This window comes from Mauremys reevesii, linkage group 1 (assembly GCF_016161935.1).
Source record: "Mauremys reevesii isolate NIE-2019 linkage group 1, ASM1616193v1, whole genome shotgun sequence".
NCBI lineage: Eukaryota > Metazoa > Chordata > Testudines > Geoemydidae > Mauremys > Mauremys reevesii.
The window spans coordinates 216,715,936-216,787,794 of NC_052623.1; the positions used below are offsets into that span (position 1 = coordinate 216,715,936).

The 71,859-nt window shown below is 45.5% G+C and overlaps 1 protein-coding gene across 4 annotated transcripts; it reads left to right on the top strand.

Moving 5' to 3' along the window:
• The first annotated feature begins 20,283 nt into the window (after positions 1-20,283).
• KEL (Kell metallo-endopeptidase (Kell blood group)) lies at positions 20,284-54,123 on the top strand. Of its 4 annotated transcripts, none has more exons than XM_039534706.1 (18): positions 20,284-20,553; positions 28,434-28,575; positions 30,263-30,466; positions 31,304-31,428; positions 32,359-32,505; positions 36,231-36,296; positions 39,527-39,715; positions 40,764-40,909; positions 41,360-41,486; positions 42,068-42,178; positions 43,874-43,972; positions 44,549-44,626; positions 45,138-45,241; positions 45,844-45,954; positions 48,473-48,540; positions 48,932-49,098; positions 49,718-49,813; positions 52,578-54,123. In XM_039534706.1, exons 1-18 carry the CDS (start codon positions 20,527-20,529, stop codon positions 52,752-52,754), a joined length of 2,184 nt encoding a protein of 727 aa, XP_039390640.1. In that variant the 5' UTR covers positions 20,284-20,526; the 3' UTR covers positions 52,755-54,123. The 4 variants fall into 4 exon arrangements, with proteins under 4 accessions (XP_039390640.1, XP_039390651.1, XP_039390661.1 ...); XM_039534717.1 differs by having other exon boundaries at positions 30,263-30,312; positions 31,306-31,428; XM_039534727.1 differs by lacking the exon at positions 39,527-39,715 and having other exon boundaries at positions 20,285-20,553.
• The last annotated feature ends 17,736 nt before the right edge of the window (positions 54,124-71,859 follow it).

Below are 71,859 nucleotides of genomic sequence, written 5' to 3' on the forward strand. Positions count from 1 at the left end.
TGGGGGTTCAGCGGGGCCGGGGGGTTTCGGCCCTCAGCTGTTTTCTTTGGAGTAATATGGCCCTCACCGCTTTACGAGTTGTGCAGGCCTAGTCTAGAGGAACAGCTCAAGCAGATACATATTGTAAAGTTCGCTTGGCTGTTTTCAAATTCACTGCTCCCTCCATTCTTTGTGCTTTTCAGAACTAGATTTAGGACTGTCGGCAAAAGTGTGGAAACTTTAATTAAGCTTTGAGCAAAAGATGCCTGCAAACAACTGAATGTGGCATTTGTTCATACAACAGATATGTCTCCTTGGCTTTCTCACTTAAAGAATATCCACAGTTATGAGAAATATTTGGACATTTTGAACAACAGTATGTTAAACAGGGCCGTTAAACTATGCAGATGGACAGTTTGGAAAGGAGGTATGCTAGTACTGAGAGAGAGAGAATTGTCTTTGTCCATTTAGGTCTGGCCAAGTTTAAGACTTATCACACTACTTATTGTCTTGTAACCTGTACTGCACCCTAGAAATAAATGGCTATTTCCTTTCTTGGTCTAGATGCCTTTTACCACATTACGGTACCCCAGAAATTAGAATACTTGCTGTAAAATTAAAATGTTCCAGTTATATGGGCTCTTGCCCTATGTGACTGGTCAGCCAGAAAAATAAGAAAAAAAGGGTATGAAAGAGATGCTGCTTTTAACAGAAATGAAATAATGTACTCCTATATTTTATTCTATTTTTGTGCATTATTTTTAGGGGTGGTGATTTTAAAGTGTAACTGACTTTAGGGAAGGGTTTTTCTTGTGCAGATTCTGGCTCTTGTATTTGTAGTTCAGTTTCTTGAAAATGCCCAGTACAGCAAACCCAATGGATACTGAAAAAAGCCTGGTTTGAGAAACCATTTGGCTAAAATGGTCTTCTTTTCATCTCACTGATCTGTGGGAGAGATTTCTTTCTCTGTACATTATGCTCTCACTATCACATTTAACCTTGCATACTGGTCACAAAGTAATTAATAATACTTTGCATGAGGGCTATCAAGTGATTTAAAAAATTATTGTGTGATTAATCACACTGTTAAACAATAATAGAATACCATTTAAATATTTTTGATGTTTTCTACATTTTCAAATATATTGATTTCAATTACAACACAGAATACAAAGTGTACACTGCTCACTTTATATTTATTTTTATTACAAATATTTGCTCTGTAAAAAAACAAAAGAAATTGTATTTTTCAATTCACCTAATACTAGTAATGTAGTGCAATCTTATTATCATTAAAGTGAACTTACAAATCTAGAATTATGTAAAAAAACCACTGCATTCAAAAATAGAACAATGTACAATTTTAGAGCCTGCAAGTTCACTTAGTCCTACTTCTTCTGCCAATCGCTCAGACAAATAAGTTTGTTTACATTTGCAGGAGATAATGCTGCCCACTTCTTGTTTACAATGTCATCTGAAAGTGAGAACAGGTGTTCTTACAGCACTGTAGTAGCCGGTATCAAAGATATGCACGTGCCAGATGTGCTAAAGATTCATATGTCCCTTCATGCTTCAACCACCATTCCAGAGGACATGCGTCCATGCTAATGAGGGATTCTGCTCGATAACAATCCAAAGCAGTGTGGACTGATGCATGTTCATTTTCATTATCTAAGTCAGATTCCACCAGCAGAAGGTTGATTTTCTTTTGGTGGTGCGGCTTCTGTAGTTCCGCATTGGAATGTTGCTCTTTTAAGAATTCTGAAAGCATGTTCCACACCTTGTACTGCTTAGATTTTGGAAGGAACTTCTTAAACCGTGGGTCAAGTGCTGTAGCTATCTTTAGAAATCTCACAATGGCACCTTTTTTGCGTTTTGTCAAATCTGCAGTGACACTACTTAAAATGAACAACATGTGCTGGGTCATCATCCGAGATTGCTATAACATGAAAGATATGGTAGAATGTGTATAAAATAGAGCAGGGGACATACAATTCTCCCAATGAGTTCAGTCACAAGTTTAATTAACTCATAATTTTTTAATGAGCATCATCAGCATGGAAGCATGTCCTCTGGAATGGTGGCCAATGCATGAAGGGACATACAAATGTTTAGCATATCTGGCATGTAAGTACCTACAAAAGTGCCATGCAAATACCTGTTCTCACTTTCTGGTGACATTGTAAATAAGAAGCAGGCAGCATTATCTCTTGTAAATGTAAACAAACTTGCTTGTCTTAGTGATTGGCTAAACAAGAAGTAGGACTGAGTGGATTTGGAGGCTCTGAAGTTTTATACTGTTTTGGTTTTGAATGCAGTTATATAACAAAATATCTACATTTGTAAGTTGCACTTTCATGACAAAGAGATTGCACTATGGTACTTGTATGAGGTGAATTGAAAAATATTATTTATTTTGTTTATCATTTTTACAGTGCAAATATTTATAATAAAAATAATATACACTTTGATTTCAATTACAACACAGAATACAATATATATGAAAATACAGAAAAACTTCCAAAATATTTAATAAATTTCAATTGGTATTCTATTTTTTAACAGTGTGATTAAAACTGTGATTAATCGTGATTAATTTTTTTTTAGTTAATTGTTTGAGTTAACAGTGATTAATCGACAGCCCTACTTTGTACTTATACAGGAAATTTTTTGCTTAATTTCAAAACACTTTACAGTAGTGGCTAAACATAATTATCCCATTTTCCAGATGCACAGAGTGGTTAAGTGATTTGCCCAAAATCACACCTTGATGGGAATGGAACTGAGGTCTCCTGACCACCAGTTTTGTGCCCTAGCCACTGGAGCATGGTGCAATAGTTTGAGATGTGTGTGAGCATAAAAGGATGGGAGTGCAAGACACTAAGTGATCACATAGTGGCAGCAGACAGTAAAGGAATGAGGAAAACTGGCTGCCAGCCCTGAGAACTACGTCAGTTCAGGTCACCTATGTATAAACGGATAGGCCACTTTCAGCCCTTGGAGAGGAGCACATTGACTCCTCTCATTGCTTCTCTTCCCATAGGTATTTCTAGTGTGCGACTGGTAGGTGGGGACAACCCTGCTCTGGGCGGCTGGAGGTGCTGCATGAAGCTACATGGGGCACAGTGTGTGATAAGCATTGGGATGCTCACGACTCTGTGGTGTGCAAACAGCTGGGGTGTGGATCTGCATTGGAATCTCCATGGTTCAGCTTTGGACCAGGCTCTGGTCCTGTGTGGCTGGAGGCCACATTCTGCCGTGGTACTGAGCAATATCTCTCACAGTGTCTGAGCCATGGGATGGGGCAGGAGTCCTGCAGTCATTCTCAGGATGTTGGAGTAATATGCTCGGGATCAGGTAATTACATTCTTTGCTGTTAACTCATATGGTTTAGCACAGACAGACATGAGACAATTCTACTTCCAACTTGCTCACTCTCCAGGAGCCACTAGTACTGTGGAAGCTGAGTCTGTTACCGCCTATTGGTTAGAGCTCTGCACTGCCATTCAGGAGACACAGATTTGGGTCACCTGGGCCAGGTCTCTAGCTTTCCCTTGGGAGGGCCAATGGAGGTTGGGAGTGCCAAAGCAGATGGGCCTGGGGGACCTAGAGTTGGGCACTCTGAGCTGCCTTATGGGAAATCCAGATTCATTTAGCAATTCTAGCCTCCTGCTGTCCTCCTACAGCTGCACAGGTGTCGGGAGAGCTTAGAGGCTGAGTTGGCTGCCTCCTAGAGGCTAGCACTCTTTGTCATCATGTTGGAGACCAGGACTCAATTCCCAGCCCTGATCTCTTAACTTCCCATGGAGAAAACACTTCAGCTGCTCCCTACTCTGACACAGGGCCAGTATCAATCTGCAGTACTTGTCTCCAACCTTGCCCTTTCTTCTGCAGATATCTCTAGTGTGCGCCTGGTAGGTGACCAAGGCCCCTGTGCAGGGCGTGTAGAGGTATTTCTCCAGGGCAGATGGGGCACTGTGTGCAGCCTGGGCTGGAGCACCACATCCTCCTCCATCCTCTGTGGCAGTCTGGGCTGTGGACCACCTCTAGAGACATCATCTATGCCAGCATCAGTGTCAGGCCACTCCTTGGCACTCCATGGCCTACTCTGTGGCCCTGCAGACCGCAACATCTCTCAGTGCAGCTCGTGGCTGTCGGACAGGAAGCTCCACGCTGATGCAAATGCCGTGGTGGTGGTATGCTCAGACACAGGTGTGACACAAGGATTTATCTTGATCCCACCCCTGAGCTCTGTAGTTGAGGAACCCCTTATTCTCCCCAGTCCAAGGCAAAGTGGGCTTCGGGAGGGTAGTGGATGATGGGGGAGGAGGTGGGAATGAATTCCTGAGTCCGATAGCCACAAGGAGGGGAACATAACCAGGATAGTAAACCCTTGTGGGGGGCATGTCCCTCTCCTTCCTGCCTCTCACCAGTGGCAGAAAGCTTATGGATTTAGTGTGTGGGTGCTGAGTGGTGCTGGTGGCCTGTGATCTACAAGTGGTCAGACTAGATGATCTGGTGGTCCTCTATGCCTCTATGGGAGGACTCTAGTGTAGCAGAGTACACCTGGGAGAGGGGAGTCTTTGGGGGAGGGATCTGAGAGCTGGGGGGCAGGGGAGTTGTGTTCTTGGGAGAATGGCTCTAATATGGCTCTTCACAGCCCTAGAAACCCTGTGGTTTGGGTTCTTTGCGTGAAGTGCTAGGAGGAGGAGGGAGTTTTAAAGGAATGACGGCTGAGTTTGGGGACTGAAGGTTTGCCAGGGCTGAATTTTTGGATGCAAATTTTGAGTTGTGTGAGAAGAATTATGGATGCAGTTGAAATTTGGGGTGAAGGTTCTAGTTCTGGAGTGATGGTTTTCGCTTAGTTTATTCTTACTTCCACCCTGTCCCTGCTTTCTTAGATGGAGTTTTCAAAGTGAAATTATTTATCCTGTGTTAGTGTGCATGGAATGCTAATTGATGGCCCTTGGGTTTGTCCTGCTGACTCCTGTTTCCCTTTATGTTTCCCCAGAGGATTTGTCAGTTGGTCCATCCCACCGCCGTGTCTTCTACTTTTGGAGCTCCTGGATTTTTCGCCTGTTGATCGCCATGGCTCTGTTTGTGTCTATTCATCTTGGGACCCACCTGCTGCTTGTGTCACAGAAACAAAATTAAGATCTCAGTCAAAGCTCCTGTGGGGACTGGATGACTCAGAACAGTCAGGGGATGGGATATGGAGCTTTTCATCTCTTGGTCCCCAGTTTCACTGTAGCCCCAGGTCAGGAAGTCTGGGTAGCTCAGTATGATTACAGAATGGAATATGATTGGTCTTGCTTTGAGCAGGGGGTTGGACTAGATGACCTCCTGAGGTCCCTTCCAACCCTGATATTCTATGATTTTATGATCTATGACTAAACTATTTTGATTGGAGACATGGGAGCCTAGGTTAGTAGAGCTGCACAGGTACTAGAATTTTTGCTCTGTGAAAAATTTCAAAATTTGTTTTCATTCTAAATCAGAATTTTCCACAGAACACAACTAGAATGTTTCATTTCAATAAAATCAGAAAGTTTCATTAAAATTTTGACTTTTAAAACAAAATAAAATAAATTTTGATACAAAACACTGTTTTAAATTAAAAAGTCAAAACATTTCATTGTAAAAATGCTTTTACATTTTATTAAAATGAAATTTGGTCCAAACTGACATGTTTCCACTGGAAGTTTCAATTTTGACAAAACAGCATTTTCAAATAGAAAACATTCTGGTGGATAATTTTTGACCAACTCTAATCATGGGTATATTCCCTCAGCAGCCATTAGGTTCCTATAGGCCTGGGTACCATACTGTGACCGGGGTCCTAGTGGGGGACAGCTGTGGTCACTCAATTAGGGTGAACTGCAAAAAATGCGGCAGACAATCTCCAAAAAGCTGGTGGATATTCCAATATTTAGATTTACCAAGCCAGCATGAAACAGCTTCTTTATTACCTTACTGGTTACTCAGAAGTCCTAACAATACAGATCCCTTAAAGTGACCCAGCCTCAGGCCTCCATCCAGGTACTTAAGTCAAACATGATGATTTCTGAAAATCTTGTTTCATCAAATAAAATAAAAGGTCCTACCAATCCCAAAGGATCGGACACATTACCTCCCAGGTTAATGCATGTTTCAGATCTTACCCAAATACATGCTACAACCAATTCTTATTAACTAAACTAAAATTTATTAAAAACCAAAAGAGTGACAGAATGGTTAAAAGATCAATATACATGCAGACATGAGTTCAATTCACTGAGGTTTAGATTCATAGCAGAGATGGTGAGCTTTATAGTTTCAAAGAGTTCCTTTAGAATTCAGTTCATAAGTTATAGTTCAATGTCCAAATATTATATTCAGGGCGTGCTAGCATAACTGAGACCTCAATCTTGTGACTCAAACTTCCCCTGATGAAGCTTAAGCAGAGCTGAGATTAACAGGATCAGGACCCAAGGGTCTTTTTATACAGTGTTCTAGCATACACTTGACCACACAGTCTTGGTTAAACAATAGGTTTTTGATGTAACCTTTTGCTTTCTAAACACCACCAGTAATAAGTTACACAAATTAACACAGGGCAATTTATCCATTAGGCAGTCTATCACAAACTTCGAAGAAACATATAGACAATGACATAATTTTACCCAAGAGACATCCACATGTTAATATTCCATTTTGATCTCTGAATCAATAGTTATAATGACAGACAGGAACTGTCTGTTTACGGGTAGCATTTAAGATACACACAATTAATATTACTTCTAACAATATAGGTTTGCATTTCGAAGTTCTAGCCTATTTAGCATTAACGGCCGTAATTATAATTTGCATACCTTTCTAACATGACTTTAAAGGTGAGCTTTAGGTCATCCAGCCTGCAAGCTGTTTAACCCTTTCTAGCCATGCGTCACACATATCATTAGCAAATATGACGTTTCTGGGTTTGGGAAGGCGAGCTGGAGGAAGCACAGAGTGAGAAAGGCGGGATGTAGTTTCTAAAGATAAAGAAGGCTACTCCAGGAAGCCAACGTGTTTTGTGTGTTTATCGTGATTAGTAGAAAAGACACAGGTTCTCAGAGCAAAGACTATTGCAGTTTTATTCAGCATGGCTGGATATCCCAGTCTGCAGCATCACAACTCTAGCAGCCCAGAATACTCCAGTGCAAGAGATAATTTTGTGCACTTTATATGGATCCTCACAGTCTCAGCTGATTACCTTTCTTTCCATACAATACCACAGCTGCACATTTCTTCCTGACCACAGATGATGGTCAATATATGCGCAGAAGCATAAGAACTGGTGGCCTTGTAATTATTATCCTAGCTAATTTAACTGCAAGTGCTGTTCTTTCTATGTTTAAACCAATTTTGACTCTTCCTAAATTAATTGCCTCTCCTACTGTGAGTTCCTTAGGAATATTACATTAAAAATTTATTTCCTTTTCCCCATTTTCAATGTGTCTTCTTTTCATTGCCAGTGGTGTCTTACTCTTTTGCTTTTGTTAATCTTTTAACTTTATCATAACTCCTCTTAGTCAAGTTCTTTCCAAGTTAAACTGTTGTGCTGTTAATCTGTTAATCCTGACTCCTTTAAATCCCACCTGACATACATATGCACATGCAGACACGTCTCTCATTTTTGTTGCCCTTCTCCAGGCCTGTTTTATTTCTACTATAACCTGTTTTTTGTAAGACATGAGCAAGCCTGGATGAAATATTCAAAGGGTTTGATCCTAACTCCTTCCAAAGTCAATGGGAGGTTTGACAAGGAATTAAATGGGTGGAGGTTCCATTTTAAAGTGAGGATACATGCGACTGAGGCCTGATTTTCAGTTTGCTCTTAAACGGGCCAGCAGTTACATTGGTGTCATTTTGTAGGTCACCTCCATTGGCTTATCCTGAGAGCTGCTGAGCACCCTCAATTCCCATGCACTTCCATAGCAGTTGGGAACACTCAGCAGCTCTCAGGAGGTGGTCAACACCTTGCAGAATTGGGCCCCAAATGAGTGACTTTCCCCTACAATTTTGCTGCACCCAGAAACATTTTAAAAATCCAGTTGTTGAATCTCCACTTGCACTGTATGTATATGCAATTGTTCCTACTTTGCAAATGACAGAATCTCTGAGCCCAGTTCTCCTCTCAGTGACACCAGCATATCTGCTTTGACTTCAACAGAGTTATTCCTGATTTACACCTGTATACTGCATATCCTTTGTTTCCTCCAGCATCGTTTCTCAGAATGTCTCAATCCAGTTAGTTATACCAGAGTTATAGAAATATTGTTCTTGTCCCACTTTCAACTTCCTGTGCATTTACCAATTTTTCAAAAATCTTTACAAGGGAACAAGGGTTTCAAGAAAACAATTCTACTCTGAAAAGTGACTCCCTGTAAATGAGGCTTCTTGTTTATTGGCTCTCAGTGACTCCAGATCCAATGGGATCAGTTTACAGGTAAAAAGATGTTTATTTCTGATGCCTGGGCTCTGAGACCCAAGCTGAGCTCTTTCCAGCTCAGATATCAGCACCACAAAAAGGGTCTGCAGGCTAAATTCTGCCCTTACTGTCACCTGTGCAGCCCTTTTGCCTTCAATGAGTTTGCTCAGGTGGAACTTAGTAAATAATCCTGTTGATGGTGCACAAGAAGGAATAGACTCCAGTTTCCTCTCACTGAGCTGTGCTGGCTCTGCAGGGCAAACATGAGTAAAAAGCAGTAAATATCTGCCTTGTCATTAGATTCAGCAGACTTGACTCTGAATACCGAAAAGGAGCAGGTCTATTGGGTAGGAAGGGAACATTTTTACCTAGTCACTTTTCAAAGTACAACTGCACTTCAGATCATATGTCATGTGAAATTTGCTTCTGGCCAGATGCAACTGTAATTGTACAAAAATAACTGGAGAGTAGACCACTACCTTTTAGGACTGTGGGTAGCTCATGTATTTGGGTAGATGGTGTACTCTGGAGGATTAAAAATGGGGTTGTGAGGAAGATTCCTGAGTTAAATAATAATTGGAGATATACCAATCTCCTAGAACTGGGAAGAACCTTGAAAGGTCAGTGAGTCCAGCCCCCTGCCTTCACTAGCAGGACTAATTTTTGCCCCAGATCCCTAAGTGGTCCTCTCAAGGATTGAACTCACAACCCTGGGGGTTTAGCAGACCAATACTCAAACCATTGAGCTATCCATCCCAGCAGTATAGTTTTAATGCAGGTCTTATGAGTGACTTGCTGGCCTTGGGCATGTCAGTCACTTATCTGCCTCAGTTTCCCTATCTGTAAAATGAGGATAATTATTCTTACTTACATCACAATTATGTGTGTGTAGCTTGAAACCATGATGTCTTTAGTTTCTGTGTAATGTACCTTTAAATTTGTGAAATATGTGCATTACACAACAGCATCCATTTTGTATTTCAAGTGATTCCAGCCTATCATAAGGAAGATACATACACTGTGCTCTTCTTTGCAGGGATCTTATTTTTGTTTTACCGTGTTTTGTTTTCCCATAATCTAAAATAAAAGCCATTCAAGGTTTGCTTTTGGAATAGGAAAGCAGCACCCCAGAAGAGTGATGGCAGAATTTTATAGAATCAAAGCTATCATAGAAATGTAGGGCTGAAAGGGACCTCAAGAGGTCATCAAGCCCAACCCCATGCTCTGAGGCAGGGCCAAGTAAATCTAGAGCATCCCTGACAGGGATGGGGATCCTTTGGAAGCCTATTCCAGAGTTTAACTATCCTTATAGTTAAAAAGTTTTATCTAATATTTAATCTAAATCTCCCTTGTTGCAGATTAAGCCCATTACCTCTGATCCTACCTTCAGTGGACATGGAGAACAATCGATCACAGTCCTCTCTATAACAGCCCTTAACATAGTTGAAGACTGTTTTCAGGTCCCCAGTCAGTCTTCTTTTCTAAGACTGAACATGGCCAGTTTTTTAACCTTTCCCCATAGGCCAGGTTTTCTAAATCTTCTATCATTTTTGTTGTTCTCCTCTAGACTCTCTCCAATTTATCCACATCTTTCCTAAAGTGTGGCACCCAGAACTGGATGCAGGATTCCAGCTGAGGCCTCACCAGTGCTGAGTAGAGCGCGACAATCAACCCCTGTGTCGTACCTATGACACTCCTTTTAATTCACCCCAGACTATTAGCCCAGAGGTCCCCAAACTGTGGGGTGTGCCTCCCTAAGGAGGGTGTGAAGGAACATCCAAGGGGAAGCAATGGGGCCCGTGCCAGCCCCCATAGGTTCTCTTATCCCTGGCCGCATCCACCTCTCCCAGAGCTGTGGCCCCACTCTCAGTCCCAGCTTTGGGAGGGCGGGGGAGGAAGATGGGATTAAGGGGGTGCAACCCTCAAAAGTTTGGGAACCATTATATTAGCCTTTTTGCAGCTGCATCTCATAATTAGCACCTGAACACAAAACAGCACTATGCAAGCTCTAAGTATTATGATTAGCTTGAGTCCTTATAACGTTTTGTGGAAAAAGCTTAAACTCCCTATTACTTTTGTGAACTCATGTATACACAAACGAGAACTCACTAAATCTAGCCTGAAGTGATGTTTTAATTAAGACAGATTCGCTCTCAGAAACCTTGCCCAATGCAGCAGTAAAACCAGGTATTAAAGTTCTCAGAAAGCGATGAAAGGCTTTCACATCCAATCCTCTCTATTCTCCTGCCCTCCTTTCCCTGAGGCCCTGATTTTTCCTCCCTCCCCATGATTATCCACCCCTGTTCTCTTCCTGGCTCTCACTTATCTCTTGCTCTTTTCTCTCTGCATCACTTTCCTTCTTCCCTTCCTCCTGTTCCTTCCCACCCCCCCCCCCCCACACATCCAGGATTACCATCCAGTCTTGCCCCCCTCCAGTCCTTTCCCCTCTTTCCTGGCTTCCCATGATCTCCCCCCGCCCTCCATTTTCACCCTTACTTCTGGTTTCTCTCCTTTCCATGGATATCAGGCTCCCTGATCCAGCCTCTGCCTCTTTCATACAAACTCAGCTTCCTGGCCTAAGTTTGCTCTGGCTCCAGACTGGATTGGCCATTTCCTTCTCTTCAAAGGGCCCACAGAAATGACACTATTCCACCCTCCCTGCCCTAGTTCTATTGTAGGCTTGTCTACCACCTCCTCTACTATGAGTTGGACTATCCCATTATCCCTCCCTAACTTGAATGCTAGAGTTTCCTTCCCCTTTTCCCTGCCCTGGTGGCTGAGCTTCCCTGCCATCTGAGTGTGGGGAGCCTCACAGGATTTCTGTCTTCATTCATGGTTGGAGATGAAGAAGCAAGTGGAGGAATGAAAGTAGAAGAGATAGCATACATAAAGAGGGAGGAAAGGTATAGATAAGGTGAGAAGCAGGGTGCACCTGGGTGTGTCACTGAGTCTCCATCAGCAGTCTCTGCCACCAAAGGGCTCTGCCAACCACTGGCTGGTCAGAATGAAATGACAAAACCCCCGAATGGCATCCTCACTCCTAGTCTATGGGTGAGAGGTGAACTCACCCTGCCCATAAGGTCACCCTCCCAGCCTCCACAGTGTGACAGCCTCATGCTGTCTGTGTGCACTGACTCTCCTCACTCTCCCCCCTCCAGCTGACAATAGGCTGGTCAGCACTCTTGCCAGCTCTCACAGTGTTTGGTGTTTTGCTCTATGTCTCAGCTCCTAGATTCAAGCAATTACTGGAAAATCTCAGTTTTCATATAAAAATAGAAGGAAGGTTCTAGCACTCATGGTTGCAGAGAAAAGTTTGAAAATGTGAACCTAGTGACCCCGACAGGCTCCAGAACCAGCAGACAAAGAAACCAACATTTAAAAACAAACAAGCAAACAAAAAAACCCTTCTGTTTTTTATGTCAAACTCATGATTTTGTGTGGTGGGATGAGTACTGTTGTAACTCTGCTACCCAGGCCCTTATGCCAATGGGCACAATCCTTTCCCCTCACGTGGACAGGCTACAGCATTGTAGCAGAGCAGAGAGCATTCTACGACATGTGTTATATTAGCACAATTCACACATGTGCCACAGTTTATTTTGCTTGCAGGACAGCCCTACACTGCATCCTGGGGGCCCAGGGAGGGGATGGGAGAGAAAAGGAATGCAAAGCCCTCATAAGAGTACAGTTCTGTACAGGAAAGAGGAAGAAAGCCAGTATTGCCACTTCTACAACTCCTGTCACAGACACGTGCCTCAAGGGATCAGAGCTATCCTCTGCAGCTCACAGATAAGAAAAAAGTCAGCTGATAAATTGTCCTGTGACGTCCCCCACACCGACACTTCTGCCTCCATCAGTGGCACGAGAAAGTTTCCAGGGAAAAGCATTTTGTCTGCTCTTTCAGTAGCTGATAAGGTGTCTTCGAAGAAATTCATGAGTTAGCAGCAAAAACAACTTCACGTACACAGCACCTTTCCTCCTTCGACAGTACAGGCATCACTCCTCCAGCACAGTCACACTACATGCACAACAGTGTAGGGGATGAAGTGCAGAAGAGTTCAATATCCAGTGGAAATATGGACAGTTGAAAGAGATACACAGAGTTTGGCAAGGACATGGGGCTTAACATCCTCTATTCTTGGAGAAAAAATGCCATTGAATCTTTAATGGCCAAGAGTCACTTTATATCACAGCTAGATGACTCGCGGCACCTTCCTATCAAATTACTAATCACTCTCCCTGCAATCCAGTACTATGCTAGGGCACACTAGCTCCATTCTGGGGCACTGGGGTCAGTGCTGACTCAGAGGGGAGAGCACCCCAAACTGAGCCACCCATACCACTACAGCACAGCACCCTCTAGTGCCATACTGGTCATTGCAGTGAGCACTGACAGAGGGATGAGTGGTCTCTGTTGAGGAAATGGCACTTCTTGAAGCACCTTAGATCTCCATGAAGGTCTCCTATCCTTAGCTTGTGAGATCTGAAACAGCTCACACTCACATTCAGGAGATCAGACTAGATGATCATAATGGTCCCTTCTGACCTTAATGTCTATGAGTCTATGAGTAAAACGGTCTATATACTGTACCATGGAGAATACATAGCAAGGTCATAATAATAAGAATTACATTTCTCCCACTGGTGGGGCATACATTAAAAAAAGCCTATCAGTGCCTAGCATCTGGTTAAGAGATTCACTCAAGCAAGTTAACTCCAGTCTCATTCTCTCATTGATGTTCTTCAATGTTGATTGCTGGCCAATTCACGTTTCACAGTAATTTTAAAACCAAATGTGTTTGGGGCCTCATTTTCAGAGGATCTGAGCTGCAACAGCTCCCAAGGACTTCCATCAAAGTTGCAGGGCTTAAATTCTCATAGATTATTTCCCAGCCCCACCACCACACACAAACATGCTATAAAAACTCCAAGGCCCATCAGGGCTTCAGCTGCTGGGCTTGGGGGAGCTCAGGGCTTCTGCCCGGTGATGGAGTGGTGCGGCTAAAGGTTTCTGCCCTGCAGTTCAGCAGGGCTCTGGGCTTCACCTGAAGAGCAGGGTGTCTCAGGGCATTAGCCCCATGTGGGGTGGCAGTGGGTCTCAGGGCTTCAGCCCATTGAGAGACACTGGGCCCGAGGCTTTAGCCCTGTTGGAGGTGCTGGGGCTCAGGGCTTCTGCCCCACAAGTTTAAAAATATTTACCAGAGCTCCACTCTGGACACCTCTGGCTGAATTTGAGCCCTGCACAGTTGTAAATGTTCAGCAACTCTGAAAGCTGGACCCCTGCTTCCTTTACTCTGTGTGTGTTTTTAGATGGTTTTTCTTGGCAGCTATTCCTCCATCTGAGCTTCTAATGTACTTATCAACATTTTGTTTTTCAAGGGTGTGGGTGAACTTCAAGGAAAGGAGCTAAAATGTTCTTAAAAGTTAGCTAGAGCCTAAACAAGCATCAACATTTCTGGGTCAGGAAAGCTGAATCTAGTTTGCTGAATAGCAGGAGAATTGATCTTATTTAGCAAACCAATTTATTTTAAATTGTATTATGCCCAAACCATTCTAGGCACTTTACACACAAAAATGGAAATAAGATCTGTGCCTCAAAGAGCATACAAAGCCCAGTCCCTGCTAACTGGAGAGGAGAGGGGTAAATATTATTTTATGAGTACATTCCTTAATTTTAGGAGGCTCTCAGGTACCTCATTTACAGGAAGCATTTAAATAGCTAGCTAGATATGTAAACAGTCAGAATAAGTTTTCTTCTATCCTCTATTGATGAGCTGGGGGAAGAGACTTCAGGAGCAGACTGTATTTGCATAGACACACCTGAAAAGCAGCGAGACCTGCTTTGCCAAAGTAATCAATTTTGGCTGTGTTGGGTTAAAATTCACTTTAACCTTGGACCCGGGGATAATGAAATGTTATTATCCTGATTGTATGATGAAAGGGCAGCAGAACTTAATATGCCCTAATTGAGGGGATCACCCTCACTGTAACCTCACTCTCTTACCTTACTCATTAAACAGGGCGTAATGATGCCAAATCCCAGTGAAAGTCAGAGAAGATTGGAATGGGCGTTCCTACCTGCTGATATGGCATTGTTTAAAAAGTCTGTACCAGTTGATACTCCCTTTCAGTGTCTAAAGACAGAGCTGGTCAGACTCAAAGGAGAGTCCTGGTTTCTGCTTACTAATTAATGACTAGAGGTAAAATCACTGATGGGAAGGTCTAGGGCAGAATTTCTCAAACTGGTGTCTGTGGACCCCTGGGGGTATGTAAGGGTACTTCAGAGGGTTTGTGGGCTCCACTGATCAACTCTTCTCCCAAGTGCCTCCTGCACGCTGGAGAACAGCTGTTCAGTGGCATGCAGGAGGCCCTGGTAGGGAGGGGGAGGAGTGGGGATGGGGTGTGCCCAGGGGAAGGGGTGGGAAGAGGAGTAGCGGGGGTGGGGTCTGGGGCTGATCAGGAGGTTTGGGGGTCTGTGAAAATTTTAAAATCAAAATGGGGGTCCTCAGGTTGCTAAAGTTTGAGAACCGCTGGTCTAGGGGGTTGAACCTTCGACCTTGTGTAGGGACAGTATTGCACTGAAATACAACACAAAGGGTACAGCAGCAGCAGCAGTGAGGTTCCCCACTACCCAGTGGGATGGCTAAGAACTGGGCTAAGTAGTGGAACCATCACAGTTAGATGCACAGGCGGCAGCAGCATAGACAACAGTGGTAGCAGTGAGCAGCAGAAAAGGCATTGCTCCATGCCCCCCTCAGCAGTGGGAGCTGAACCCACGTGAAAGCACCCCTGACTTCTGGGACTTTGCTGACTTTGGACAACTGACTGTGAGTGAGATGCAGCATGTTAAAGGACATTTGTCTGTCAGGCTTTTACTCTACCAGGTGAAAAACTGAGGCAAAGGACATTGCCCAAGATATTGTGGGGCAGGAGTTCACTTGTAGGTTGCATATTTTTGAATCATTATTATGGTATTTTCCCAAATTAATGCTGGGTTTCCTTTCCCTGGCAATAAAAGTTTTCTTTTGTTATTCATAGACTCTGTGCTTGCCTCTTAGAGGTGTTATTTTCCTCAGATTTCTGGGTGGGGGCTCGAGGCATTTCCTCTTTTGCAATGTTAACAGAGACCTCTAGATATGGAACCTGGCCCTTGTTGCTGCCAGCACCACCAGGTGTAAGCAGAGGTGTAAGAGAGAGCTGGAACAATTTGTATAGCATGGGTGCTGAGAGCCATTTAGCCAAACTGTAAACTCTCTATATAATGGAAACCACTTCAAGCCAATGGGTGCGGCAGCACCCCCAGGAACCGTAGTTCCAGCACCTGTGGGTGCAAGGGTGACCGAGGGACAGAGTCAGAGAGCAAATAGCAGTGAACAAATTTGGCCAGTTTATTCACAGATGCTTATAAGTGTCATGGAAGATCTATGTTTTGAGAAGGGATTTGAAGGAGGAGAAGGTGGAATGGGGGACCTCTGGATGAAGAGTACAGGAATTGAGCCCCATGGTAAAGGCACGGAGACAAGTGTGGCAGAGGGACATGAAAGGATCAGCTAGATGCAGCTTGGAAGGGGCAGGGAGCAAAAATAATCATGAGCTGAGCAGTAGGTAGAAGTTAAATTGTGTAGGGCCTTGAAGGCAAAGATAAAGAGCTTGAATATGAATATAAATACTGCTGTAATTCATCTTGCCAGTTGTCTGAGAGAGCACATGCCACAGTGAAGACATGGGCATGAGGGTCCAGGCCATCTGTCAGGAGAGCCTTATCAGCTGGTCTAAGGACAAATTGAGTACCTCAGTCACATGATATAAATCACTCTGTCACTTCACACTTATTCTCCCTACACTGGTTGGGGACAACAGTTTATGCTGCTCAGGGGATGACAGAGGCTGTGCTAAATAAAGCAATCATGAGGCTGAAATGACTTACCTGTTCCCATCCCCTTATTCAGGATCCTGGTTCATTGTTCAGGGGCTCTTAATTTAAATAAGTAACTGGTGGTTTGACATAACATCTCTCAGGTCACACAAGTCATATGTCCCTGTGTCTGTCACATGGTTCTGAACATGATGCCCTCAGTCTCAGAGACTTGATTTGGGGTGACCCAAGAGCTATTTTCTCATACACAGCTAGTTGCATATTTGAGGAGCATTTGTAAAATGGAGGCTGAGCTGGGGGTGACATAGGGTAAAACACTGCACAAAAAGAAAACTTCTACAGGGACTTCCATGTTCCAGGCTGTTCAGAACCATCAGATGGATATGGAGATGTATGACTTGGGGTGACCCTAGAGGTATAAGGACCTGGAGTAAGTAATTGACTTCAGCTTCATAAGGGATCAATATCCTTATCTCATAATTATAATCTTCATGTGCACTTCACAGATACACGAATAACCTTACTGTTAGATGAGGGGTGGGGGCTAATACTTGGGAAATATCTGAATGCCTGAGCTGGAGTCCAAGCCTATTTGTATACATAGGCGGCAGGTTTGTATAATTTTTGATGGTGCCCAAAATGGTGGTTCATCCCCCCGCTCTCGCCCTGTAAGCCGATATAAAATGAAGCTACAACGCGTCGGCACCACAAGATTACAAGGGTCAATTAAAAGTGGAAAGTCAGAAGCAGCACTTGCCTGCTTCAATATACGGTATTAAATTTTGTTGCACCTGTTGTGACAAAGGGGGAATTTTCTTAATGTTTTCTCTGAATACTGTGTGGGTGCCTCAGTTTCCCCTGCAAGGTGCCAACTGAAGGTGTTGGGGACAAAGAGATCAGGTGGCCTCCTTGTCCAGAAGAGACACAAAGGCTAGAGGAGGGAGTGTCAGTTTGGAGCTGGCTGGGGAAATGGGGAGAGGCCCAGAACTTGGGTCTAGGCTCCCAACCCTCCAAGATGGACCTGACTGAGGGGTCATTTTCTGTACCACAAGCTCTGTTTTAGACTGTGATCCTGTTGTCTAATAAACCTTCTGTTTTTACCGGCTGGCTGAGAGTCACGTCTGACTGCAGAGTTGGGGTGCAGGGACCTCTGGTTGCCCCAGGACCTGCCTGGGCACACTTGCTGCGGAAAGCTCATGGTGTGGAAGGGCATGCTGAATGCTCCGAGGTCAGACCCAGGAAGGTGTAAGCTTCTTGCCCTGGAGACAGTATGCTCCAAGAGAGGAGGCTCCCCCAGAGTCCTGACTGGCTTTGTATGGAGTAGTTCCAAAGCATCCCCTTCCACATCATGCATTTCCTGGAAGTCCACACAGGCACTGACACTCCCTCCTCTGGCCTTTGTCTCTTTTCCAGGAATTAGGAGGCCACCTGATCTCTTTGTTCTCCAACACCTTCAGTTGGCAGCTTGCAGAAGAGCGGCCCAGGCCATCAATTGCCCGGAGACAGGGTTTCAGCCATTCTCTGTGCAGATGGCATCACACTGGCCCTCTAGGGCTCTACAACAATCACACCCCCTTATCCCACCGTCTAGATCCTTGAGAAATGCATAGGGGAAACTGAGGCACCCACACAGTATTCAGAGAAAACATTAAGAACATTCCCACTTTGTAACACCTGTATACTTTAAAGGGTGTAAAATAATCAAGTATTGTGCTAACCACAATGATACTCCAAACTGACCACCAAATTTAAGTTGCACATTTTTCCCCTCAGGTGAGGGCTCTGGGGTGGGGCTGGGGATGAGGGGTTCATAGTGCAGGAGGGTGCTCAGGGATGGGGTGCTGGGGGCACAGGCTCTGGGGTGAGGCAGGGCTGGGGATAAGGAACTTGGGATGCAAACAGGCTGCCCCAGGGCTAGGGCCAGAGAGGACTCCCTCCTCCACCCCGTTACCGGCAGCAGCAAGCTCCAGGGGAGGGACCCGTCCTCTCCCCCCCGCAGCTCACTCACTCTGCACCACAGTCACTGCACATGCTCCTAGGGACTCTCTCAGGTCCAGAAAGCCCACTCGCCTCCCCTATGGTGGGTACCGGGTGTCACGGAGTCCCTGGGCGATGCTCTGGAAGAGCTCTTCACAAAGCCAGTCAGGACTTTGGGGAGCCTCCTCTCCCTTGGAGCAGACTTTTTCAGGGCAAGAAGCTCACACATCTTCACCTCCTGGGTCTCTCCTTGGAGCATTCAGCATCCCTGCCCCTCCATGTGCTTCCCACAGCGAGCCCGCCCCAGCGGGGTCCTGGGGAAGACACAGGGTCCGGCACCCCCACTTTGCAGTCAGACATGACTCTCAGCCAGCCAGTAAAACAGAGGTTTATTCGATGACAGGAACAGGGTCTAAAACAGAGCTTGTAGGTACAGTGAACCGGACCCCTTGGCCGGGTCCATTCTGGGGGCAATGAGCCAGACCCCCCCGCGTCTGCACTTCCCTCCTCGTCCCCAGCCAGCTCCAGACTCCCAAACCCCCTCCAGCCCCTCCTCTCTGCTCAGTTCCTTGCCTGGGCCAGGAGGTCACCTGACCTCTTTGTCTCCAACACCTTCAGCAGGCACCTTTGCAGGGGAGGGGCCCAGGCCATCGGTAGCTAGGAGACAGAGTGTCAGGCATTTAGGTGCACTGGCCCTTTGCTCTGTAGCAATCACACACCCTGATACACCACCTAGATACTTAAGAACTGCATAGGGGACACTGAGGCACCAACACAGTATTCAGAGAAAACATTAAGAACATTCCCAGTTCGTCACACCGGGGTGGGGGGTTGCCATCATGTGTGGTCTCCCCACCCCTGCTGCTCCCCCTGGGTGCCAGGGAGGGGAAAGGGAAGAGAGCTCCCAAGCACCTGTGTGCCTCCTGCTCTCTCCCTCTTCCCCTCCCCCAGTGCTCCAAGAGGCTGCCGGCTGCTGATCTCTATAGCCTTAGGCAGAAGCAGCACAAACAAAGGAGAGAGGCACTGGCTGTTTTCTTTCAGGCAGGGAAGCTCCGAGGCAGGGGCAGGGGAGAAACCCAGCTCCAAATATTGGTGGAGCAGAGCCCTCAGCCTTGAATATTCCTGGTGCTTAAGCACCTCGAGCCCATATAAGCTGCCGCCCCTGTTTGTATACCCCAAAGGCAGTGTGGGAAGACAATGGCACATTCATCTGGAGAGTCGGTCAGAGTGGAGTGGTGAGGGAGGACCCTGCCCTGGACCTCTGCTCAGGTCTAACCTTTCTGTAAACTCTCACCCCCCAAATAGGTCCCAGCCACCCCTCTGTAACTGTCCTTCCCTGTCACTGAGCTTTAGGGGTCTTGGGGGAAGTAACCTAAACTCCCACTCCACTCATGAAACCTTCAAGGGACCACCAGCTGGTTTCTCGAAGCAGAGGAACCACGCCTCTTAAATTTTCCCAGGAAGGGTCTTCAGGGAAGTGGGCTGCTGCTATTTTGTACCAAGCTGGAATGCACACGGGGTGTACCTGACACCCTGGAATGGATTCTGGATGCAGAAGGAAGAGAATCAGAATTCCATTTCTGTTCCTGCTGGAAATAGATTTTGGTGCTGTTGTAGAAGCAGCAGGAGAAGCACATGTGGATTTTTGCACGTTCTGGGGGAGGAGGAGCACCAGAATCTGTAACTCTCATTATCTTGGAGGTTAGCAAAGGCCTCAGGGCCCAGAACAGCAGGTTCAAACAGGCAGTTTGAATATCAGAGCAGGCATGTGGAGTGCAAGGAACAGCAGGGCAGCTGGGGTAGGAAGGAAGAAGTGGAGAGTTGGCCAGGGGAAAGAATTGCATATTTGTGACCAACATGGGTTCCTGGCATGGTGGGGAGGGGGCAGGTGCACAGGGTAACTCAGACAGATAGATGAACTGTGGTCGAACTTTGCTCTCCCAAAGGGAAGTAGAAAGCAAAAATGCACTGTCAGGGGAGGAACGGGTGTCAGGAGGAGAAGGTGGGCGGGGAGCTGCAGAAATGCATCCATATCTCTCGCTCTCTGCCTCCTGTTTTCTTTAAGGGTGTTTTTCAGAGCCCTTTTTCCCATCTCCTCCTCCTCCGAGCACTCAGCCAAGGTGGGAAGGAGAGACTGTCTGTGATGTGAACTGTGTTCTTTACCAGCCCTTGGGGAGGAGTAGGGCATAGACAACCTAGCAGCAGCAGCAGCAACCACACAGGGAGCAGGAGAGTCTCCACAATGAATGGCATAAGGACTCCTCAGCAGGTAGGGAAAGAATTCTAGTCCCCTATTCATATCATTTAACTCAGTTGCGCTCCTTCTCTTTTCCTTCTTCTCTATGACTCTCTTTCACTCTTACCCTGATCGGTGCCCGAAGGGGGTTGAACAGCTGGACTCAATTGCACTTGAGAGTTGGGGTACAAAAGAACTTGCACAGGGCCCAACACTAGGGGTTCAGGTTCCAGCATGGGGATCTATGAAGATTGAGTTTCAACTTTGTTTGGACTTGCCTAATGTACACGTAGATAAATCCCCCTCCCTGCTGCTGGTGAGACAAGATATCAGAGTTTTCTGTCTCTATATTTATTTGTATCCCCTGCTTTGCCCACATTTGTCTCTAAGAGTCTTTCTTTCCATATCTCTGTGTTAGAGTGAGTGAATTGCAGGGGGAGGCTCATTTTGCGCTATTCCAATTGGTAACTGCTGCTAGAACCAGCTACAATTCAGAGTCATCCCAGTGGGCAGTTTTGTCTTGGAATTGCTGTCCACAGTTAAAGGTTTCAGAAAACCAGTTCCCATTGGTGGCCATATTTAGGTTATGCTGAGACCTAAGTGAACAATTTGCAACAAATAATGTATCTGATGAGTTTCTTTTTTTTATAGTATCCACAAATTGTCCACACACAAATTTCAGAATTCCAGATGACCTCTTTATTCAGAATTATTTGCAATTTTTTTCAACATTTTTTTTAGCCTGGAGAGCATTCTTCAATTGGACATATTTGCAAATTGAAAATCACATTGTATTGCCTAATTATATGTCATGTGGTTTTGTTTCTCTTTCCTGACTAGATGTCTTATGTAATTAATCAACATAACTGCAAATTTATAATCAAATGTACATTTGCCAAGTCATGCTAATTTGGTTAAATATATAAGATCCGAATGGAACAGAAACAATACCATATGAGTTATGTAACTAATCAACATAACATTAATTTCAAAGGTTTCAGAGTAGCAGCCGTGTTAGTCTGTATCCGCAAAAAAAACAGGAGTACTTGTGGCACCTTAAAGACTAACAAATTTATTTAAGCATGAGCTTTCGTGAGCTGTAGCTCACGAAAGCTCATGCTTAAATAAATTTGTTAGTCTCCGAAGAAGTGAGCTGTAGCTCACGAAAGCTCATGCTTAAATAAATTTGTTAGTCTTTAAGGTGCCACAAGTACTCCTGTTCTTATTAATTTCAAAATATCTGTTAGATTATAATTAAGCTGTTGAATACAGCAAAAGACAGAGTTCATAAGCCTTTGTTTGTATTCTGAATTGCTGTTCCATTTGTTCGTGTTCATACCCATTTTTATTTTCTGTTCAGGCAAATGAGGCATGTATATTTGGGGAATGGCTCTTTTACAGACAAATACCCTATTCTCATAAGAACAAGAGTAGGTGTCATTCATTATTTTAGTTTTTTATTGGCTGTTTTTATGCTTCACACTTTTCAGTCTTCCAGGCCAGGGTTCAGCAAACCATCTCTATTTAGCAAAGCACTTTAGTATGTACTTCACTTTCAATGTGTCCTTCAATCCCATTGGTTTTCCATGGATTTATGCACGTGCTTAAGTGCCTTGTTAAACAGAGATGGATTTAAGCATGTGCTAAAGTATTTTGCTGGATTGGGACTCTAAATCTGGGAGCATAAATAATAATAGCATGTGATCGGGTTTTAGTGGAGGTTCTGGGTGCAAGTGCACCCACAGAAATCAGGCCCAGATTAACCAATGTGTACTGAATGCACTTGCACGGGGCCCCCATCTCAGGTTTTGCTCAGTCACCCCTCCAGTATGATGTTCAGCCCAAATTTGAGTGAGTGGTGTTGGGACCAGGTTTGGATCAGCCATTCCTCCCTCATGATGAAGTGGGGGCTGGGCCAAATCTGAATGATAGTGAGACCATCGGTGCCAGGTCACAATGCCTGGAGCAGGGAGCAGGGCAGAGCCCCAAGGGACAGGAACCTCTGCTCGGGGGGTGAATGTGAGGCAGGCTTGTTCTCCAACCTACCCACTGCTCCCTGGGACCTCCCATCTGCCCTGTGACAGTATTAGGATTGTAGTGCTGAGGCAGAGGGTGCTGCTGCTTGTGGCCAGTGCTCCCTCAGCAAGGCAAGGAGGAGGAGGCATTGTGCACCCATTGAATTGGGGGACTACATCCACCCCTGCATGTGATTACCATGGCAAATCACACCTCAGGCCCACTGAATAGCAAATGGTCAAAGTGAACAGTTTGTGAACAACCCAGTGGCTGAAAACAATTCATTCAAGTTATTTAGAGAATACTTACAAATAATAGCCCTGATTCTCCGCTGTCTTGCACCTTTTGTTTAATCATTTACACCCGTACTGAGTGCAAATTAGATGTAGAATGCTACCATTCTGTGTTGGTAGTGTTTTACACCTGCTTTGCCCTCCTTTGCACAAGTGTAAATGTTAATGACAATGGAGAACCAGGCCCAGTGAATGCATAGGCAGAAATCTGTCACAAACAGAAAAAGGGCTACATTATTTGGAGAATTTATTTGCAACAAATAATTCTACCGGCTCTAACTGTATCAGTCTCAGTTCATGTCCTCTTAGTTTAGTCACATGGTTCACATCCCTGAGTGGATGACTTCTGTAATTAACCTACACACTGTAAATTCCAAATTGTGTATTGTACTCTCAAATACGTTAGAAATTAGCTTCCAGTGACTGTTCAAGCATTTGGGCTGAAATTGAAAATTTGGCAAGAATTGGTGTTAGTAAAACTTCAGTGCCTGAATATTCATGGAAAGCAAATAGTATTGTGAACATGGTTGAGTCGAAGTACACTTTCCACTTCATGCTAATATTCTTAGAAAATTGTCTCCTTGCTTTGTTCACCTCTAGATATATCTTTGCTTAAGATGGCGATTCTCTCTCTCTCTCCTCCCTCCAACCACCAAGAATTTCTCCCACACTCAGCACTTCAATATCTGAGCACCTTACAAAATTATCATCACCACAAGACAAAAGCCTCTTCCTTAGACACTCTGGGTTGTTTTTTCCAGCAATTCCTCTCCTCCTCTATCATCCCCTTTACTGCAGATGTGGGGAAAGATCAGCTGAAGAAGCAAGTTTGATACTTTGCTTTAAGAGCTGTGAGCTTATTTTTCATGGGAAGTGAATTCTATCTCTTGAGCCAGCTGCTGAAAAAGCTCTGATTTCTTCTTTCCCAGGATTAACTGTCCAGACTAACATTTTCATAGTTCCTGATTAGACATCTATGGAGACAGCCAAAGACATTTTCTAGCACTGCACTGGTTGAAATTACAGTTAAAGATTCAGCAAAAAATATTAAAAAGAAAATGAACTGTTTTGTTTTGTTAAAATTTTTTCACATTGTTTTCAATTTTTAAAAAAAAGGGAAAAGAAAATAAATTTTGAAAAAATGTGTTTTGAATTTCTGGATCCCCTCCCACTTGTATCAATTTTTACTCCTGCCCATTTTTTAAAAAGGTAAGGGAGTGTAAAAATGTGTGTGTGTGGGGGGGATTTTCTCTCACTATATATACACACTTATTTTCATACATTTCCTGTAGAGAATAATTTAAATAAGAGAGAGTGGGTTTTTCCCCTTATTTCTCTAACTTCTTTACCTTTCCCATCCCCATTTTTCAGGGGAAGAAAGTTGAGAAGTAAGTAAAATAGAAACTGAGAAATTTCTAACTATTTTGAAATAAAAAATTCAAAAATTTTAAAAGTTTTGGATATTTTAACATTTTTGTTTAGAAATTTTTCTAAACAAACAAGTCATCAGCAATGATATATTTATTTATACATTTATTCACAAAAATATTTTAATTAAACCCATTTTTGTTTTGTTTTGGTATCTGCCCAGGTGATTACTTGGCTTGGCTTGATTCTGTGTCTAACCTTAAAGACTGAAACAGAAAATTTGAATTTGGCCATTTATTCTGTAAGGAGCTCATGAAGTAAGCAGAGCTTTGGGGAGATCTGCTTTTATTGACACTGGAGCCTGGCTTAGCCCTGCTGTGCCACCAACCGGACTTTTAACGGCCCAGTCAGCAGTGCTGACTGGAGCCGCCAGGGTCCCTTTTTGATTGGGTGTTCTGGTTGAAAACTGGATGCCTGGCAATCCTATCTGTATTACCATATGTAACCTATAAATGACAGGGTCCATACCCCATTCGCCCATGTCCATCCCCTACCCTGGAATATCCAGTCCCCACAATATGGAGAAGCACTGGAAATGCTGACCCACTCCTCAGTCTCCTGTAAACCATTCAGACTCCACACTCCTTCATGAATTGAAGCTAGTGATGGCTTGGAGGTAAAAGGCTCTCTATCTTCTTCCTCAGTTTCCTCCAACCATACAGCCAGTTTACCCTCTCACTCCTCTCTTACCTGAGGCCAGGTTGGCAGGGGCAACCTGCACATGATAGGCTCCATATCCCATTCCTCAGTCTCATGTAAGCCATCCAACTGTCTTGCACCCCACAACTTCAGGCCAGATTGGAACAAGATGTAAAAGCCTCCATATCCCATTGCCAAATCCCTTTGAGTATCCTGACCTTCCTGAGTTGCGACCAGACTGAAACCAGAGACTATGTGAAAAATTCTGTAGATCAGTGGCACCCCTTCCTCCCTACAGTCCCCCAGAGCTATGGTCAGGGTTAGTTAGTTTGTGTTGGGCCATGTGTATCTAGCCATGAAAGGCAGAGGAGGCATTCTCCCACTCTGTATCTTCTTCCCACAGCACTAAGGGAGGAGATCAGTGTTCTTCCGAGCAGACCCAGGACATTGTTATTTCAAAAGTTGAATGTCATTCCTTCAAACCCGACATCAAAAACAGATAAGCTAAATCCAAAGGCTGTTATTTAGGAAATATGAAGTGTTTTAGGAACATTTGTTCTTGTCATATCCCTCATTGCACAGACCCTAAAATCTCAGTTTCCTTGCATTGTTCAGAATTGTGGATTTGGAAGGAGTACTCTAAATGTCTGTTTTTGTTTGCTTGCTTGCTTCTTTGTTTTAATCACTGTTATTTAATAGAGGCATTATTTAATAAGGAAAATATTAATACACTGTTTGTGTAGAGTGTGCTTTGAATCATAGCTTCCACAGGAAATGAAAAGTCACATCTTGCTGCTTCCTGTCTTCTTATACATGTGGCAAATTGCCAGCACTATTATGATGGGTCTCGCACTTTCTCTTCTTTGGGGGGGGGGGGGGTTCAGGGCACCATTTCTTGCCCCTGAATTGGAATATTAATTGCCCCACTAATGTCTTTGAGCAGGGGAGTGGAGAGGGAGGGACCTGGGCCCACCCTCTACTCCAGGTCCCAGCCCAGGGGCCCTGAGGATAGTGGTGAACCACTTGAACTGGCGGTTCCTTCCCCTGGGCTACTTCCCTCTCCTGCCCTTCAGCTTGTGGGGGGGGCTTCCTGCCCTCCCTCTGCACAAGCCAGGTGCCCCTTACCTAGGGTCTTGGACTTCTTAGCCCACCACAGCACTCCTCCAAACTTTCCTCTGTTTTCTTTTCAAACTGTTCTCTGCTCCAACTCCTTCAAACTGTTCTCTGCTCCAATACCAATCCTTTCTGCTCCAACTCCCACACTGTCTGATTGAAGCGGGGGTTTTTTTATCATGTGACTGACTGCAGGTGCTCTAATTGGCTTTAGGTGCTCTAGTTAATCTATAGCAAACTTTCTTCCCCTTACAGGGAATAAGGCTCCTTGTAACACTCTCCTGCTGCCTTCTGGCCATGCTGTATCACATACCACAACTTTCAGCATTTGAGGAGGAGATCTAGATCTAAATCTAGATCTAGATATACTGTTCAAAGAGCACAAGACCAGGGTAATCCAGGATTTTGAACACCTTGTAATCAGGCTGCCAACTTGAAAAACAGGGAAACGTATTACAGGGGTAAAGAGGGGGCACAAGGAATGGTTTTGGAGAGAGTGAAGGAGTTGCACACAGAAGAAAAGTTTCAGAGTAGCAGCCGTGTTAGTCTGTATCCGCAAAAAAAACAGGAGTACTTGTGGCACCTTAAAGACTAACAAATTTATTTAAGCATGAGCTTTCGTGAGCTACAGCTCACTTCTTCGGATGCATAGAATGGAACACACAGACAGGGGATATTTATACATACAGAGAACATGAAAAGGTGGAAGTATGCATACCAACAGGCAGAGTCTAGCTGTAGCTCACGAAAGCTCATGCTTAAATAAATTTGTTAGTCTTTAAGGTGCCACAAGTACTCCTGTTTTTTTTACAGAAGAAAAGGGTACTCACTCCTCTCTGTCCTTAAGCCATGCAAATTCTCCTTCCCTTTCCACCCCTTCCCTGAGACTCTCTTCACTTTCAGAGTAAAACTCAGTGTGTGTTACCATCACAGTGGGATCGAAGGGTGGAAGAAAACCATTTTTCTCCCTTTGTTGTATTCTGTCTGGTCACTTTCTATGTTCTCTGTGCTGTGTAGGCCCAGCTTCTGACTATTTGATTTCCTTTCTCCTATTCCAAATCCTGCCTTAATTAGTTGGGGGCAGATTTTCAAAGGCATAGTTATGCACCCATTGAAAGCCAGTGGGAACTGGGCACCTAATATAATAATAATGTAATATAATACAATATATGGCGATATACCTATCTCATAGAACTGGAAGGGACCCGAAAGGTCATTGAGTCCAGCCCCCTGCCTTCACTAGCAGGACCAAGTACTGGAATGTCTGTCTTTGAAAATCCCACATTAACAATTGTGCTGCATTACAAGGATGTAAAATACTAGGTGTGCTAAGCATTATGGCCCAGATCCATAAAAATGTTGAGGCAGGTTCCTAAATTCCATTGAAATCATGGAAGTTAGAAGCCTCAATACCTTTGTGGATCTGGGGCTATAACACTGCTTTTTGCTCTTCTCCTTTTATTCTATTCAGCTCTGTATAGGATCTTATCACGCTCATCACTGTAGTGTATGAGCAGCCTCCAGCAGATGTATGAGCACCTTCCAGTAGTGCATTAAGCAGCATGACTAACATCTGTCATGTCTGGTTAGTTGTCTCATACTCTCCCATGGGGAAAAGGGTGTTGCACAAGAGTGTTCAGTTTGGTAGAATGTTTAGTTTAGTTTTGTGTTGTCGTTGTTGTTGCTTAAATATACCTATGGCTCTGTGTTTATGGTAAAGAAGGCAGGCTGAATAAGTACACCTTGCACTTGAAGCAGAAAGTGGTGAGGTTTGGGATGGTCCTTAGTTTCTGGAGGAGTCCATTCCACACTCTCAGATCAGCCTCTGAGAAAGCTTTGTCTCCTGCACCAATGCATCCTTCTCTTTCTGTACCATCTCCACATTCCTCCTTCCCCGCCTGGGTTTTCTGTTCTTATCTTTTCTCTGATTTTATTATGATTATTGTTTATTATTAATCATGTTTATGGCAGTAGTGCCTAAGGCCAACCAAGATTGGGCCCCCATTGTGCTGTACAAACACAGAGCAGCAGATGGTCCCTGCCCAGAAGAGCTTACAGTCTGAACAGACCGGAGAGACACAGGGTGGGGGCAAGGGGGTAACACACAAGCAGAATGAACAATGGGATGGCAGCATGTTACTGCCATGATTTTTGGGGAGGAATTGTGGGGTCAGCTAAATGGAAAGAAAGGGAAGGTTCGCTGCAGCTGGTAAGGAAGAGATGCAGAAACTGCTGTTGAGGGTTCTGCAAGGCATGGATAGAAGCAGCTGGGGAACTGGTACAATTACTAATGTCTCTGGTTACCAGCTCTCCTGTGTCAATACTAGTAGAACGGGTAGAGCTGGGAGGCATGTGACCAGGCATAACTTTAACAGGAATGTTTCTCTCTTCATCTCCTCTCTTTTCCTAACTCCCCCTTTTCAGCCCTGTGAGGAGGATCCAAGAGAGGCTGCAAAGAACAGAAGATGTCTCCGGGGGAAGAGCCTGCTCCTGTGTGCTCTCATGCTCAGCACTGTCCTTGGGTTTGCATTGCTTCTTGCCTACACCATCCTACACCAGGGCCTGGGTACAAGACATGACAGTCTTTCTCCCTTCCCTCACACCTGACCCACCAGTGAGACCCCTTCCTCTCTCTCCTCTCCCTTCATTGCCTTTTGGGCTGAGCATCTATATGAGGTCCAGCTCCCTGGGCGATTCCTAAGTCTTAGGAAAACATAATTGTCTGAAGTAAATATATTCTACTAAAGAGATATTGCCCTACCCTTTCCAAGCCTTCCTGCCATGTGGAGATCTCCTCACTCCCAAGCTTCCTGCCAACCTAGTGTGGTGTGGCCCAGCTTCCATGAAGATCAGCACTTCACTTTCTAAAGCTATTGTATTACAGTACTCTCATCCCCTCCCTCTTACTCACAGCTTCTGTATCCCTGAGCAATAGTGGTCTGTCTGTAGGTGACCCAGCAGAAATGTGGATAAGTCTAGAATTTGGGGCTGGGGCTTGGAATTGCCCTTCCTTTCCAACCCTGAATTCATAGTCCCGTCCTAGTTTTCACAGGTCCAACCAATGGAATCCTTGTATTAATAAGACAATTAGAGAGTTCCTGTCAGTGGCAGAGCTGGAAATAGAGCCCAGGAATCCAGATCCACAAGCAGTCCACTTTTCTCACATTAGACAGCTCTCTGCTATAAGTATCTATAAATATGAAGAGGCCAAGTCATACACATCCTCTTCCCCAGTTTACTAATTTTCCCCTTAGCTGGCATTTCCCTTTAACTCCTCTCTTGTCCTTTCCCCATGTGTGAGGGTTGGGGAGCCCCTGACTATAGACCCCTAGAAGTTCGAGACAGAAGGGCTGTATTAGTTCAGATCTTCTCTATCTCCCACCTTTTCCCACATACATCATACCGACCAGTGAAGGTCTGAGCCAGGACTTTGATTAGGCCAGTTTTCTATGTCTCAGAAAATAGCCCTTCCACCCTTCACCTTGAGACATTAAGCCGCAGCCTATGGCCTTGTCTAGACATAAACTTCCAAGGGTTTAACTAAAGATGTATTATTATTTTGACTGAAGAGTGGCTTATTTCAGGAAAAACTGACTTAACTGGAAACCAACACAAACTACTCCTAAAACAAAATAAGAGTGTCTACCCAGGAGTTTACATGGGCTTAATTAAATCAGTTTTTAAATTAACATAAGTTGGACTGGTGCAACTTTCCTTTGTAGAAAAGGTCTGACAGATTTCACTTTTGAAAAATGCTTCCTGATATATCATTGTTCAGGTTTAGCTCTTTTCCCGTAGCTATGCCCTTCTCTTCCTCTCTGGTGTTTACACCCTTCCTAACCTTGTAGTGGTTATCATATTCCCTTGGGATCATTACTTGGCCAAACACCCACTGACATACAGGGAATGTGGTAAGAAGATGAAAATAGGAGGAGAAATTTGTTGATAATCAGCTTTGTGGCCATTTGGGTTGTGCCAAGATTCGACCTTCTCCCTGGGGTGACCATTCATCCTTTATTTTAATGGCTTCCCTTAATTGGTACTTATTGACATCCATCCATAAAGTCAAACATAGGATACACTTTATCCTCTGTTCAGCAATAATTTTTCAAAGAATCCAACACTGTGCCAAAAGCATAGAATTTTTACCACAAATAAAACTTCAAAATAACCTCTCTCCTATATTTTCATACAGTTGTCCTGAATTTCCTTCACCCTGCTAATGATGGCTCCTGTCTTTGCTCCTTGCTCAGAACCTTGTGATACCAAGGAGTGTCTCATGCTACTGGCCAGACTCCTGGAGGTGAGAAATGCCACCATAGACCCCTGTGAGGATTTTTATGGCTACGCCTGTGGCAACTGGGAAGCCAACCACTTGCGCACAGGGACTATGGAGTCATCAAATGTGTTTGATGTCCTGCTGGAAGAAAACCAGCTGATCCTGAAGAGGCTCTTAGGTAGGGAGTGGAGATGAATGGTGTATGTACTGCCAGCGTGCTCTTCAGTCAGAGCTCTGATTACTAACATACAACAGTGCAGCCACTCCCAACAGGGACCAAACCCAACCCCTGTTACTTCTCTGTCACTGCAACCACAACCAGGAACCCCAGCATGTACCAGTATGGGACCACACCAATGGGAATAACACCATCCCCCTGTCACCATAACCACCACCATGTATCACTACAAACTTCCCCAGAAAATGACCAAACCATTTCAGTCACCATAGCCACAGTAACAACCACATGGTCTCTCACTTCAGCCCCTTAAGTCCAAATCATTTTCCTGCCATCTCACACCATCACCACTGTGGAAGTAGCCACACCAATCGGGCAGCAATACAACCAACCGTGCAATGACACACAACCACCCGCATGTTATCTCCCTGTCACTGCCACCAGAGCTATAACCATCCTAGATGGAAACATAAAGCTCTCTTGGGATTCTCCAGTGCTGACTTGTGACTGTATCCCTCTGTCTCCTGGACTCTCTGGGCCCCTAGAAACTATACCAGAAATCTCCTTGCTCACGGCTAAAGCTACTACTTTGGTTTAGGTGATTGTGGGTTGTACTTTTTAATGTGGAAGATCCAGATTTGATCTGCACTGGTGACCATGGCATTTATCTATGCAGCTCCAGTGTGCTACATTTCATCATGGATTATCAAACAAGCTGTAGTTCCTGCTTCAGGATGCACATTACCTCTTACTAACCCCACCTCTTCACCTGATGCTATTTCTTGGTCTTCTTTAATTTTTGGCTCGTTAGTGTTTTGTGTGTTTTCCTTTTCTCAGAGGTTCCACAGCTCAGGGTTGGAAGCTCAGCCAAGGAAAAAGCCATCCAGTTCTACCACTCCTGCATGGATACCCAACAGATAGAAGCAGAAGGGGCTCAGCCCTTGAAGGAGCTTATAAATCAGGTGATCATTGTTCACACAATACTATTTCTGAGCATATGTATACCCTTACACTTCAGAAAAGAGTTCTACCAGGAAAGGATAGAAAACAATGGGGGGGGAGTAATAATCTGCTTCATTATTTGCTCCTTCATTATTGCACTTGCCAGCACCAGGTCATTGGTGACTAAGGTGTCAGTGATGGCAAGTTAGTGGCTTCTGCCCATGGAATGAGCAAAATTTGTATATGAGGAGTCACAGCCTAATTTATAACTGACGAGACTCCATGGCACAAACAGCATTTCCCTAATAGATATGATGGGCTCAAAGGTCATATTTGGCTGCCTGATTTCAGGCCCTGAATATGTATTTATTACCTTAATGTCCATTCAGGCACATGCAGCCTTGCAGTTTTAGAATTCCTCCCATCCTGCAGGCAGGGATATTTTTTCTTAACAGGAACTCAGTGTAATTCAGTAAGATCCAGACAGCAGGATAGGAAACTCCCTGCAAAACATATGGAATTTTGCAGCCCAAGGAATGCACCTAAATCTCCAAGTATGAAAAATGAGCCCTAACTGCCCTGCTTGAGGGTCACAATGAAGTGTAGACACTTTCCTTTCATCCCCCTCTACCTTCTTATGTCACTCGTGGCCCTCAAGTGACTTCCTCTCATCCTCTTGCTCGCCTCTGCCCTGTATGGCAATTTTATGTCATTCCATCTAGATAAAGTGACAGTGTCACTTTAGGGTCACACAGCGAGTGTGAAGATTTTCATGGGTTCTTCCCATTCTTCTTCATTATTTGTACTGATCCTGAACCTTGGCTGTCATATTCATCATGTTCCGTGGGGTGGCAGGGGGGAGAGAAATTTGGAAATCAGTATCTAGCAGATGTTCCCGTTTCTCTTTCCACCAATGTAAGTTCTCTCTGTTTGTCACTCTATTTCCTCAGATTGGTGGCTGGAACTTCACAGGCCCTGAGAAACAGACCGATTTTAACCAGACCCTGCAAATACTCATGGGCAAATACAACACTTTCCCCTTCTTCAGAGCATATGTGGGACCCAACTCTTCTGACCCCAGCACCAATATCATCCAGGTGAGAGGATCAGCAGTAGATAGCAGTCAGAAAGGACAGGATCAGGGCAGTACCTGTGGGCCTTTAGGATCAAATAACTGCTTAAGCTACTGGGAGAGGCAGTGGAAATCGGACACATTAGCTCCTTAAAAAGATCTCTGCAAATCTATGCAATTAAAATAAACAAGAAGAACTGTTTTGCCATGCACTTTGTAATTAACACATGGAACTCACTGCTGCAGGATATCATTGATGCTACTAGCTCAGTGAGACTAGAAGAGGATTAGGCACTTCCATGAACTGAACCAACACCAGCTATGTAAGGGCTAAATTGTTTTGGTCATCAGCCCTCATGAGCTGGGAGGCCAAGGAGTCCTCCATGCTCCAGTTTTATAATATTACATAATGAGGTATGTTGTGGATATTTTAAAGCCTTTGTCTGTCGGAGACTGGAGACCAGATGCTATTTTATATCAGTTCATTTTCTTACATTTTCCACTCATTTCTTAATTCTGTAATTACTTTTTAAAATCAATAACATAGAATCATAGAATCATAGAATCTCAGGGTTGGAAGGGACCTCAGGAGGTCATCTAGTCCAACCCCCTGCTCAAAGCAGGACCAAACCCAACTAAATCATCCCAGCCAGGGCTTTCTCAAGCCTGACCTTAAAAACCTCTAAGGAAGGAGATTCCACTACCTCCCTAGGTAACCCATTCCAGTTCTTCACCACCCTACTAGTGAAAAAGTTTTCCTAATATCCAACCTAAACCTCCCCCTCTGCAACTTGAGACCATTACTCCTTGTTCTGTCATCTTCTACCACTGAGAACAGTCTAGATCCATCCTCTTTGGAACCCCCTTTCAGGTAGTTGAAAGCAGCTATCAAATCCCCCCTCATTCTTCTCTTCTGCAGACTAAACAATCCCAGTTCCCTCAGCCTCTCCTCATAAGTCATGTGCTCCAGCCCCCTAATCATTTTTGTTGCCCTCCGCTGGACTCTCTCCAATTTATCCACATCCTTCTTGTAGTGTGGGGCCCAAAACTGGACACAGTACTCCAAATGAGGCCTCACCAGTGCTGAGTAGAGGGGAATGATCACATCCCTTGATCTGCTGGAAATGCCCCTACTTATACAACCCAAAATGCCATTAGCCTTCTTGGCAACAAGGGCACACTGTTGACTCATATTCAGCTTTTCGTCCACCGTAACCCCTAGGTCCTTTTCTGCAGAACTGCTACCCAGCCCTTCGGTCCCTAATCTGTAGCAGTGCATGGGATTCTTCCGTCCTAAGTGCAGGACTCTGCACTTGTCCTTGTTGAACCTCATCATATTTCTTTTGGCCCAATCCTCTAATTTGTCTAGGTCCCTCTGTATCCTATCCCTACCCTCCAGCATATCAACCACTCCTCCCAGTTTAGTGTCATCTGCAAACTTGCTAAGGGTGCAGTCCACACCATCCTCCAGATCGTTAATGAAGATATTGAACAAAACCGGCCCCAGCACCGACCCTATGATAAACATAATCTTTATCATTCATTTCTGGGAATTGAGCATATGGGGAGTGGGTTAGGGTAAGCACATGCAGATAAAGTTATTTCCCTTTCTCTCACCCTTTATCTGCCTTTGTCTAGCTAGATAGTGAGCTGTCTTGGAAGGGACTGGCTCTTGTTATGTGCCTAGTACAGTGGGGCCCTGGTCTCAAATGGGGTTTCTTGGCATCACTTAAATAAAAATCCATAAGTTGTTGTTGTTATGTATTATATGTAATAATGATAATTAGGGCTGTCAAGTGATTAAAAAATAATCATGATTAATTGTGCAATTAAAAAATTAATTGCTATTAATTGCACGATTAATTGCGCTGTTAAACAATAATAGAATACTATTTATATAAATGTTTTTTTCACATTTTCAAATATATGGATTTCAATTACAACACAGAATACAAAGTGTACAGTGCTCACTTTATATTTTTTATTATAAAAACTTGCACTGTAAAAAGAAAATAAATAGTATTTTTCAATTCACTTAATACAAGTATTGTAGTGCAATCTCTTTATCATGAAAGTTAAACTAGTATTTGATGTACAAAAAATAATAAAACAATATAAAACTTTAGCACCTACAAGTCCACTCAGTTCTACTTCTTGTTCAGCCAATCGCTCAGACAAACAAGTTTGTTTACATTTTCAAGAGATAATGCTGCACGCTTCTTGTTCACCTGAAAGTGAGAACAGACATTCAAAGGGCACTATTGTAGCCAATGTCACAAGATATTTATGTGCCAGATGTGCTAAAGATTCATATATCCCTTCATGCTTCAACCACCGTTCCAGGGGATATGCATCCATACTGATGATGAGTTCTGCTTGATAACGATCTAATGCAGTGCAGACCAACAGATGTTCATTTTCATCATCTGAGTCAGATGCTACCAGCAGAAGGTTTATTTTCTTTTTTGGTGGTTTGGGTTCTATAGTTTCTGCATCAGAGTGTTGCTTTTTTAAGACTTCTGAAAGCATGCTCCACACCTCATCCCTCTCAGATTTTTGAAAGGCACTGAAGATTCTTAAACCTTCGGTCGAGTGCTGTAGCTACTTTTAGAAATCTCACATTGGTACCTTCTTTGCATTTTGTCAAATCTGCAGTGAAAATGTTCTTAAAATGAACAACATACTGTGTCATCATCTGAGACTGCTATAACATGAAATATATAGCAGACTGCTGGTAAAAACAGAGAGCAGGAGACATACAATTCTCCTGCAAGGAGTTCAGTCACAAATTTAATTAACACATTATTTTTTTTGATGAGTGCCATCAACATGGAAACATGTCCTCTGAAATGGTGGCCAAAGCATGAAGGGACATACGAATGTTTAGCATATCTGTCGTAAATACCATGGAATGCTGGTTACAGAAGTGCCATGCTAACGTCTGTTCTCACTTCCAGGTGACGTTGTAAATAAGAAGTGGGCAGTATTATCTCCTGTAAATATAAACAAGCTTGTTTGTCTTAGCAATTGGCTGAAGAAGAAGTAGGACTGAGTAGACTTGTAGGCTCTAAAGTTATACATTGTTTTGTTTTTGAGTGCAGTTATGTAACAAAAAAAATCTACATTTGTAAGTTGCACTTTCATGATAAAGAGATTGAACTATTGTACTTGTATAAAGTGAACTGAAAAATACTATTTCTTTTGTCTATCATTTTTACAGTGCAAATATTTGTAATCAAAATTATACAAAGTAAACCCTGTACACTTTGTATTCTGTGTTGTAATTGAAATCAATATATTTGAAAGTGTAGAAAAACATCCAAAATATTTAATAAATTTCAATTGGCATTCTATCATTTAATAGTGCAATTAAAACTGTGATTAATCATTATTAATTTTTTTATCACAATTAAGTTTTTGAGTTAGTCGCGTGAGTTAACTGTGATTAATCGATGGCCCTAATAATAATACCACTTTACCATGTATCCAGTGAAGACTAACAAATGTAGCTTGAATTTAAATGTCAAATACTGACGGCAAAATTCTTGAAAATGATCTGAAGACCAAAAATTAAGCCTAGAACTGTTTGGGGGACACTTCCCAATAATAAAATCAGTTTATGACAATCATAACCTGCTTGCAGACAAATTCTTGAACAGATAAAGAAACAAAAGTCATTGAATAAATTGTTTCCCCATCTCTAGCATTTATGGCATTAACTAAGTGTTTTTCCTTTGCTCCTTTCCTCAGATTGACCATCCTGAATTTGAGATGCCACCAGAGAGTGACTACAATGAAAAAGCAAATTATCCCGAGGTACCCTGTCAGAGGCTGGGGCTAGGCAAAAAAATACCTACTGGGTTCATGGCTCTACTTTGAAATGTCCCCTGATTTGGAATGGTTTGTGAGTGGTGATCACATGTGCTCAGTGTCTGATGAGATCATGGGACTATTCCAGGGCTTGTCCACACTAGGACAGGATGCAGGGGTTTTTGGAACATTTTTAGCTAACAGGTTTTTAAGGCCTGGTGTAGGAAGGGCATGTTGCAGTTTTTTAATGTGTTAGCTTGTCAAGGGGAACATGGCTTACAAAAAACTTGTCTGATTGTACTAGGACTTTGTAACCCATTAGTTAAAATATGATACATTTCATTCTAATGTACATGAGAGCCCTTGGAATTCCATTTAGTCATCTCGTCTTCTTCATCTTTCTGAATTGGATCAGCTGAATTGGCTGCAATTTACTGACTGTGGGTCTTTCAGAAGAGATCTTAAATACCAAAGTTCTGTCTTCCCACCATGGATGTTTAAGATCCCCTGATAATCAAAGTAGAAACAGGAGTCTGGTCTGCTATCTTTGTCCAAAATTTCCATTTTGTTTGTCTCACTGTCTGGAGTGGCTCAGAACTGTCAGAAAACAGGGCAGACACCCCAAACTGGTGGTGTATTCTATAATTAGATTTCATCAAGCCAGTAACAAATGGTGCACTCCTGGATCACTATGCCAGTCTTACCATAGAGTCATAGCCGCTGCAGTCTATCTTGCCACCCAGACAAACTGGACTTTGTGATAAAAGGTTATATAAACCAATAATCATATCACATTAGGTTACTCCGAAGGCCAAAGGATCAGTCACTTACCCAGATCAATTTGGTACTCTGGATCTCACACCAAAGACAACGCTGGCAGCCAATTCTCTAGTAAACTAATTAAAGATGTATTAGCTAAGGGTACGTCTATACTTACCGTCCGGGTCGGCGGCTAGCGTTCAACTTCTCGGAGTTCGATATATCGCGTCTAATCTAGACGTGATATATCGAATGCCGAACGCACTCCCGTCGACTCCGGAACTCCACCACCGCGAACGGCGGTGGCGGAGTCGACGGGGGAGCCGCGGACTTCAATCCCGCGGCGTCTGGACGGGTGAGTACTTCGAACTAAGGTAGTTCGAGTTCAGCTACGCTATTCGCGTAGCTGAACTTGCGTACCTTAATTCGACACACCCCACCCCCCCGCCAGTGTAGACCAGGCCTAAGAAAAGGAATGAGAATTGATGAGAGGTTAAAGTACGTAAAATACATTAACGGGTGACTCAAAGTTTGGAAGTCCAAAATGATAGCAGTTGATATAATAAACTGCTAGTTGCCCAAAAGTCTTTTCAGGAAACCTAGACATTTCTGGGGATCTCCACTTTGCATTTGGCATCTTCCCTGTAAAAGTCATAGAATCATAGAATATCCAAAAGTCCAAACAGTCAGAGATAATGATTATTCCTTTGAATCAATATTTATAGTTTCTGCTCACAGAAGACAATCTGAATCGTAGAATCATAGAATATCAGGGTTGGAAGGGACCTCAGGAGGTCATCTAGTCCAACCCCCTGCTCAAAGCAGGACTAATACCCAACTAAATCATCCCAGCCAGGGCTTTCTCAAGCCTGACTGTAACAACCTCTAAGGAAGGAGATTCCACCATCTCCCTAGGTAATCCATTCCAGTGCTTCACCACCCTCCTAGGGAAAAAGTTTTTCCTAATATCCAAACTAAACCTCTCCCACTGCAACTTGAGACCATTAGTCCTTGTTCTATCATCAGGTACCACTGAGAACAGTCTAGATCCATCCTCTTTGGAACTCCCTTTCAGGTAGTTGAAAGCAGCTATCAAATCCCACCTCATTCTTCTCTTCCGTGACTAAACAATCCCAGTTCCCTCAGCCTCTCCTCATAAAAGTCATGTGCTCCAGCCCCCTAATCATTTTTGTTGCCCTCTGCTGGACTCTTTCCAATTTTTCCACATCCTTCTTGAGGTGTGGGGCCCAAAACTGGACACAGAACTCCAGAAGAGGCCTCACCAATGCCGAATAGAGGGGAATGATCACGTCCCTCAATCGCTGGCAATGTTCCTACTTTGACAGCCCAAAATGCCGTTAGCCTTTTTGGCAACAAGGGCACACTGTTGACTCAGATCCAGCTTCTCATCCACTGTAACCCCTAAGTCCTTTTCTGCAGAACTGCTTCCTAGCCATTCGGTCCCTAGTCTGTAGCAGTGAATGGGATTTTTCCATCCTAAGTGAAGGACTCTGCACTTGTCCTTGTTGAACCTCATCAGGTTTCTTTTGGCCTAATCCTCTAATTTGTCTAGGTCCCTCTGTATCCTATCCCTACCCTCCAGCGTATCTACCACTCCTCCCAGTTTAGTGCCATCTACATGTCTTCACCCACATGGGCCAGTGAATTTCTATTGTCAAATAAAATGGCCCTTGTTTTGACTTTAGCACTCTTCTTCATTTACATTTCCAAGGTTCCAATCGCGTTTGATGGGTAATTTAATTAGAGGGATATACATAATGTAAAAGGTAACGTAATAGCAAATAACAATCCTTCATTAGTTTTTGTGAAGTTTACACATCAAGTACATTCTCATTTTAACACTAACACTTTTGATCTAGGGTTATCTAGTTATAGAGATATACATAATGTAATGTGATATCAATCAACAGGTTATAGATAAGCAAATACAATACCACTAACATTTCCTTTGTGTGTTCACAAATGAATTGGCCTGATTACACTACAATACCTTTGACATTCCTTTGATTTCTATTAACATATGACTGAATTAGCCTGCAGCCCTGTCCTGAGCTGGCACCAGGGAAGACAGCATCACACTGTTCACTGTTGTTCACTACTGCTTCATGCAATTAAACAGCTGCCTCCTCCCAGCCCAAAAGTAGCTGCATTTCAGTGCTAAAATGATCCCTATATTTAAACCATTTGTAAAGTGTGAGGGAACTATACACTATTTATTTCTAATTGATTATTCAGTTTTTTTCACAGATCTAACAGTCCTATTCATCAAACCTTGCTCCAGACAGATACACAGGAACATTGGGATGAAAGAGGTGGTTTGTGTTGGTGAGGTGGTGGGGAGCAACTCCTGAAAGATTGAGGGTTGGGTGGGATGATCCAGGTGAATGGCTGGGTGAGTGGGATGGCTCAGATCCCAACTCATAGCTCTTCTACTGGTGATGGGTTTTAAATCACAGGTGGTCCGTGTGTATTTCTCATACCTGATGAAGCTGGGGACACTGTTGGGAGGGCCACAGAATGTTACCTCCACCTCCATCTCCTTTGCCTTGTCCTTCATCTCCAACCTCCAGAAGGAGGTCACCCCACTGCAGGAACGGCGGGAGAAAGGGATGCTGTTCTATCACACCACTATCAGGGAGCTGCAGGTGTGTGTCTTGAACTTCCAGATGAGAGAGGATGTGTGCAGGGCCAGCTCCAGGCACCAGCCGACCAAGCACGTGCTTGGGGCGGCACCTTGTAAGGGGCGGCCAATCTTCGGGTGGCGGGGGGCACTCAGGGTGTTTTTTGTTTTTTGTTTTGGTTTGGCAGGGTGGCGCTCGAGGTTTTTTTGTTTGTTTGTTTCAGCGGGGCAGGGCAGCGCTCCAGGGGGAGTGTTTGTTAGAGCCGGCTCTGGATGTGTGGAGCCCCTTGCAGGAGCCCGACAGAAATTGCCATTCTCCTGCCTCCTAGAGTCTCCTCTGCCACTGAATTGTCAGTTTCAAAGGGGTAGCCGTGTTAGACTGTATCAGTAAAAACAATGAGGAGTCTTTATGGTATCTTAGAGACTAACAAATTTATTTGGGCATAAGCTTTCATGGGCTATAACCCACTTCATCAGATGCATGGAGAGAAACATACAGTAAGCAGGTATAAATATACAGCAAATGAAAAGATGGGAGTTGCCTTACCAAGTGAGGGGTCAGTGCTAATGAGGCCAATTCAGTTAGGGTGGATGTGGCCCATTCCCAACAGTTGACAAGAAGGTGTGATTATCAACAGAGGGAAAAAATATTTTTTGTAATGGCCCAGACACTCCCAGTCTTTATTGAGACCTAATTTGATGGTGTCAAGTTTGCAAATTAATTCCAGTTCTGCAGTTTCTCATTGAAGTCTGTTTTTGAAGTTTTTTTTGTTGAAGAGTGGCCACTTTTAAGTCTGTTATTGAGTGTCCAGGGGGATTGAAGTGCTCTCCTACTGGTTTTTGAAGTTACAATTCTTGATGTCTGATTTGTGTCCATTTATTCTTCTGCGTAGAGACTGTCTGGTTTGGCCAATGTACATGGCACAGGGGCATTGTGCACATCTACCAATGTGATATATGCCATCATTTGCCAGCACTTCAGTCTCCTTGGAGACATTCCTATTTTCCCCATTCAGTCCTGGGGATAGGCTGGGAAGTCACATTTCAGCATTTCTGTTTGGCTTTACCTTTAGGAAAAGGCACCCGCGATCGATTGGCTGTCATGCCTCCAGGCAGCCTTCCATCCTGTGCAGCTGAACATCTCCCAGCCAATCGCAGTGCATGACATGGATTATTTGAAAGGCATGTCGCGGATGATTGGAAAATGGCAGAAGGAGAGGTAGGAGCTGATGTCTGATACTGTAGCCACTGTGCCTTGAGGAGGCTGTGATAGCTTCAGGTGTCAAACTAAACCTGAATGGACTTAATCAGTGTTCAGATAGGAGATGGCCAAGGAAACACTAAGGCACTGCAGAAGATCAATGGGTTAACTAGCAAGGCTCTTCCCACTTGTAGTCATTAAAGATCCTATGGCACTTTCTGCAAGCTTTGACCTGTTTCCTGGCCCAGTTCCAGCTCAGGCAATTATATTCTGCCAAACTAAATTCTTCCTGCAATTCCAGGCAGAGGTACTGTTAATCACTCCTTGTCTTCAGCTGTTAAGTGGTATTGCTGTTTGCAGTTAAACAGCTGCCACAGTTTACCCAAGATATGGATGCATTTAGTACTGGCTGAAGTGATCCTTATATATTAATCCCTATAAATGTGCTGCTTTGTGTCTTTTCCCCAGGGTCCTACAGATCTATATGATCCTCTGCCTGGTTGGAAACCTCTCCCCAGCCCTCGACAGCCGGTTCCAAGATGCACGCAGGGAGCTATATGAAAAGCTGCATGGAAAGACAGGGGAATCTGGGTTGGTGAGTCAGCTTTCCTTCCCAAGGCAGCTCTGTAGATGCTCTGCTCCCATGGCCACCCCCCTCTCCGGCTGCTGCCCCAATCTCTAGTCCTCAAAGTAGTTTCTCATGTTGGAGGGACAGAGTGGAAGGACATGCTGACCAGGATAGCAGCATTACTTCCTATTTCCTAGCACTTTCCTCTAGTGATGATGCCATGGAGGAAGCCAGTCCTGTACCTGCTACTGCACCCATGGAGTCCAATCCACACTAAGAGACTTCCACAAGGACAGGGGTTGGAGAACAATATACAGATGGGCAGGTTTCCCTTTTCTGTCCCTTCCAGCCAGGATATGAGTTCCCTCCACTTGTGGAAGCGAAGAGGGTGAACCAGCCTTGAGTTCTATGGCCATGTTTTCTGAAGTGCTCAAAACCTTTTAGGGTTGATAAAAATCTAAGTAAAATAAATTAAATTCTTGATTATTTGCTATGATAATTACTACACATGTACACATATTTCTCTGTCCCTCTCGCTTTCTATGTGTTGTTCTGCCTTCCTCCTCTGGAACTTTGTTTCTCTCTCTCTCTCTCTGCTTCTTTTCCAGGTACTGGCCCATCGCTGGAGGAAATGCCTGAGTGACACCAGCACCTTCTTTGAGCCTGTCCTTGGGGAGATGATTGTGCAAGAGATTTTCCCTCAAGAGACAAAGAAACTCGTAGGTATTCTTCTTCCCCCACCCAAACACAAACTCATCTTAATTTCCTTCTTCTCTTTCCATTCTCACCTGATACACTATCAAGGTCAGGTCACTTCCTTATTCCTTACAAATGTCCCATCATTCTTTGGGAGTGAGGTAGGTTATTGGAGCTTCAATACACTTATTGCTAAAATAGTCAGTACTAGGACCTCTATCCTTAGCCTCATCCCTTCAGTAACAAAGCAGAGAGTGGGACCCCCAGTACTCATGCATGATCCTACACTAAAACAAACCATTGTGTGCAGCCCCAGCACTCATACAGGACCCTACAATAACAGACCAGTGCATGCAGCCCCAATACCCATGAGTGATTTTATAATAACAAACCTGTGCTTGCAGGCCCAGTACTTATATGTGACCCTACAAGAACAAACTAGTGCATGCAGCCCCAGTAAGTGCAGTTCCAGCACTCATGAACCATCTCATTACAACAAACTAGCATGGATTACCCAGTACTTGTGAACAATCCTATATTAACAAACCAATATGCCAGGGCTTCTGAGTGGTCAGTAATAACAAACAAGTCTGCATACCCTGCGGAAGGGGAACCTTTTTGCTAAGGGATCAGATTTCCATTTCCAAGATTATTAGCACAAGCATTGAATTTATAAAGGGTTTGCAATGTGTGAAAAATGCCATGACAAAATAACCCAGGGACATGGGACAATGAGAGACATTAAGAGGGAAGATCAATGAAGAAGCAGAGAAGAGAAAGAGGGAAGAAGGACACAGGAGAGCCTGTCAAACTACAGCACTCATCTTCCTTGTAAGGGCATCAGTGAAGTGAATTTCCTGGGCTTCCTCCAGGGCAGAATATAGGTTCCACTGTGAGAGAAGTGTATGTGTGTGTGCACATGCGTGTAGCGGAGCCCTGAACTGATTGATTGAATCCCCCTCAGACACCACCAGTAAAGAGGAGGGTCAGATTGTATAATAGAGGGAGCTGGATCTAAATACATCCTGAATTTTCCTTTAATTCAAACAAAGGGAAAGAGTCTAGAGTAGATCCCATCCCATGTTAGGAGAGGAGAAGTCTAGGACTGAATGAACAAGGGACTGTGTTCTCCTCTCACCTAAGCAGAGGCAATGGGGAGATGAGGAGAACAGGGCAGGGCTGGGGAGCAGTGTACAGGGACAAGCCCATGGCTGAAAGGAAGTGAAGAATGAAATCCCTTCTCACTCCCTGGAAAGAGGGCAGGGGCGGCTCTAGGGATTTTGCCGCCCCAACCATGTCAGGCAGGCTGCCTCCGGCGGTTTGCCTGCGGAGGGTCTGCTGGTCCCCCGGCTTCAGCGGATCTCCCGCAGGCATGCCTGCGGGAGGTCCACCAAAACCGCGGGACCAGCGGACCCTCCTCAGGCAAGCCGCCGAAGGCAGCCTGCCTGCCACCCTTGCGGCGCTGGCAGAGCGCCCCCCGTGGCTTGCCGCCCCAAGCACGCACTTGGCGTGCTGGGGCCTGGAGCTGCCCCTGAAAGAGGGATCCTTACCAGGGCTGGGTTGTAGCTCAATTTGTGGAGCATAGAGAGAGAGTAGCCCAGGACTGAATAAACACGGGCCCTGATTGCTCCCCTCTCCTCTCAGAGCCAGATATGGTATTTCCTAAGGAGTAGCTGCTTTTCTGTAGCCCTGAGTGTATCTCTCTTTCCCCTTGGCAGGCTGAGAAGATGTTCTCTGCAGTCCGAGATGCCCTCAACAGTCGGCTGGATCAGGTGGAGTGGATGGATGAGCAGACCCGACAAGAGGCCAAGGACAAGGCATGTGTTGAAGTCACAGGTCACTGGGTCCTTATGTCCCAGAAGCCCGTGGAGAAGGGATGTGCACCTGCACATACTTTGACATGTGTTCTCATGTACATGATCCTACATGGACACTTTTATACATACCTGCTCAACACTTCTAGGTGGATACACATATACCATCATATGCACATGGTCATACTCTGATGTATATATGGAAAAGGTCAGTGTTTGTCCATGCGCACCCACAGCTGCACACGTGCCAACATATATGAACACCAACAAGCTTCCACATGGAGGGAGATAAAAAAGCACAAAGCTGCCCTGGTGTAAGCAGCTGCAACTCCATGGGCTTCATTAGAGCAGCTGCTGTTTATGTCAGGGTTGCATTTGGCCTTATGGCACTGATTTGGGAAAGGAGAAGAGCAAGGGGAGATGTGTTACCTGGAGAAGTCAAATAGGACATCTCTTATTTTTACAGAGCTAATTTATAAGTCCTTCTTACCCTGCCCTGAAACACTTTATAGGGACATTCAAAATGTAAGGAATCCTCTTGGTTATGTGTATTATTTTATTTTATTTTAATGATTTAAGGTTTCTAAGCTGCAGGTGGAAATTGGCTATCCAGACAGCACCCTCCAAACTCCTGAAATGGACCGGAAATTCCAGGATGTGAGTTATACAATGCAAACATACCTTTCTTGTTACTGGTAATATACCTGTTCCATACCCAAGGGGAATTTCTGCTGGAGGGGAAGGAAGCAGAGCATACTCCATACAACTAGCATACCTTCTCCTTTCCCTCCAATGTCGTTTTGAAAGAGGTTGGGTCTGGAGAAGCTGGGAGGTCCAGCCAGTGCTCTTGCGTCTTTGCTTACTCTGCCTTCTGTTGGGACAGGAGAAGTTGGGGGTGGCACAGTTCATCCCCCAAAGAAGCCGTGCTCTGCTTTGCTTGTGATAATATCTCCTGCAGTCCTTTTCCACATCTTAGGTTGGAGATTTTGAGGGTTGGGAGAAAAAAGAGAATATTTGATTGTTTGATTTTTTTATTAACCCCATTTTCTGCCCTGTTTGGTGTTGTCTCTTTTGCCCCATCCTCTTTCTGATTCTCATCTCTCTCTTGCTCTTGCTCTCTCTTCTGTGTCCTTTTAAACTCGCTCTCATTGCCTTTCTCTTTCCTCAGCTGGAGATACATGACAATACCTTTTTGCTCAATGTGGTGGCCTGCCTGAAGGCTGTGAGGGAAAATTTCTCCCTGAGGCTCCTTCATCCCCACCTGCAGGATAAGTATGTGTCAGCTGACAGGTGGTGGGGATGATGTGTGGTAGGGGACTGGTTATAGGATGTATATAGGCTGCGGAGAGGAGGTATAGGAGCAGCTGACAGGACACAGAAGAAGCTACAACAAAAACAAGAGGATTTGAGATATAGTATAGGAATGGGCCAAGATAGTGGGGAGGAAAGTTGCTCTTGTGGTTAATGCACTGAGCAGAAAGTCAGACAAGCTGGGTTCATTTCCCTGTTCTGCCACATACCACCTGCATGTGAGGAAGTCTCTTAGCCATTCTGTAAAATGAGGCTACTAGCAGTGGCTTACCTGACAGTGGTGTGAGGAGGGTACATCCATGAATGTTTTCAAGGAACTTAGCTATGGCAGTGATAAGTGCCTAATAAATAAATAAAGGCAGATACAGTGTTTGTATTGAACACATGAGGCTCTGAATAATGTGAACCTCTAACTCTGCCTCCTCTCTGAATGGGATTGCACTGGGGAGTTCTTTCTCTATGTCACCACCATTCCCACAAAGGTCCAGTAGGGAGAGGGATCAGGAGAAGGTCCCAAGTCATTAATAGTGGGTGTTCTCTCTCTTTTCTTTTTCTGCTTCTAGTTGGGAGGTCTTCCCTTGGTCTGTCCATTCCTACTACTCATTGAGGCGCCACGCCGTGGTCTTCCCGGCGGGAATGTTCCGCAGCCCCTTCTTCCACGCTGAGTTCCCCAGGTACTGAGAGGCTGCAAAGCCACCAGCATAAACCTCACCCCTTCGGCATGCTGTGTTTGTACCACACTGTTTCACTGTAAAAGGCCAAAACGGGGGAGAGAGGGTCCTGCTCTGACTGAACTCAGTGGGAATTTGTCCACTGGCTTCAGTTCGAGCAAAATCAGAGCCTAAGTGCTTTCCATGAGGGGCTGAGATAAGCCATCTCTCATCTGTCACTGAGTAACCTCAGGCTCTTACCCTGAGACTCAGGCTGGCAGTTTTCCTGGCCCTCCCATGCAGGCAGAATATAATAGAGGAGAAGGAAAAAAGACATGAGGCTCATCAAGACAGGCTACAAAGAAAACAGTTCCTGAGTCCACCTCAATACTGAGTCACTCAAAGATGGAGCTATATTATTTTCTAGAGTCCAAGAATAAATCCTGTGAAACCTTTAGGCAATCTCCTATCCAAAGTGTCTTCAAATGGATCAAAGACAACTCTGTTCCTCCTTTATAAAAAGACCACCTCTACTAAGCAACTTTTTTTTTTTGCATTATGAGGTTTGTATGCATTCCTGTGAACCATCAAACAGTACAATTCTGTTCCTCTGTTATAATGAGAGCACCTCTGTTGAGCAACCAGTTGTTGTCATTGAGTGGTCATTGAAGAGACATCAAACATTGTTTGATGTCATTTTTTTTTGTCCCCCGGGAGAAAGGTTTGCACAGGGAGAATAATCCCAGACTCATTAAATTCCTATTGTACAAAAATAGGCTCTCACTGGGGAAAGAAATGAAATAAGTGGTCTGATCAATATTATAATTCTTTTTAGTCTATGGTGAAACTTACACCTCCTATCTGTAGAACACCCATGTGTCCTTGATGACTCATAAAACTCATAACAGGATTAAGAATGGGACACAGCTGAAATGAATAATGGCAAGACAAATATACTTTTCTAATGCTATGTGCTTCCACTTAATGAGTGAGTCACTTCTGAATCAGCAGATCTGCCCCCTGTATTCAGTCTGATCTGCTGACTAAATTGACTGTGACGGAAGTAAGTTTGTTAACACTGTTAGCCCAGCAGAGCCAACAGTTCAGAGAGAGAGAGCATTAGATTCAGGAGTCAGACATCCAGGGTTTGGGGTTTTTTCCTCAAAAAAATGCAGTTCGGGGTTGACAAAAATATTTCACGATTTTATTTTGAATTCTCCAAGTTGTTTCAGTTGAAATAAAAAAAATCAAAACATTTTGTTTTGACATTTTTTAATGCAAAGTTTTGATTTTTCAATTTTAAATGACTTTTCATTTTGAAATTTACTTCAATTTTATTAAAGAAATTTTTTAAAAAAACTGAAAATGAAACATTCCATTTCAGGTGGAACTTAATGCTTCATTCAATACAATCAGATTTTTTTTTCAACAGTTTGCTAAAAAAAAATAAAAAATAAATTCTGGCCAACCCTGAAACAAAAGTCAGTGTTGATTTTTCAGAATGGCCAGTAAACTGAAAAATCAGTTATACATCCAGCTGTAGTTGCAGATAACCTTTAAAATGCGAACTGAGTCTGTAGAACTCTTAAAGCAGCTGCTGTTAGAGAGATGTGAGTTGCTCCTATTCATTTCAGTCACCTGTTAATTCTGAAATCTAGTGATGATCACTACGTACATGCTTTGCTTTTTCATTATTGATCAATGCATATAAGAAAGGAGAGGGATGATCATACTGTGGAAATTTGACTGTGAGTGGACTCATTCTGGTGTTTCAAATGGGTGGAGCTTGGTTTGTGGGTGGAATCTGTGGGAGTACCACAACTATTTCTAGTGAAACCCTCAATTAGATTACATACTTAGCAGACTTGTTAACAAACATCCAATTGCAATTGTTCACTTGTACAACCCCATTATCTTTACCCTCAGTTACCATTTGTGCAACTCTTCAACAGGCAATGGGGTTGCACAGATGTCACTAACCTGGCATTACCATGTCACTAACCTGGCATGAAGACACTGGGATTCCACAATTAATGAGGGCAGAATTTGACTTGCAGAATTTTTATTAATGATGAAAGGGTATGAGCTAGAAAGAATTCAGCTTGACTCTCAGGGTATGTCTACACTAGAATAAAAGACCTGTAGCTGGCCTGGGTCAGCTGACTCGGGCTGTGGGGCTAAAATTGTTGTGTAGATATTCAGGCTCACAAGCCCCAAAGTCTATACGACAATTTTGCAGCCATCCAGCAAGCCCAAGTCAGCTGACCCAGGCCAGCTGTGGGTATTTAATTGCTGTGTAAACATAGCCAGGGGGAATTGGCAGTGCTGATAGAAGAATCATACCTTTACTTGCACATTTACTGAACATGTTGGTCTGGAATAACAGAGACGATAAGTATGCAGCCCCTGATACTGGTTTTACACCATCACTTGGCAGAGTAGAATCACACTTAATGGAGCAGGGTTGTACAGAGAAACCCTTACGTCCCCTGCCTCCTGCAGGTTTGGCAGCTGACACCTTTTTACATTCTATGTTTTTCAGCGCTGTGAACTTTGGAGCCATGGGAGTCATCATGGCACACGAGCTGCTTCACGCATTCTATGATTACGGTGAGTATTGTGAACCATTCAGGGGTGCTGGAGCTAGAGGTGTCGGGGTGCAGAAACATCCCCTGGCCTGAAGTAGTAATAACAACCATGGTTTCCACTTTCAGCACCCTGACTATAAAAATTGTTCCAATGCCCCAAACCATTGCTGGTAATTTATAATAGAGTCTTCCCTCTGCTCACTGTCACAGACCTCAGAGGTGTGTTCCCTCTGGAGAGCTCAGGGGCGCTCCTCCAGGACCTGCTCCCTATTTAAATGTGTAGTGCAAAGGTGGGTTTGGTAAATTCAAAAGACTCAATCCCAGACCATACTCATTACTAATGGGAGCAGTGACTGAATCCCAGAGGACACTGGCATTACATTTACCTTCCTGGATTTCCCTCTTCTCCACAGTGGTGCCTGAGAGCTGTCCTAGATGCAACAGGGATGCATTAGTGCGGGGTACAGGCTGCCTGGTGGAACAGTATGAACGCTACTCTCTGCAGGGCCTGAGAATCAATGGCACTTTCACCCTGCTGGAGAATGCAGCTGACACAGGAGGACTCGCCATCGCTTACCAGGTATCACAAGCTACCTGCTGTTCTAGTCTTGTAGTTTCACACAACTCTGCCAGTGCCCCTCAGTCCTGCCCTACCCTGCCCTGCAACCTTCTTGCTCTGGTCCTGTCTTGGTCCTGTATGAATCAATACCCATATCTATGAAGCTGAAAGAACTCTGTGGAAGAAAGTTCCTCTTCAGGGAAGTTATGAAGTTTAATTAAATAATGTCTGTCACATGCCTTCAGATCTTTAGACAGAAGGTACTAGTGAAATGCAAAGCATGGCAAGTATTTTTTGAGCATGGGTGACTCAAGTTGAAATGGTTTTCATTCATTTATAGTGCATCAAACATCATCATCTTCTGACCCTCTGCTGCCACTATGTGGTATTGCCTGGAACGGGAAGCACAACAGTTAGGTTGATAGGAAAGAGGGCAGGGATAAGCCAACTTGGAGAGCAAGGAGATGGGACGGGAAAGAAAAGGATACTATACTTTCTCAGTGAGTGGGTGGATGGATGTCTGTGGTCCCAGCATAAGAGCTCCAGCACAGCACCAGCACTCTGTTGTGAGTTAAACTTTAATGATATTTGTGACAGTCTGAGTTTTTTATTTAATTTATCTGTCCCTCTTTGCCCACAGGCCTATAAGAACTGGCTGAAAAAGCACAAACAGGAGAGGAATTTACCCGGGAGTGGACTCTCACATCATCAGCTCTTCTACATCAGCTTTGCCAATGTAATGAACACCTTGCTGATCTTATTCATCTTGTCTGTCCCAGTCCATCTGGCCTCCTTTAATGTATCTTCCTCTCATACTTTCTCTCTCTGGTTTGTGTGTCTGATTATCACCATCTCCCTCCCTCCTGGTCTGCAGGGACGGCTTTAGGCTGATTTGCCCGATTCCTGGGAATCAGGCTCCGCGCTTAAGAGGGCCCCGCGCCTTTGGCGCCTTTTTAATTTTTTTTAACTTACTCCGGCTGCCGTCTGTCTGCTCCGGGGTCTTCCATGGCCCCGCTCCCCTGACCAAAGCGCAGGCGGGAGCGCGGCTGCCCCACAGCCCTGCTCTCCCAGCTGGAGCTCTGGCTGGAGCACGGCAAGCCCCGCGGCCCCAGCTGGAGCTCCGGCTGGAGCGTGGCAAGCCCCGTGGCCCCGATCTCCCAGCTGGAACTCCGGCCGGAGTGCGCAAGCCCCGCAGCCCCGGCTGGAGCTCCGGCCGGAGCGTGGCAAGCCCTACCCTGCAGCCCCGCTCTCCCAGTTGGCGCTCTGGGTCCTGGGGTAACGGGGGGCTCCGGGGACTATTTAAAGGGCCGGGGCTCCAGCTGCCTCTGCCACCTCAGTCCTTTAAATAGCCGCCGGAGCCCCGTCGCCCCCATGCATTCCCCAGGGCTCCCACAGCTATTTAAAAGGTCTGGGGCGGGGTAGAAGCAGGGGAGCCCTGGGCCCTTTAAATAGTCCCCAGAGCCCTGGGATAGCGGGGGGTTTGGGGGCTATTTAAAGGGCCAGGGCTCCAGCTGCCTCTGCTGCATCCCCTGCCCTGCTCGCACCAGCCCCGCCCCCCCTGCCTGCAGCCAGCTCTGCACCCCATGCCCACAGCCAGCCCCTGCCAAACCCCCTGCCCTGTCTCCAGCCAACCCCTGCCACACACCCCTGCGGCCCTGCCCAAAACCAGCCAGCCCCACACACACCCCTGCCCGCACCCAGCCTGCACCCCCTGCTCTGTCTCCAGCCAACCCCTGCTGCACCCCCGTGCCTGAAGCCAGCCAGTCCCGCACTCCTCTGTCTCCAGCCCTGCCAACCCCTGCTGCACTGCCCTGTGGCCCTGCCTGAAGCCAGCCCGCCCCACACACCCCTGTCTCCAGTCAACCCCGCACCCCTTGCCTTGCCTGCAGCCAGACCCTACCTCCAGTCAGCCCCTGCCCTGCCTCCAACCAGCCCCATGTCCACTGGTGCCCTGCAGTTCCCAGGGCAGTAACCCTGCACACCTGCTTCAATGAGGGGGGCAGGGAGCAGCTGGGACCCACACATGTGCACACCCCCAGGGATTGGCGGGGACCCACACATGTGAAACAGCAGTCATTAATAACCAATCAACAGCATATATGATGCAATGTACATACTATATAATTTTATTATTTATATAGTTATGGAAAGTAAATAATACATGGAAGAAATGAAAGGCTTTTTTTTTTTTACACTTTTTTTTTTTTTAGTCATTCCTACCAGGGCCCCGCCGAAAATGTTTGAATTGGGCCCCGCACTTCCTAAAGCCCGCCCTGCTGGTCTGAGTCTCTCTCCCCACTTTGCAGTGCTGGACTGCTCCCTAAATGCTGATCAAAGGCCTCACTGAAGACATACATCTTACAGTGGGCTCTGAAGTAATATCAGACTGTCAAAGGGACCAAGCACAACATACTATCTACTATCCATCATTTAAGGTTGATCTAAGGCAGCAGTCACTGGAATATCTAAGCACCCTTGTTTTTGATGACTGATGTTAATGAAAGAAAAAAAATGAATGATATTTAACTTGCCCGTCAAAAGATAATTTACTTACCTGGGAAGAGTGGGCAAGAAGAAATTTAGGTTTGCAGGAAGGAAAAGACAGCAATAGTGAACCAGCACCGCCACCACAATGAGCTTTAGGGAGAGAGCTGATCAAGTATTTTGGTGGTGGGGGTCAAGTATGTGGATGGATGGATGGAGTGAGATTTTTCAGGTACCTTCCTCTTAGCAAGTTTAGGACTTGTACATAACCAAACCCTTGAGCTGCAAGTGAAGTGCACTTCATAGATCACTGGTGTTATGTTCTCATAGAGATTCAGGGATCATAGAGATCAGCCATTGTATTCCACACTAGCTGGAGCTTCAGGGTGCTTATTGATAGTAGCCCTGAGAAGAGTGCAGAAGAAGGTGATCCAGTCCTGAGGCTACAAAGAATTGGGTCACTCTGGTAAGGTCTGAATTAGAGAAGGGATGTGGCAGCTCTAAGACCAGCTGTCAGTGAATGCAGGCAGGATTAACCAGAGTGATCATCTGGGCTTCCAGCAACAGTGATGAGTCCAGTATGCCCCAGACTCTGCAAACCATCTGAATAAAAGCTGGACACTCCCCTCCAAAGAATGGCATATTCACAGCACTACCTGTCCTGTAGGTGTTTCCCCTGCCAGCCAGCGTAAATTCTGCCTTGTTGGGGCTGTGACTAAATTAACATACTGAAATAACATAGTGAAGAGTTTAGAACAGATAGATATGGATAGATGGAACTCTTCCCCTTTACCATGCACTAAGAAATGGCAGTATCCAGATGTGTAGATCTGTGTCATCCTCTCTCTTGGCACTGTTGTCCAGCATCTCTCTCTGTTTGCCCTGTCTCCTCATGCTCATGTTGCCCAGGAAGGATGACAAGCTGGAACCTGGCAGACCCTATGTGAGGGCTCGTGGGCAAGTGAGCCTTTGGGATCATTCTTAGATGCTGACATGACTGTTTTGTTTCCTTCCAGGGGATGTGTGGGCACCAGAGCCGTGAGAGACTGCGAGCCTTCCTGCACAGGGACCCACACAGCCCCCCACCACTCCGCGTCCGCGGGCCCCTCAGCAACAGCCAGGACTTTGCCAGGCATTTCCACTGCTCCAGCACAGCACCAATGAATCCAGCCTTCAAGTGCCACATCTGGTAATCCACATGGAGAAGGAGGGGGGGAGAGAGAGAAAGGCAGAGGTATGGAGACTGGAGCTGTAGAATTCATCCCTGCTGAAGAATGGCCTGCCCTCACACAGAGACATTCTGGAGCCTAACCCATTCCTCCCCATCCCTTCTTCTCATACTTTTCCCCCACCAACAGGTCATGGTGGCAGAAGATTCCAGTCCGGGTAGCAGGAGGGAAGAGAGGCTAAACATAGCAGCCAGTACAGTGTGTGCTACTTCCCAAATGCTCCCCATGCCCTGCCCCAATTAGGCTAAATTTGCCTTTCAGAGTGTGGGGGTACAGGATTGCAAGGTCTGTAGACAAGCTGCAATCATTAATAATTCTGGGGGGAACCTCACAAGTTCCCATGCACACCTCCCACCCTGGACCACCAGGGATAGAAGAACCCGGATCTCTCACTCTGAAATCACACGAGGGGAAGAGACTCACTGGTTACTGCTTCCAGATGGGAAGATGAGACATTTAATTAATGTACATTGCTAAAAACCCCACCTAGATATGTTATGGCAAACCTGTCTTAGTGCCCCCAATATGAGTGGGATGGTCCTGGGATTCTATGTTATTTTCTGCTATTTAGCCTAGTGTCCTGGATCTGACCTGTCTAGCTCTTTGGGATTGCTTTCCCCCCGGTTATTCTTATCTCTGACCACTAGGGGCCTGGCCCAGTGCCAGCTTTAATGGAAAGCTCAGTCCCATTAACTTCATTGGACTTTGGATCAAACCCTAGATATTGCTCCTCTGATGCAGCGGTTGCCTCTCTTTTCTAATTGCTCCCCCTGCTGACTTCTGCCGAGAAGGACATAGCAGCAGCAGCTATTCTCAAGCTTTTTCGCACTCAGAAGAAGGGGAAGAGCCTGCACTGGCTGAGAGATAAGAAAGGCTGGAACGGTGGAACCCCTTCTGTGGAGAAGAGGAAGGTGGGAAGTAATGCATGGACAGGACAGGGAGTGGAATCTCAGGAGTCAGTGACATAGAGTCAGTGACATAGCTATAATGTTGCAAGTAGTGAAGTTCCACCAGAACCACTGAGTTATGAGGGACTTCCAGATGGAATGGCACTCCGGCATATCACTTGGCTCACAGGGTGGCAATGCTGCTCACACAAATTTGGCCCTCACCCCTCTGGGGCCCAGGCCAGATTTAAGCGGCATTGTGACCAGGTGACACCACTCATCACTCAGATTTGGTCTCCTGCATGATGTGGGGTGGACAGTGGGGTGAGAAGAACTGAGGGGCAGCTGCCAGCCAAGATTAGGAGTTGCCTCCCTAGCCTGGAATGGGAGCAGAGTGCTCAGCTGGGCGCTGGTGAATGGCCTGGAAAGTCCTGGAGGCCGGTGGATGAGGGGTTGGGGGGGTGAGGTGTTGGTGTACTATGGGGTGAGTGGGAAGGACTGGGAGGATGGGGGCAAGTGGGAGAGGTGGGGGGAGCTTTGGGGGGCAACTGAAGATGTTGGAGGCCGTGGGATAGGATGTGGGTCCAATGCTGGGCATAAGCAACATTTTAGATTTTGGAATGGGGAAGGGAGCCCCTAACCTAGTCCTGCACCAGGGCCTTGTCATGCAGTGTCAGGAGGCAATGGGGTGTGGGAGGGTGTTATGCCCCCCTAAGATAGAGATTCCTAGTAGTTGCCCCCAGTCACTCCATATGGAGATAACAGACACGTCTTGTTCCCTCTCACAAAAAGGCATCAAGTTAGGGTGACCATATGTCTCATTTTGGCCAGGACAGTCTCTTTTTTTAAGCCCTGTCCTGGCTGTCCTGACTTTTTTTGGCAAAACTGTGCATTTGTCCCAAAACTGGTCAGTTGGCAAGAGCAAACTGGACAAATGCCCAGTTTTGCCCAAAAAGTGGGGTGCAACTTTAGCAGGGTGCAGAGGAACATGTGTGTGGGGGTGAGCAGCAATGCCAGCCCTTCACAGGAGGGAGGGCTTGGGAGAGCAGCTCAGGCCAGGCCAGCCCTCCACAGGTGGGTGGCAGAAGGTCTAGGGCTGGCCCCACACACATGGGAGAGAGGGAAGCCTTGGGTAGGCCCCACACGGGAAGGGAGGAGGTGCCTCAGGCTAGCCCCGTATGGTGTCCCATTTTCCCTTTGGAAAATATGGTTACCCTACATCAAGTTAGCTAGGGCCGGGGCCTGTTTAAGGAAAGGTTGGGATGATAGGGGATGGTTTCCAGGGTTTATGGGAGCCTCCAGAGGTCAGACTAACCACCCAGATTTTAGAATGCTTCTCCAAATACCAAACTGCTTTTCAGGAATTTTTGCTATCCAGATGGGGGAGTTTTGCTGCTGTTATGTTTTTGTGACATGGTATTGTTGTAACCAAATGTCATGCAGTAATGCAGTGTAGGGGGGCAAAGCGTAAAAGATATGGTGGATTTCAGGAGCAGCAAGAAACTTGGCATATAAGAACATTTTTCTATGTTACTAAGAACCCCTTTAAACTATAATTTTGGAGGCTCTGATAATTAGACCTATATTTAAAAAAAAAAAACTAAAATTCACTAGAATTGGCAAACACAACCCTCCTACAGCTCACAGGCCGCTGTTTCTTTGTAAAGCTGTCCCTGGGAAAAATTTTAAATGATTGGAGCTGTTTTATTCTGACCATTATATTACCGGTGTGGTAATTCTTTGGGAGTAGATACTGGTATTGGGAATGAGCATCAAAATTAAAGCTGGAAAAGACCTATTAATTGTGTTAATCCCTATCACTGTGACAATTAGCAAGGGCTGTGGAGGATTCTCAATCTTTGGCAATTTTTAAATTAAGACTGGATGTTGTTCTAAAAAACAGGAATTATTGGGGGATGTTCTATGGCCTGTTTATACAAGGGGTCAGACTAGATGATCACCCCTTCTGGCCTTGGCATCTATGAATCCAGTGCCAACCAGTATAGAGCAACACAGCACTTCTTTTGAAAGACTATTCCACTGTTGTATTCTCACTGATTAAAGGCCAAACAGAATATATGTGAATAAAAGGTTCTTTACCTGTGTTGTTATTAATAAGTCTTTTGACTGAAAAAATATAATTTAAATATTTTTTAAAAATTAAATGTACTATTTACTATTAATGCTGATTGATTCATTTTTGAATTTCACTCAGTATGAGAGAATGAAAATAGACTGGTGAATTTCACTTTTTTTCCTGTCAGTTTTATTTTCCAGCTCTCAAGCATTAGGTCATTGCTGTAATATCAGAGTTGCAAATGCTGCAGGAGAATGTTTAAATACAAACTAAAATCTGTATTCCTTGGAGTGAACAAAGAAAATCTTAGAAACATTTCTACTAGTCTTGAAAAAATGGTGTATATCAAACTCACGGTTTGATATAAGTAATAGCACATATGTTGGTGATTTTTATGCATAGACTTCAAAGCACTATGCAGACAGGGTTAGATATCATTATTTTACAGATGGGGAAACTGGGGCACAGAGACACTAATGACTTAAACAAGATTACACAGCAGGTCAGTGGCAGAGATGAGAGAATAAACCATAGGCGAAATCCTGGCTCCCTTGAAGTCAGTGACAAAACTCCCTTATGACATTAATACGGCTGGATTTCACCCCAGGCCTTCCAATTCTTACACCTATGCTTTATCCACTACATCACACTGACTCCCTTTAAAAAAACAACCTAATATTATATATTTAAGATTAGAAGCAACATTTAAACACCACAGGGATTTTTCTTTTCTTTTGTTTGTTTGCTTCCTGAAAGTGTTGGTATTTCCTCCTCTGCCCCCCAATATTTTTTCCTTTTTTTCCCTTTTTTTTTCCAACATTGGAAATTCAGGTCTTGTCAGCCATGCTTTTCTTGGAAGCCTCTTGGACTACTAGAGATCTAGGATCTTTATGACATCAGAGAAATCATGCAAATGAAACCTGATTCATTGATATGGAAAGAGGTGTTTTTTTTTTACTCTAACTGTTTAAAACGATTTGTTTGGTTGTTGGTGGTGATGCTTTTGTTTTTTTAAACATCTATTTAACTAATTCAAATACCTGAATGATTAGTGTGAAGCAAAGCTCTTGTAGATAGGGCACACCTTGCCCTTCAAGTATGGGCTGTGAGATCTGAGAATCTACATATCCATTTCTTCCAAGAAAGACCTCCAGCAAAACAGGAAAAGCAAGATTTTATTTTCCTGGTATTTCTAAGGTTTTAAAAAAAAAAGAAGAAGAAGAAGGTGCTGAATACCTTACAGCTTAACCACACATGGAGTTATTCAGGGACAGCTATTATTGAATAACTCCATGAGCTGACACCCTTACTTGGATTGTAAACTCTCTGGGCAGGTCTCCCTTTTTGTTCGGTGTCTGTACAGTGCCTAGCAATGGAGTCCAGGTTCATGACTGGGTGCTACCTTAACAAATCCTGTTAGGCTCTTTTTTTGTCCCTCATAAAGAAGAGCACAAGCCCAATGTTACTATCCTTTGCAGGTCACTCTTAAAGTGTTTACTGATTCCACACCCAAACTTTTCCTCTTTGTTCAATTCCTAGTCCAGTCAGCTCAAGAAAGGCTCCTTGAAAAATACTCCTCTTTCCTTTGCATTTATTTTCTTCAGATACTACAACCTGAGCTAATGAATTGTTAGCAACATATACTGGGAATAATTCAGCTCATGGTGGATTTTTTTTTATAATTGGTATCTCAGAGTGTATTTAATTATTTTACTCATAATTTTCATAATCAAAAAAAGATTATGTCCCCAACAAAACCTATATTTTATTATTTAAACTGATTCTGATAGTAATCTACATTGAGCTCTGTTTTGACTTTTTTATACCTTGTTAATCAGGGAAAAAACATTTTCTCTGGAATGTTAGTTGAGAAAAATGTTTGTCATTCAGTAGTTTCTTTTCCAGCAATGGACACAACATAATTGTTTAACCCCTTTATACTGCTGCTCTTTCAAAGACAGAAACATCTTAACATTTGGACTATTTTTGGACATTACAGAGTCTGACTTTATTACAGTGGACATAGTTGGCCTGTGGAACTCATTGCCTCAACATATTATGGAGATGCAGAGTATAGTGGGATTCAAAGCAGGCTGATACGTATCTGAGTAAGAAAATATCTGCAATGACATTGGGTAGGATCAACTCTTAGGATCAGACCTACTGGTTTATGGATAAAACAAACACTAGCTGCCTGCATTAAGAAATACCTTCCCCTGTAAGCATGTATTTGTATAGTTATGGTAGAGCTTCATGTGAAGCATCTGGTAATGGCCCCTGCTGCAGAGAGAATACCAGGCCAGATGGATCAGCTGCTTCCCTTTGTGTAGATCAGGAGTCGGCAACCTTTCAGAAGTGGTGTGCCAAGTCTTCATTTATTCATTCTAATTTAAGGTTTTGTGTGCCGGTCATACATTTTAATGTTTTTAGAAGGTCTCTTTCTATAAGTCTATAATATATAACTAAACTATTGTTATATGTAAAGTAAATAAAGTTTTTAAAATGTTTAAGAAGCTTAATTTAAAATTAAATTAAAATGCAGAGCAGCCCCGGACCAGTGGCCAGGACCCAGGCAGTGTGAGTGCCACTGAAAATCAGCTCGCGTGCCACAGGTTGCCTAACCCTGGCGTAGATAGTTCCTTTCACTCATTCTCATGTGAACAATCCATATCACTGATTTAACCATTAACATACTTGGAGCAAGTACCTACAGGGTGAGTCACTCCAGATTCTTGCACCAGGTGGACCAGGTATTTTGGCTGCCACACTGTAACTAGGAACTGGGTCTCTGTCACCTTAGCAGTACCAGGTGAGAAAGGAATCAAGACTATGACCCATAGGTAGGTCTCCAGCATGGCAATGCAGTGCATAAGCCCCTTTAGAGCCCTCCGGCCCAGCTCAGTGGGGAGTGCTCTGCTCTGCCATAAAAAGCAGATGGGAGATAGAGGATGGAGATCCTGAGATGGGGAAGTCTGGTTTATAAGAGATTCCACAAGCTTTGGATTGAGGGTTTATTGAGGGTTCTCAAGGGGGTTGGGAGATGAGACAGGTCTAGGTGATGGGGAAGGTGCCTGTTGTTGTCACTTGGTTCACAGGTTCCCTGGGGTGTGAGTAGTGAGGAAAAGCACTGTTGCTTAGTAGGCAATCATGAAACGCAGGTAGACATTCAGGTTGTCTTCATCCATGAGCATGGCAATGATTTCTGGTTCTATGTCACGCATAAAAAAAAAAGCACGATGCTGCCTGTGTTCAAGGAGATGGCCAGATCCAACAGCAAATCCTTCACCACTGCATTCCTCAGTCTTTGTGCATCCTCATTCTGCACCATGTCAATCACCTCCATGCCTTCCCCTGTTGATGAGGCCACAAAGGTTTCTTCCATTTGCTCCCAGCCTGCAACCCGAGAGGGGGACATAAGCTCTCCTCTCTGCCTCTCTTACTCCTCTCTGTCTCTTTCACTGTCCATCCTAGCTGTTCCCTCATTCTTTTTGGTCTCTTGCTGCTTCTATGTCTGTCTCTCCTCTCCTCCCACTCCTTTCTCCATTCTCTCCCTCAATTCATCCTCATCCCATCTCCATTCTCTCACTCCTTCACTCCCTTCTGCACTCAGTCCCCTCCAACTCCCCAACTGCTTCCCTTCCTTCCTGTCCCCTTTTCTCTCTTCCAAACTGCCTAGCTTCACTATCCTTCCTCTCCCTAGATGTCTCCCTAGATGTTAGCCCATCCCTCACCACATTGTTGTCATAGCTGCCAAATTCTATGTAGCTCCTTGTGTGACGCGCTTATGGATGTGTGTGAAGTGAGTGAACTTTTTCTACACCAGAAAAATCATCTAATGCTAATAAATGAATGCTATACTGCCATCCGAGGCTATGAAGGTGCTCTCACCCACCTGTGACCCAAGGTCATTATCCTTACTTTATAGATGGGGAAACTGCGGCAAAGAGGAGGGATGAGACTTGCCCAAGGTCCTACCGCAAGTCAGTGGCAGAGCTGGCAATGGAAGTCAGGAGTTCCAGGCCTGTGCAGGAGCCACATGACTTGTCCCTATAGCATTTTCCCTCCCCTCTTTCAACCACAATCTCTCATCTAGTCTCTCCCACCTTTATTTCTTCATGACTGGCCCTTTCTCTCTCTTTGCTCTCACCCAGCCCTTTCTCCTCCCCTTTTCTGCTCTCCCTCTTCCCACAGGGATCCAGTGCCCCTCTCGCAGAGCCCTTGCTCCCCCTGAGCTTGTGAACTCTGGTCCCATCTCCCTCATTGCACAGAAGGCTGCTGGAGGTGGAATGTGCTCAAGCTCACAGCCTGCTCACCTCTCTCCCCATGTGAGGCAGGAAGCAGTGAGGCCAAGTGAGGGTGGGGCAAGGGGAGGAAGCCTTGGCTGCCTGTTCAGAGATGCTGTGAGAGCAACCCCTGCTGGGAAGGGAAGCTGAGGGGATAAAGGGGAAACCTTGCTCCCTGCCTATGAGCGGCATTTCAGCTGGCATGGTTGAGAGAATGACAGGATTGTATCATTTAGCAGTTATGACTCCTGGATGGGTCGCCAGCAGTGAGGAGCAAACCTGAGACCTCTTGATCTTAATGCAGGACTGCTGCCTGAACTAAAAGACAGCTTTTTCAGCAACAGTTGCAGCAGGCTTACCAATCTCTAGTACCACTCAGAGGCCCTGGCCCAGAGCAGGGCCTCACTGAATTGAGGCATTGGACATATAGATAACTAAAAAACAAGCTCCTCTGATATCCCCTCAATTTATATCTACCCTTCCCTTATGCTGTCATTCCTTATTCCTTATGCTGTCATTCCTTCTTCCCTCCCCATCCCATTCCTTTTCCCCCCTCATTCCTCTTTGCCAACCCCTATTCCCACTTTTCTATCCATTCCCCTCCCTCTTTCTCCATCTCTAGCTGTCACCTTGCACCCTCCCTTCTTTTTAATCCTCACACTCTAACCCCTCCTTCACCACATCCTTTCTTCCTTCCCACTCTGCCATCTTCTCAGTCCATCCTCTCTCCCCATTGGCTCTCCACACAGGAAAGCCAGAGACAGCCTCTCTAACCTGGTGGTGGGCTCCTTCCCTCAGGCTTCCTGTCCTTGACTCCATGGAACATGGTCTGGCTTTTTGATGGTATGAAGGCATCAGAGAACACGAGGAAGTGAGTGGCCAGGAGTACGGCCAACAGATAGATGGTGTACCCCAGGGAAACCATCAGGATTGGATCACCCCTCCTCCACCTCTCCCGTCCAGCAGGAGATGCCTGTACTCATTGCCCCTTGAATTAATGAAGGACTCAGGATCCTCCTGGCAGACTGACCCCAGCTCAGGGTGGGCTATGACATCATCAGGCCCTTGTGACATACCATGATGTCATACTCTGTTATGCATCTGCCCTGTGAACAGGAGGAGAGGGCGGGGGGAACAGTCCCCTTCAGAATGGAGCAAGGACTCACAGCTAACAAGAACCTAGAATGTGGAGATAGTGGGAAAGCATTTTGGGAACCTGTAGGACTATGATTTACTTACAGCAAAGACTGTACAAAACTAAAAGGGAGGTGAAGGGAATTGGGCCAGCAAACTGTAAGATCATAATTAAAGGGAGACCACTGATCTGAAAATCACACTTCACTCTGAACATGTACCTATTATGGTTACAAGTTTCACTTCATACACTATAACAGAAACAGACTTCACAAATCATATTTTTCTGTTTTTGTGCAAGGGGGAAGGGGGTGTGTAGTAGTTTCCCTGTATTACCAGTTAGCTAGAATCCCTGTTATTTGTGTAGGTCTTTCACACAGCACCAGTGGAGAGAAACATTTTTAAAAATAGGAAAATGTGCTTGCAAAACCATAAAAAACGTGAAAGGGGCTCAGGGGCAGAGGTGAGGCCTGAAACCATCTTCTTCTTAAGTAGAATGTAACTAGATTTCAACATGAAGCTTTAAATAGAAGTATGTGCCCTAAAACAGCCTCCAGATGGTGCTCTAGCATCATCAGTGAAGAGACACAGCTGCTGTTACTGAGTAGTTTTATATTATAGATGAAAAAGTTCTTTTAGGTCATGTCTTGTCCATCACTTCTCTTTCCCCCAGCCTCTAGAAGATTGTCCACTACAGTTTAGCCTTCAGGTCTTTGTCTGGAGCACATTTATGTGTCCCAAGTGATGGGGTTTCCAGCACATGGCTTGGGAAGCAATTTTCATTAATCATTTTCAAACTCATGGCGTAACCCCAGCTCCATTTGCCTTTAGTGGATGCCTACACAGTTTGTGGAATTTTAAACAGAAAGTTTTGCATCATCATTTATAGGCTGTTCCTCTGCCCTTTTCCCTCCCTCCCCTGCACATTTTCTTATTCTTCCTATTTGTTTCAGGTTGTTTACCTTTCATCTATGAATATGGGACAGACTCTTGGGCTATTTACTCTGCCCTGGATATAACTGTTGGGCAGTAGCTGGTTAACAAACTTATCTGTGTCAAACCCAAAGTGATCTTACGCTCTTTTTCAGGGATGCTGCTTCTACTCTCAGGTATTTGCTTCTTTCCTGGGTGCCTGGGATTTTTAGCCTTATACTCAGGATACCGTTTCTTTCAAGCCTAGGAATTTATCAGAAGACTGAATGGGCTGGAATATGGAGATTTTCTATATCATGGGATGTTCTTGGGCCACCTTCAGATTCCTGACTCGGACTTTGAAACAATCAAAAAAGAGACTTGCCCTCAGATAATCTTTCCCTGTTTCTACAATGAGCCTAGGGTGCGCTGGCTGGGACAGGGACTTCAGGAGTTTGTGGCCAAATGAAGGCCAGTGAAGGCCATTAGTGTCACAATAGGCCCTGCAGTGTGCTGAGCTCCCTTGAAAATCTGGCCTTTAGTGAGTGCTGTACAGATACCATGCAGTGCAGGTGAGAGCAATACAGATCACTGTTTATGAATACCACTATCAAGTCTCAGTGTCTTGATTCAAGGATACTCTAGTACACAAGACACCACAGGTGCCATATGATCCCCAGATATGGTTCAAGGGGAATGAGACTGGGCTATGGAGATTTTCATCTCTTGATCACTACTTGAAATCAGCTTGTCCCGGTTTAAAATGGGTGCAGTGGCTGGAAAGGTAACTCCCAGGAACATGTTCCCTATAGAGACCCCAGGGGACCAACTGGACCCTGTTCCCAATTTAAGGATGGTGTAGTGTGTATCCCAGTAGTGTATCCCTATGGGGACCTATTTCTTGTTTAAAGGAGGTGCAGTAGCTAGGGAGCTGAGTCCTAGGCTAGAAGCTCATGGGCCCGTGAAACTGGAACAGGATGATTGTATTATCTTCCCCCGATTACACAAAGTTCTGGGCAATCCGCTTTCACTCAGCCCACAGAAAAATAAATCTGGCAGCAGAGCAGACACGTAACTGAGATAGCACAAACCCATACGGAGGTGCTGTAGAGAGTGACAGGACTTTGGGTTAATGCCAGCCCTACTTAAAAACAGTTCTTATTAGGAAAAACTTTTTCACTAGTAGGGTGGTGAAGCACTGGAATGGGTTACCTAGGGAGGTGGTGGAATCTCCTTCCTTAGAGGTTTTTAAGGTCAGGCTTGACAAAGCCCTGGCTGGGATGATTTAGTTGGTGTTTGTCCTGCTTTGAGCAGGGGGTTGGACTAGATGACCTCCTGAGGTCCCTTCCAACCCTGATAGTCTATGATTCCTGGCTGAGCAAAAAAATCAGGAAGTAAAATTCCTAAAAATAGAAACTATGTGCAGGGTGGAACTGGAGGGTGAGGATGAGACAGGTTGTCTGAACAGCCCCATCAGAAGGAGGTGCTCAGGCACCACCCTTCCAGCACTTGAGTGCATGTTGCTCTGACTCTATGCTCCCACCCCCACATACGAGCAGATGCTCAGATCAGAGGGAGCTCAGGGTCTGTAAGGAACTGGGGGGGCATTGTGGCAGTGGGATGTTTTCGCCTAGGCCGTCAAGCTAATAAAACACTCAGCACAGGGAAATTATGAGTGAGGCAATACACACAGTGGAGGAGCCTGGTAATTTCATAAGGCTCCCAAGCAGCTAGTATGGTGCAATCCCCAGTGTTTTCCCACATTTTGAAAGCTCACCCCCCTCTCCTCCCTTCAGGAAAATGACCCCAGTCATGGCCTGTTGCTAAAGGCCTGCCCATCTTCTGCTCTGGTCAGCTTGTCCTTCGTTCCTCTCCCCACCCCCACGTTTGGGAAATGCTGGTAATCTTAGTAATATGATTCTTCCTAGTCTTTCCTACATGCTGTGATGAACATCATTCTCCTTTGGCAAATCTCCCTTGGTTCACCATAGGGCCCCTGTCTGGCAGGCTTTAGCAAGTTCACCAGCCAAGCCCCCTGCTGTGGAGGGTTAAGTTATCCCTCCCACCTGTACCCTCGTCCAGAGATCTGCAGCAACAGTTCAGTGCCAATCAAATGCACAACTTTAGCTCTGGCCTTATATTTTCTCCTGTACAGACAACACAGTGTAGATGTTTCCACTGCTTGTCTGTGTATAACACCAGGCCAATTGAATGTTTAAAATTTTACATATTTTTTTCAGTGAAAGGGATATGGGTCAACTCTGAAGCTGGGATCTGAATTGAACATCAGGCTGTTCAGAGGTGGGATTTTGGTTTGTCTCCCTAATAAAACCCTAATGAAAATAAGTATCAAACAGACTTTAGCTGTGTACACAATACCACTTAAGTTGGCAAAATTTATGTTGCTCAGGGGTGTGAATATTCCACCCTCCTGAGTAACATAAATTATGCTGGCATAAGCACTAGTGGGGGGTGGATTAATTATGTCGATGGGAGAGCTGTCTCCCACCGGCATAGAGCAGCTACATGAGAGATCTCCAAGCGGCACAGCTGCATCAGTACAGCTGTGCCACTATAAACTCTTTAGTGTAGGCATAGCCAGAGTAAAAAGGGAAGCGTGAAAGTGTGGGCTTGACTACACTAGGAAGTTTTACCACTTTAACTGTGCCAGTATAATGAAATGCACTCCACCTCACCCCAAAGCATAGCTATAGTTATATTGGTCTAAAGGTGCTTATACTAGTATTGCTGAGTCAGTGTATGCACTAGGAAGGCTTTACCAATATAAGAAGACCAGTGCACTGTACTAGCCAAGTGTTTCTATTGGGATTGCAGCTTATGTCAGAAAAGCTGCACATTTCCTAGCATAGCTTCTTCCACCCCCCACTCCCAAGTGAAATAAGCTATACTTATAAAAGTGCAGATCTGCTGCTATAACTATGCCTGTGCTCAGGGCTTTCGCCAGCACAGCTCAGTGGGTCAGGGATCACACCTCTTCACACTCCCTGACTCACTGAGCTGTGCCAGCAGAAGTCTGTAGTCTAGACTTGGCCTTATTCTGGTTCAGTTACGGGAATAAGCTGTACCAGTATAAGGCCCCTTCTTACTGAAATAACTGTGTCCACAATAGGGGCTTTTATTGATACCGCTAGTTTGGTTTAAAAAAATCACACCTCTAATCAAACTAATTATACCAATAGCACTTTTAAGTGTAGTCCAGGCCTGAGAGAATGAGACCAGGATACAGGGAGAGGGTGTGAATGAGAGGAGGAAGGGGGGCAGGATTGAAAGGAGAAAGAGAGAGAGACAAGGTGTGGAGAGAGTGAATATGGAAGTGTTATTTACCCAATGAAATTAATAGGCAGCAGGTTTAAACCAAACAAAAGCAAGTATTTATTCACACAACACATAGCCAACCTGTGGAACTTGTTGCCATGGGGTGCTGTGAGGGCCAAAAGTATAACTGGGTTTAAAAAAGAACTAGATAAATTCATGGAGGACAGGTCCATCAATGGCAATTAGCCAAGATGGTCAGGGATGCAACCCCATGCTCTGGGTGTCCCTGACCCTCTGACTGCCAGAAACAGGGACTGAATGACAGAGGATGGATCACTCAATAATTTCCCTGTTCTCTGTTCGTTCCCTCTGAAGCATCTGACATGGCCACACTCAGAGGTCACGATACTGGGCCAGATGGACCATTTGTTTGCCCCAGTATGGCCGTGCTTATGTTCTTAAGTAAAGGGAGCGAGGTGAGCAGGTGTGTGTTGGAGTGAGGCGGGAGGGGGATGAAAGCCCCCTGGCTCTGACATTGATGTGTGAATGGCCGTTCTGCATTGCTGGCTTCCCTGTCTGAGCTAATTGTTCTTTGTACTCGGAGTCTCCTCACGCTTGGACTCCCCCAGCCTGTGCGCTGACAGATCACAAGGCAGATTAAACACCACTTACCATTTTTGAACTAGGTTGGCTTCCCCTGTGCCCCTGGAAACCTCACTGCACGCCTCCCCCTCCTGCTGTGGTCTACCCCTATTCTGTTAACATCAATCTTAACTCCTACAAGCTACCAACCCCAGCCCACCCCGGCTCTTCACCATCCAAATCCAGAAACAACTGAATTTCTGTGCCCCTTGTAATGGAGTCTAGGTGCAACTCCTTGGGGACTGGCCCTACTTTCCTATAGCCCTTGCAGAAGGCAGCCCTGGGTGTGAGAGAATAGCCTGGACTGGTTTTAGGGTTGCCAGTCATCCAAGTTTTTTACTGGAACGCCCGGTCGAAAAGGGACCCTGGCGGCTCTGGTTGGCACCACTGACTGAGCCATTAAAAGTCTGGTCGGCAGTGCAGCGGAGGCCCGGGGCTAAGGCAGGCTCCCTGCCTGCCCTAGTTCCACGCAGCTCCTGGAAAAAGCCGCCAGGTCCCTGAAGCCCCTGGATGCATGAGCAGCCAGGGAGGCTGCACCAGGAACCACATCCAATGGGAGCTGCGGGGGTGGCACCTGCAGACGTGAGGGCAGTGCACAGAGCCTTCCTGGCCATCCATGCACCTAGGGACCGCACTGCAGGGACCTGGCAGCCGCTTCCTGGGAGCTGCAGTAAGCACCCCAGGTACCCTGTACTCTGAATCCTTTCCCACACCCCAACCTGCTGCCCCAGCCTGGAGTCCCCTCTCGCACCCAAACTCCCTCCCTGAGTCCACACACACACACCCAACATTCAGCTCCAGCCCCCTCCTGCACCCCAAACCCCTCATTCCTGGCCCCACCCCAGAGCCCTCACTCCCACCACACCCCAACCCCCTGCTCCAGCCCAGAGCCCCCTCATTTACCCCAAACCCCTCATCTGGGCCCCACAGCAGAGCCTGCACCCCCAGCCAGAGTCCTTACCCCCCCACATACCCTAATCCCCTGCCCACAGCCCTCTCCTGCACCCTGAACCACTCATTTCTGGTCCCACCCAGAGCCTGCACCCCCAGCCCAGAACCCATACTCACCCCCCTTCCCTAGCTCAGAGCCCTCTCCCACACCCCAACCCCCTGCCCCAGCCCAGTGAAAGTGAGTGAGGGTGGGGAGAGCGAGTGACAGAGGGATGGGGGAATGGAGCCAGCAGGGGCGGGGCCTCGGGTAAGGGGTCCGGGAAGGGGTGTTTGGTTTTGTGGAATTAGAAATTTGGCAACCTTAACTGGATTCCTGTGCCCCCTAAATGGATTCTGGGATAAGCTGCTTAGAAGGAAGAGGAGGAATGAAGCAATGAAGTAGCAATGCAGGAATGTAGCAATGAAGTAGGAGGAAACCAGGATAAGGGCATTCAGGCGGCTTGCAGGTGACTACATCTTTCAGGGCTCCCACCTCTACCTAGCAAGTCTCTCCGACATGATCTAAGGGAGGGAATAAAAAAGGCCATATCTCCCAGCCACTCTCCAACAGAGGCAGGTCCAGCCACTGCACATGGATCAGTAGGGGGAGAGGGCTAGGACAGAAGGGTTAATGTACCCTCTTCCCCACCAAGGTGAGTGAGCTGGCACATGAAATCCAGTCAAGCAGCTCTCCGGTCCAGTGGAGCACAAAGCCATCAGCCGCACCAGGGGGATTATTGCTCTCCACATCCGATGGCTCTCTTCTTTTGAGGCCAAACTCCAATACATTTGCAGGCGGGAGGTGGAGGAGGCTGCAAAGTCATTCCCAAGATGGAGGAGTGAAGGCCTCGAGGCAAAAAGGAGCCAGTGGAGGGAAGAAAAGAAATAGATTAAGAGATCATATCAGTGAGGTTTCTGCATCCTCCCCCCAGGCTCTGCTCCTCAAAGGACAGGAGGGAGTTAAGCTACACAAAGACTCCCACAACCTGTCTGTGAGCAATAGGTGCAACAGACTGGGATACTGGCAGAACTAGGAGACTATGGGGGCCCAGGGCTGGAAAAGCTTGGAGATTGCAGGGCAGGACTGAGGGGCATTGGCAGAGCTTTGTGGGGAGCCCGGGACTGGAATAGCAGGAGAACTGCAGGACAGGACTGAAGGGCACTGGCAGAGCTGTGGCGGGAGGAGGGAAGGGGTGGAGGACTGGATCAGCAAGGAGTGCAGTTAATTTGGATTGAGGTGCATTTGTGGAGTTATAGGGACAGGAAGTCAGGCAGACTGAGCTGCGGGTCAGCAATGCAGTGCATTGGCACAGGTATGTTGTTGGGAGTACTAGGGGGCGCTGCAGGTCAGAGACAGGTACATTAGGAAAGCTCTTTGGGAGCCCCACGACTGGACTAGTAGGGAAGGCTGCTGGTATGGACTAAGTGGCATTGGCAGAGCTGTGGGGGAAAGTGGGGCCAGGGCTGGAATAGCAGTGGGTGCTGCAGATCAGAATGTAAACCTATGGGGATGGAGGTGAAGGAGTTCAGACCAGGCTCCAGGGGAATTGTCAATTAAGTGCCTCAGTCCAGAGACCACAGTAAGACTGGCACAGTGATCACAGACTGTGATAGGAACAGCATGGTATCTGTACTGAGAGTCAGTGAGTACACTGCAAGGTCTGAGCGGCCATTCCTCCTGGGGCAGATAATCCATTACAGCTCTCTGTCCTGCTTATTATCAGGGTGTTAAGCGGTTCTGTCAGAATCTGTTTTTCATGCTTCTCATATGCATTCCACCTCTAGGCATGCCCGCTTAGCTCTTTGTTTTCTCATGCGGCATTCATGGCCTGTAAGGCGGACTTGGGGGAAAGGGCAAAGTCATACAGAAACCTGACATGGGGCTTCAGCAAAATAACCCCTTTCCAGCTCTGACACAGAAAAACATCTCGCTGCCTCTGTTACTGCAGGTGCCAGCAGTTCACTGATGCCTTCCTGTGCAAATAACAAGCCTAGACCCTATTAGCCCAGTGTATGGCTTGCTTCTCTCTCCCTACCTGGCTGTAGCAATAAGATGGAAGTTATGATGATTTGTGAGCTATAGGAAGGTCATTTTAGAACCTTTGTGCAGACTGTGTCAGATATATGTTTCCTCTGCAAACTTATCTTCCTCTTCAGCATTGTGCATGAATGCCACTTCCTTACCTTGCCCTCTGCCTCGCTCATCTGGGCTTCCACCTTCTCCTCTTGCCTTAATTAGCATTACAACAGTTTTAAAAATATAATAAAAAGCCTGCCATAAATTACCAAACAAAACTAGATCCCCCACAGAACACTAAACTCCCCTCTCCCCACACAGCTGATTTCTCACAAAGGCCCCCCTCCCCAGCAGTCCACATAAATAGATGTGACTCTGAGGATCAGAAGACTAGCAGTAACATTTTCAAAAGCACCTAAGTGATACAGGAGCCTAAGTCCCATTTTTAAAAGTGACTTAGGGACTTAGGAACCTTAATGTCATTGAAAGTCAAGTTCCAGAGTTCCAAGGTTCTGGTTTCTGAGTACACTTGATTCAGATTTTCAGGTTTTTCTCTGGTTAGCAACTTATTTTTTAAAATAAAAGAAAGCAAAGACTTTTGTGTAATCTCTTGACTCCAGGATCTGGAGCTTGAAGAAAAACACCAAATAGTGTGAAATGCATGCTAAAATCACAAGACTGGGCAACCTCTCTTGGTTCTCTCTACTATCTTCCCTGGCTCCCTTTGTTTGTCTGGCAACAATCTCTCCTCTGTCTCCTTGACACTTCATTGTTACTCTCAGAGTGGAAGCCTCTGTAGAAGACAGCCTCTATTTTTCCACCTCATTAGCTTGCTATCCCTTTTAAAATCTCCACTAAAATGTATCGTCTTTCCATTGAACATGAGGCAGCTTGATGGAGTGGCTCAGGCACAGGACCAGGGAAGGATTCTCCTCCCCCAGCTCAGCCCAACACGGCCTGCCCCCTGTACCAACATTAAAAGACCAGTAACACTCTGTAGCTGGTAGGGAGAAAGAGAGAATTCCCTCAACACAGGTACAGCATATAGCACCCTACGTAGTTCTCTGAAGGATACTGCACAAGCCCAGGTAGTGGGCATGCCAGGGGTGGAGGGAGCAGGAGGAGGCAGGGAGTGAGATGGAGGAAGGAGCGTGCCCGTAGCACAGTTTTATGACATTACCAGTAGAGCTACTGCTCATAGAGATTCTGATGTACTTAAATGGTTCCAGGAGCTGTTGCTTTCAGAAAACACCAAATATATCAAGATTTAAGATGAAATCATGAGAAGTGGCAACATCAAGATCCATTAGGGATTGGGGAGGCTGGGGTACATGATGGGCATGTAAACTTCCAGGTTATGTAGGGTAGGGAGGGTGTCAGGAGACTGGGTCATAGGCAGTTTGGCCTTGTGGACGGAACAGGAGTCAGACCTAGTGGGCAGAGTGAGGGCTAGAACCAGAGTCAGAGTTTGAATGCAAGAGCCCAGGGACAAGGCAGAGTCAGAGCCAGAGATCAGAGCTGAGGGTCAGAACCGAAGTACCTGTAGTCTGAGGAGGCAGGAGCAGGTTGGGACAGGACTGGAACAAGGCTGGGTGCAAGGCAGGGTCTAGGCTGGAGCAAGGTTGTATGCAGGTCATGATCTAGGCAGGAGCAGGGCTAGAAGCAAGATGAGCACCAGAAGGCATGGGCACTGAGCAACCAGCAAGCTCCTGCTGCTGCAGGGCCTAAGAACCAGCTTTCTGGCTTGCTCAGCCGATCAGGCAGGATGGTGTGTCAAGCAGCCTCGCTAGCTCATTTGGCCATACTCCTGACACTGGGGCACTCAGAATTGTATTTGGGGACCCATCCAAACACCGTTGCACTCTTGCCCTAAAGTGACACATTTATAGACTAAGAGCGAAGGTCTAGATCAGGGATGGGCAAACTATGGCCCGCAGGCCGGATCCGGCCCTTCAGGGCTTTGGATCCGGCCCGCGGGATTACCCCTGGTGGTGCTGCGGGCCCGGCGCTGCTCTCAGAAGCAGCCCCCGGGCCGGGAGGCAAAGGGCTCCATGTGCGCATGCAGAGCCCTCTGCCCCCCCCCCCAGGGGCCGCAGCACTTCCTGGAGTAGTGTGGGGACAGGGCAGGCATGCAGGGAGCCTGCCTTGGCCCTGGTGTGCGCCACTGCCACCCCGGAGCCACTTTAGGTAAGCGGCACCGGGCTGGAGCTCAAACCCCTCCTGCCCCCCGCCCCCCAACTTCCTGCCCTAAGCCCTCTGCCTGTACCTCGCACCCCTCCTGCACCCAATTCCCTGCCCTGAGCCCCTTTCTGCACTCCTGTGCATTCCAACCACCTGCCCTGGGCTCCCTGCTGCACCCTGCACCCCAACTCCCTGCCCTGAGCCCCATCCTGCACTCTGCACCCCTCCTGTACCCCAACCCCCTTCCCTGAGCCCCCTCTTACACTCTGCACCCCTTCTCTGCCCCAATCCCTTGTCCTGAGCCCCTTCCTCCACATCCCACACTCCACCCCCCCTGCCCTGGCCCTGCATACAATTTCCTCACCCAGATGTGGCCCTCGCCCCAAAAAGTTTGCCCACCCCTGGTCTAGATAATACCTTGCATTTCTCCCATCCCGAAATACTTTGCAAACCGATATACAAGCTATATAAGGATCTCTCACATGCAGCACTGAAATAAAACCATCTCCACAGTGAGACCCAGCAGACGTATTCCACTAATGTCTTTTCACTTCTAGACCTCTTTTCCATTTGAGTGTTCAGTCTCCCTGTGAGATGCAATAGGCATGCAAGGCCTTGTTTTGGTTCCTGTTGCAATTGCGGGGTGTGTGTGTGTGTGTGTGTGACATGGGCGGTAAGGCCAGGGGTCTATACCTACCTGACTTGCTGTGGAATCTGTGCCTATCACTGC

Bases quoted from the DNA above. Each gene is read 5' to 3' on its own strand.
- KEL (XM_039534706.1), top strand. From the start codon at position 20,527: ATGAATGGCATAAGGACTCCTCAGCAG. The intron at 30,467-31,303 runs GTAGGGAGTGGA...TCCTTTTCTCAG, and splicing joins GATCCTGAAGAGGCTCTTAG to AGGTTCCACAGCTCAGGGTT. The intron at 39,716-40,763 runs GTGTGTGTCTTG...CTTTACCTTTAG, and splicing joins CCACTATCAGGGAGCTGCAG to GAAAAGGCACCCGCGATCGA.